The sequence below is a fragment of the Strix aluco genome, chromosome 5, assembly GCF_031877795.1.
Source record: "Strix aluco isolate bStrAlu1 chromosome 5, bStrAlu1.hap1, whole genome shotgun sequence".
In the NCBI taxonomy this organism is placed as follows: domain Eukaryota; kingdom Metazoa; phylum Chordata; class Aves; order Strigiformes; family Strigidae; genus Strix; species Strix aluco.
Window position 1 is genome coordinate 42013717 of NC_133935.1, and position 72089 is coordinate 42085805.

The window sequence follows — 72089 nt, forward strand, 5'->3', positions numbered from 1 at the left end:
ACATTAATTATGTGTTTTAGCTGAAAACAGACTGCTGGTATTTGAAGCCATGCAAGTTGCTGCATATAAATAGGTCTGAAGAAGAAAACAGCATTCTTCCTTTGCCAGACACATATATGAGTTTTTTGCAGGGGCAGATTATGATATTCCAGACCAGCAATCCTCTTCTGTATCTCATAATCAACCGAGAACTCTACAGTTTCTCCTTTTTTTTTCATCTCTCACAGGCCTGTTCTGAAAGCCAGAGTTGATGAAAGTCTTTATATGACTTCAGTGGTCTCTGGCTCAAACTGTCTTCCTAGTCACTCTTAAAATCGATGAGACACTGATAAAACTACATTTCTGTTTCTGTTGAGCTGAATTAGCTGTATCTTTCCACTTAGTTCAATCCCATGGGCTTCAAAATCACTTCCTGGAGATAAGCTTGAGAGGATACGGGGCAACTTATTCTCTGAGTCCTAAATTTTACTTTGTCTTGATGACAGATACCCTGTGGCACACTGGCATCACATTATGAAAACACCAGGCTATAAAAGTACAGAGTTTTCATGCAGAATATAGGATATCCAGCTGCACCATTCAAAGTTAGTTTTTTATTATTTCCTTTGAGTAACTGTGTAAACCATGAAACCTACAAAAAATTGCTACAACAATTAAGTCTGCATGGAACTAATTCCTTTTTTAAAAACCATACATTTATAATCTACAAAGTCCATGATAGTTTGAGAGCTCTACTTTTTGTAATTAAATTTTTAATTTATTGATGAAGATGTTTTAATAATATTGTGTGAAACACGATCCTTTTTAAAAGCCCTTATATTAGGAAAAGAAAAGAAAAAAGAAAAGAAAGAAAAGAAAAGAAAAGAAAAGAAAAGAAAAGAAAAGAAAAGAAAAGAAAAGAAAAGAAAAGAAAAGAAAAGAAAAGAAAAGAAAAGAAAAGAAAAGAAAAGAAAAGAAAAGAAAAGAAAAGAAAAGAAAAGAAAAGAGAAAAGAAAAGAAAAGAAAAGAAAAGAAAAGAAAAGAAAAGAAAAGAAAAGAAAAGAAAAGAAAAGAAAAGAAAAGAAAAGAAAAGAAAAGAAAAGAAAAGAAAAGAAAAGAAAAGAAAAGAAAAGAAAAGAAAAGAGAAAAGATAAATTCAATCCTCCTAGCTTGTCAGAGGTCATTTTATTTGAAAGTACTTGCAGGAAAGCTGCCCCTGCTTCTTATTTCTAATTATTTTCTGAAAAGTTTTGAGACAGTCTTTAAGAGAAAAAAAAATAGGGAAAAGAAAGGAAAAAGAAGTACTCTTTAGAAATGAGTCCAAAAAGGATTTAGATATTGAAATTTAAGACAATATTATTCTTTCATTGAACTTGATATAAGGCATTGTAAGTAATTTTTTTTTTTTTTTCTGGAATTAAAACAGTATTACCAGAAATGCCTACTTTGATTATTTATAGACATTTTCTCATTCAGAAAAGAGGTTTCTCCACGCTTTACTCTTCTGAAGGTTATGATACAGTGAGTACATTGAGACACATGTGCTAATAGCATTAAACTAATCTGTAAGTGTGCCACAAGAAGGAGGCTTTTGTTGGGGTTTCCACTTGACTGTCCTCAAGCATCATGCTGAGGATGCTGGGTTTGTGTGGGCTGGGAGGAGACACTTTCTGCTGCTGGTTGAAGGGTGGCCAGTGTGGAGCCAGGAATGAAATGTTGATGGGGATAGGGGAAAGGAGAAAAGGTCTTGCTTATAGCACTCAAATGAAGTTGATGGAGCACCTGAGGTTGCAGCTCCACCTCCTTGAAAGTACTTCCTCAACATGAGCATTCAATATATAACAGAGACAACTGTGGAAGCAGGAACTCCTACTCTGCTATTAGTGGTTTAGCCGCAGGGTCCCTTCTTCATTTGCTCTTCTGATGACTCCTGCTCTCTTCAGTGTACTGCAGAAGGGGACTGCACAGGTTACAGTCTCATGGGCAAGTCTTCAGTTGTGTGAGAGTTTGAAGATGAAAGCCCAGTCCTGGAGATTCCTGGAATGTGTGGCAGATAACTCCTGACGCAGCTGGTGAGTGAACCGACCAGAGAAGGTGCCCTGCTAGACCTCCTTTTTGTGAACAGAGAAGGACTGGTGGAAGATGTGGTGGTTGGAGGACGAGAAGGACATAGCGATCATGAAATAATAGAGTTCTCTATTCTTAGAGAGGCCAGGAGAGGGGGCAGCAGAACTGCCATCCCGGACTTCCAAAGGGCTGACTTTGTCTTGTTTGGGCACGTGCTTGACAGGATCCCTTGGGACACAGTCCTGAAGGGTATAGGGGTCCAGGAAGGCTGGACACTCTTTAAGAAGTAAGTGTTAATGGCTCAGGAGCAGGCTGTCCCCAGGTGCTGTAAGAGAAGCCGACGACAGAGAAGACCACCCTGGCTAAACAGGGAGCTTTGACTGCAACTCAGGGAGAAAAGGAGAGTTTATGGCCTCTGGAAGAAGGGGCTAGCCACTCACAGTGATTACAAAGAGGCTGTGAGTCTATGCAGGGTGGAAATCAGGAGGTCTAAAGCCCAGCTGGAAATTAATCTGGATTCAGCAATCAAGGACAAAAAGAAATGTTTCTATAAGTATGTCAGTAGCAAGAGAAAGACCAAGGAGAGACTCCATCCTTTGCTAGACACAGGAGGAAACATGGTAACAAGTGTTGAGGAAAAGGCCAAGGTGCTTAAGGCCTTCTTTGCCTCAGTCTTTAATAACAAGACTAGTTGTACTGAGGGAATCCAGTCTCCTCAGCCAGAAGACAGAGACTGGGAGAATGACCTCCCCACAATCCAGGAGATAGTCAGTGACCTACTGCATCACATAGACACAGACAAGTCTATGGGACCAGATGGGATACATCGGAGGGTGCTGAAGGAGCTGGCTGGGGTGCTCGTCAAGCTGCTTTCCATCATTTACCAGCAGTCCTGGCTGACCGGGGAGGTCCCGACAGATTGGAAATTGGCAAATGTGACACCCATATATAAGAAGGGTTGGAAGGATGATCCGGGAAATTACAGGCCTGTCAGCTTGACTTCAGTGCCCGGGAAAGTGATGGAGCAGCTCATCCTGAGTACCATCATACAACACATGCGGGACAACCAGATGATCAGTCCCAGTCAGCATGGGTTTATGAAAGGCAGGTCCTGCTTGACAAACCTGATCTCCTTCTACGACAGGGTGACCTGCTTATTGGATGAGGGAAAGGCTGTGGATGTTGTCTACCTTGACTTCAGTAAGGCCTTTGACACCGTTTCCCACAGCATTCTCCTGGCAAAACTGGCTGCTTGTGGCTTGGATGAACACACGCTTTGCTGGGTAAAAAACTGGCTGGATGGCCGGGCCCAGAGAGTGGTGGTGAATGGAGTTAAATCCGGTTGGCGGCCAGTCATGAGTGGTGTCCCCCAGGGCTCGGTTTTGGGGCCACTCTTGTTTAACATCTTTATTGATGATCTAGACGAGGGGATCGAGTGCACCCTCAGTAAGTTTGCAGATGACACCAAGTTGGGTGCGAGTGTTGATCTGCTCAAGGGTAGGGAGGCTCTGCAGAGAGATCTGGACAGGCTGGAGCGATGGGCTCAGGACAACTGTAGGAGTTTCAATAAGGTCAAATGTCGGGTGTCCTTTTGCGGAGCATCCTCTCCCAAAATGTTCTCCAGAGCAGCATATGATCCCATGTAATACTTTACCCATAGTAATGATGTAGGTTTCATCAGGATCTGCTCAAAATTCCTATTGGCTGTTCCGGTTTATGATGCTGCTAGTGCTGTTTGGAACCTAGATTTGATAAGGGGCAGATGTTGCTTGCTGATTAGTTACTAAATTTTTTGCAAGTATATTATTGGGTAATACTTATAGGATATTTAAATTACTGTTGCATATTTTATTACTTTCTTAGTCTTGTTTCTCCTCAAATATAAACTGAGAGCTATAAAACCCAGATTAAAATGGGGAAAAGGAGAGAAAAAAAGGGTTATTCTCACATCAGTGGCAATCAGCATGAGAAATCTGACATAACATTAGTACTGGGTTTGCTGGTGTAAGATTATGAGAACAACAGCATGCGAACAGGAGAACAAGAAAAATCATTGTCACAGTAGCTTCAGAAAAACACTGTCATGGCAACTTAAGTAAAAGATTATGGAGCTTCAAGTTAAGGGCAGGATGCAGAGCTGCAGATGAAAAGCTCTCTGTTACAAATGGTGGATTGGGCTAATTCTTTAGGGGATTTCTTACAGAAGCTTTGCTTTGTAATATTCAGTGGATCAGGCATTTGTATGCAAGTGTATGTTGTGTATAACAATCGTATGTGGCCCTATGCACTTGAAAGACACATTTAAAAAGATTTTGAAAGTGATGTTTGATTCAACATTGTAATTTATATATAGAAAAGGTAGTAACTTGAATACATGGGAAAATATTTTTTTCCTCTGAGCTAATATGTGAGACTTGAAAGCAAAAGTTGGAATGTGTGGCCTTAGGGCAGCACATAACAGTCGAATATCAAGGTAGCTGATATCAGTGTTAGGCCTAAATAAGAATCAGTATATGGTGAAATTGTTAATATATATCCAAATTGTTTTTCCTCTGGAGCACAGGGAATTAATGTTTTCCATTTACTGGTTTTCATTCAGTTGATGCATATCATAATCAATAAAGAACCAATCTGAGTTCCTTAATACTTGTCTCATGCTCCCACAGAAGGAAAAAAAATAAACTAAAAAATAATAACCAGTCCAAAACATAGTCTTGGTATTACTGTATGTTCTAGTTCTCTAAAATCATCAAATGAAGTCATATGATATTTCCAAGGATCAGCTTTATAGATCAAGGAAGAATAAAATAGAGTTCTGGAGTGCTCAGATATAGCAGTCTGGTAACAATACTCTTGACCCTGAACTCAGAGGAGCTCTAGTTCAGCTATTGTTAATGACACCAAGCATAGGAGTAGGACACAAAAAGATTGAAAACCCTCAGATTTACTGGTGCCGACCTACATGCAGAAGGAAACTATCATCACCTCTAGAAAACCTAAAAAAGGTGTTTCCCTTCAAAGACCTCAGGAAAATATTCTACTTGCAAAGAAACAATCTACTTTCAGTTGTTTTACAAGTGTTTCTTTAAGCATTATCATATAGCAACAACCAAATATTGAATGACATTGCATGGTCACTTAAGGAATCATTCCTGCTGTTTCTTGATTATGATGAAACAGCTGAGGAGTGTAAGCAAGCCCTTTGAATGAGAATCCAGATAACCTACCAGCTATGCCTCCTAGCACAAAGCCAGGTATAAACCTTTCTCTTCTTGCCACTAACCTAACAGCAACCATCTTAAAAGTTCTGCACGTATATTTAGGTTTATGAAGTGAGCAGCTTCAGTGACTTTATCAAAAGAAACTGAGACAGAATTAAATCCCATGACACAATTCTTACTGACATCACTGGGGCTGAGATGTGAGCCCTGAAGGTGAGGTCAGACATTCAGTAACCTGTAAAACCTCTTTAAACTTATCATTGGCAGCATCAGGAGTATTATATATGGAGTGCATGTGATGCACATGCAAATGGAATGTGAAAACCTGTGTTGCCTTTTCTTTTACTACTTTTTCTTTCTGTTTGAGGCTGTGTCTTTTTCTTTGACCAAACTCTTCCTTTTTCTTTCAGAAAAACGTCATCTGAGCTACAACTGGCAATCTAAGTAAGAAAGTCAAAGGCTGAATGCTGTAATTATTTACTGTAATGCTAAATAGGCAATTTATACTTTTCCTGGTGTCAAGAAAAGATAAAGGAAAAGGAGAGGAAAAAGAAGGAAAGGGGTAAACACCCACTTCTCTGAGGAAAATTCTTGCCTGAGGAATGACTTGTATCTTTGGTGCTGAAAGTTTTCCTAAATTTGACAGAGATTATTGATTTTTACACTGCTTTTTTTTTTTTTTTCCCTTTTGGATTGATTTATAGGATGTGCTTGAAATATGACCTGTCTCTGGTTAGGGAAAAAGAAATGACACATTTTTCACATTTCTCAGAGAAGAAGCAATGTGTCTGAGAAAGTTCTCCCACTGCTTAAAATTGCCCAGTAGCAATGACATAAGAAAAAAATAATTTTAATGTTAATGTCAGTGATATGGGAGAGCAATGAGTGAAAGGCTTATTTCCTAGGCTAGAGAAACAGTTCCAGGAAGTACTGGGCAGTGAAATAGTTCTCCTTCCAATCATCACACCTAACAGCTCCCTATTCTTCCAGCAAATGATAGAGAGTTAATCTTTGTGCTGAAACCATGATATGTTCCAGCATCAACCTCAGTTTCCCCTTCCCTTCCCTTCCCTTCCCTTCCCTTCCCTTCCCTTCCCTTCCCTTCCCTTCCCTTCCCTTCCCTTCCCTTCCCTTCCCTTCCCTTCCCTTCCCTTCCCTTCCCTTCCCTTCCCTTCCCTTCCCTTCCCTTCCCTTCCCTTCCCTTCCCTTCCCTTCCCTTCCCTTCCCTTCCCTTCCCTTCCCTTCCCTTCCCTTCCCTTCCCTTCCCTCCCCTCCCCTTCCCTTCCCTTCCCTTCCCTTCCCTTCCCTTCCCTTCCCTTCCCTTCCCTTCCCTTCCCTTCCCTTCCCACCCAACCCCAACCCCAACCCCCAACCGGCATTGTCCAGAAAGCCTTAGTGTGTCACCACACACAAACTTCTTATGCAGATGCTGCTTGGGACTGGACCCAATCCTGGCAGGTTGAGAATGAAGGAGAAGTGAGCTGCTGCACTGTGCAAAATGATGTCAGCAAGCTCCTTCTTGACTGTTATCCCTGTGATATGAGGCACTTAGTGACATGTTTGCTTTAAAATTATCTACTACATATGTCTGAGGAGTGTACTTGATGTCTGAGCAGACCCACCTGATAGCCTGAGCAGCATATTCTGGAAGTTAATCATCTATGGATAAAATGGTCCTGAGTGCTGTTACTGGTAGCATACTGGAGTTCCAAATGACTGTGGGAAAAGTCATGTATTGTTCTTCTGTCTTAAAGGGTGCAGATAAGAAATCCATGTAATCATCTACTGGCACAAGTTATCAAGAGATGTATTATATTTGCCTATCTTTCAGTCTTTGATTCCTCCTCTGAGTCTATATCACTTTGAGTCTCAATCAACACTACTATCTTTGAAGTGCTATAGTTCAAACAAAAAAAATCCTAGGGTTGTTATAGGAATCAGTGGATGAAACTATGTGGCCTGCACTTTACTTCAGGGCCAACAAGATCATTACAATGGTTCCTCCTGGCCACAGAAATCTGATAAACTCAGAATAAGCAAAAGGATCCTTAGGTGTGAAGTAAAGCCCAAGTTAAGGGACCTTAACTCCATTCCTGAACTCTGGGACTCTTGACTAGAAGACTCAGAGACTAGAGAAGACTAGAATACTAGAGAAGAGCCATCGGTCTGCTGTGTCTCTGATCATACAGGCCTCCTGATTCAGGATGAAATGGTCAGCCAGGGGAACATCACACAATCATGGGAATATGCAAATGAGCTTTAAGTTTCCTTCATTCACTTCTTCCTCTGGCTTATGTTGTGTTCATCTTGGCTATAAAGTTTCAATATGTGGAAATAACTGTTATCAGAATTATGGGCAAATACTGAATCCCTTTGCAGCTTTTACAGTAATGTTGACTTAAATTTTCAATATCACAATAATGCCACATTAACGATCATTAGAATTTTTTTTTTGCTTTTCTGAAATATTATGTTTACTAAACCTGTGATTCGCTTATGAATTTGATAAAAACAGCCCAGAACTCTGTGTGGCCAAAAGTACTACAGAAATATGAGAAACCGAACATGCACTTTGCAAAATGGATTGTTAATGTTATTTTGGTGTGATGCAAAATCTTTGTATTTTTTCCACATTTTTTCAGGTTCAAAAAACTTACATCCATACCTATATCCTGCATGGATAAAGTCACTATGAAACCGGTAAGACTTAGACATATTCCAAATGGGGTTTCTTCTTACTTCAACTATTTCCCTTGATATCTAGATATCTTTTCTAGGGATTTTACCCTTCCACAACAATTCCTAGTAGAACATGATGATTTTGACCCCACTTCAGGAAGTTGTATCCCAGATTTTATTACACTGTCTTATTGAGTTCCAAGCTTCATGAAAGTTTTGGCATACATTGTTGTGTCAATATGTGAATGTACTCAAAATGAGGTATCTACTGGTTATTGTATAAATTCACATGCTTCTATGCTTTCATATGCTAAACAGTATGTTTTTATACATACCTGATTTTATTATTCCCTGATGGAGATATTAAAAGAGTTTATTATTTGCTAGGAGTCCAGGTTTTTCATGATGTCTGGTTTAAAACCAGTGAGGAGGAGACAGGAAATCCTATTTATCAAATATTCTGACTATTTTCCCCAAGCATTAAATACAACTCAGCCGATCTGGTGTCAGGACAGAGTGAGAATAAATAATGTGACAAGAAATTCCCCTTAACTATTCAAAAGTATCTGCTCTTGGAATTTGCTCATTTGAGAGGAGTAAGAAGTGTAAAACTTTTACTCCTTCCATGCCCACCTCCAAAAAAAAGAGAAGCAAATCACTTTGATCCTGGTAAGGGTAGCTTCCCTATACAGGTTCCATTTGTATTATGCCTGATGAGCTATTATTTGTTCTCTATGAGATGGGAAGTTGGAGTCACCTTATTTTTATTATGTGTATATTTATATCCCTTAGAAGCAAAAGTGCTTCATTCATATGACAATAGTTTATTGTTATATGTTCAGCACGCAATGCTGCTTTTCTTAGTAATCAGAACCAGCTGGCATAAGTACAATGATGGCAATGGGTTATGCATGCCTGAATTAGATGCACTGCAAGCCAAGAAAGGCTAACTCTTTAACTTTGTCTCACTTTTTCATGACTGATGTCTTCTGTGAGGAAAGATTACACAATTCTGTACCTTTGAAATTCTGCACTGACATTTAACAGATGCTGAAACAAAATACTCCATTGTACACTTTCTAGGAAGCTATATTTTATACCGTCAGCAATTATGGTGGTGAATAAAAGTTTTCATATTGGTATAACGGATGTAGCAGAGGGAAAGAAAAACTGATTTTAACAGATCTGAACTATTAGAACATTCTTAAATGCATTTAGACAGGCACACATTTTATGTAGTAGAAATCCATGCCCTTCCCTTTTTCTGTATTTTTGACAACTATACTATAAAAGGTACAACAGAAATAATAAAAATTTACAGATAACCAAACAATCTTTCTGAAGAAATTTTTATGGCCTCCTGAGTACCCATCAGTAATATGTAAAAGTATATAATTTTCTAAAAACTGAGAATCTCAGAACATCTCCTTCAAAAGACTGTATTTTTGAAGGCCTTTATAAACCATCATTTATATTACACTTTATTCTTTTTAAACACTAGCAAATTTTAGAGGATAAATTGCCTCAAACTTTATGGCATAGGTAAGAAGATTTTTTTGCATACCTTTGCATGGATAAGTGATTTACCAAAAGTCACAGAGAAAAAGGCAGTATCAGAGGTACTAGCAAAGTTTTGGGTCCTACTCTGGAATTCACACAACTGTACATTTAAATCTGATAGCAGCATCTAGGGGTAATAGTAAAATTATAGCTATCCTTAATATCAATTTTACTAAAACTAAGGTTTTACTTCCTAAAGTGTAAAGCATTCACCAGCACTGTTTATCTCCTGTTCATCTAAATCTGACCCTCTAGTTTCCTTAAATTTACTAATATTACAGGTGCATATGGCTTTCCAAAGCCTACCCCTTCCCCTGTATTATATACAGTACACTGTATAATGGAAGCTTTTGCTTCTCCTCTGAGTGTAAGTTGAATCTGGCAATAGCCATTAAGATGGTAAAGCATGTTTGAAACTACCAAATTTCCCATGAGGAAAGCTTAATTTTGTGAACTAAGTAATCTGCATTCTAGGCCAAGAACTAGTTCCAAGAGACACATTTACCAATTGCTTAACTAGGTCTCAGGCCAAACCACAATAACATACTTGCATAAAATATAGTTTTGCTGTTGCAGATAAATGTGGTGTCATATGGTGGCTTTATAATTTATAATCATTATTTGTGTTTATTCCCAAAAACTTGAAATCAAGTGTACTATTCAAAGCCTGTGGTCTATTATCACAACATGCAGGACACTTAAAATGTTAATAAAACACTAAAACCACTTTGGCTAATACAGGTGGTTAATATGTAGCAAAAAATAACAATTGAAGAGAAGATAAAAAACTGCACTAAACATCTCTAATCAGATTAATTTATTTAGTCTTAAAACTACTGAAGTGTCCTGAATTTTGTTGTATTTCAGAGAGCTGAACAAAAAGAATTTCACAGTATCAGCCAGGTCTGGAAAATCTAAGTAACTTGATCCTCAAAGATTTTTTAAAAAATAGGTGTCAACTTCATCACTATAAACAGTGTGGAACTTCAATTCCATGTAATCTTTCTTCCTAGCAACAAATTAGAGGGTAAATCTCAAATCTGTGTTGGAGACAAAACAGACCCTATGACATTCTGCCTGAATGGGAGTCTATTTTCAGATTTGAAATTTAGATAATTTAGAAGGTATCTATTTCACACAATAATCCCTATGTTTATAGCTTCAGATGCAGCCTAAACTAATTCTTCTCATTTAATTATTGTTAGTTTGTCATTAGTTATACGACTTCTTACCTCATGAATAATCTCATGTCTTACAGTTGAGAATTCACTATGGATATGACAAAAAATAATAAATCTCCTGAGATGAGACAAACTGAGGTCAAACATTAGCAAAACATTTTTATAGGAAACACAAGAACAGATTTTTTTAATGGCAATTACAGAAACATTATTGCTTGTCAGAAATAGTTTAGGTCTTGATAACCCATCTTGAAGCAGGGTGAATGAATCTCTTGAAGTATATTTCACACATAATCTACACATTCTCTGAAGAAAAAAAAAAAAAAGGTTTAAAACCATCATTTTGGTTTCAGTTGAAATACTTGTTCTTGTCAATTATGATGGATTATAAAATACAAGTTTAAAAATTGAAATGAATGTTTCCCAAAACAGTGTCAGAATTATTCCCTAAAAATATGCTTCAGGAGAAAAATGAACTTTATATTCCAGTCTTAATTATACTCAGGTGTAGAAATACTTCTTTAATTAAAGTTGAGATCAGGTTTTTGGTAACACCTTGCCATGTGAGTGGAAGGCAGTCCCTACTAAAGATTTATATATTACATATAGTATGTTTTATTGCCTGATGGTGAATATGTGAATATGCTGAGGCACTCTTCTGTTAGTGGAAACTTGCTGTATGGGTTTTAAGTTAATAGTTGAGCTTTCCTTTGGCCTGCTTTTCCTTGCTTTCCTTGCATTAAGTGGATGTCACACCAATCTTAATCCCTTTTAAATTACATTTTTGATTATGGAACAGAATTACATGCAGTTCTCCTACCATACTATTAAAATATAATCTGTGATCTTAGTTCCAAGGCCAAGATTTGGTAACTATTATCCTTAACAACTCCATGTAATAAAATTAATTTTAGAATTTATTTTCTATGTTTATGTTTTGTTTTGTTCTCTCCTATTTTAGTCTCTTAGAAGTCTAAAAGTATAAATGTAACTTAAAACCAAGCACTAAACCACATTTAACAAAAATAATTTCTTTATATCTGACAAAGATGTCAACTAGAATTCAGAAACTTTCTAACCAAGATAAAGAATCCTATAATTACCCATTTCTGTGGTGAATCACCCTAAGTAACTAGCAGAGCTTCAAAATAAAATGTACATGAAGAATTTATATAGAATTTTTATCAAAAACAGAAGGCAGAGCATGACTGTTATGTTATTTTCCCTTCTTTCCACATTTTGGAGAGAATATAGAACATTTTTCTTGAAGTACTACAACTTTCAGTGCTAATCTTTTTAATAACAGGCTAGGAAACACCACAGACCTCATCCCAAGGTATACTGAAAACTACCTTTTATCTACTTAATATTCTCCTTTTGCTTCTGTCATTGTAGCATTTGGGCATGCCTGATTGTAATAGTAGTTGAGTCTCCTTGGGATCTTTGACATTCATGATTTTATGGGTAATGTCTACTAGTTCTTTGCTACATCTTTTGTTTATCTAATGACTGCAGAAATGCTATTCCAGAGGGTTTATATTCCTTAAGGATAAATCTGAACAGCCACTGGCAATCTGTAATGTATGCTCTGCTTCCTCTAGCATAGTAGGAACAGATGAATGCTGCTTTGTGAGGCAGGATCAATGACCAAAGTTTCTGAGAAGTTATCAATTGAAGATGAGATTATGACATGAAAGTCATGTTCCTTTGTGCTTCTGGAACATCCTGCTGTGTCTTACCATTATGGTTTAAAAATCAACAAAGAAGTGTCTGGAAATCAGAAGGAAAGAAATGATGTCAGGCACAGGTTTGGATCCAAAATCACTTCCAACCTCAGTTTGACAGAAAAGTAGTTTTCAAGTAGATTGAACAGAAACTAAATTTCACACTTATAATACAAAAAATACCTGAATAATGTGACCAGTCATTAACACTTTAAGGATAATATTTTAAAAAATTATCAAATAAGCCTCAAGGTCTAACTGTATACTTTCTGAGCATAATCTTTGTACACAGAAAGAAAAGAACAATTAGGAGAGACAAAGGTTCAGATGAATACCAAAAAGCATGTGGCAGAGATGAAGGAAAGCTGTTCAAAAGGAAACCTGTTCCATGTTTTTGTTCCAAAATATTTTGTAATTAATTCCCATTTAGTTAGCGCTATTCCTCTAACAAGCATTTCTCCCCAGATTGGGTCTTTCTAGATGAGAGGAAAATCCCCCTAAATATTCATATAACTATTAATCAACTTGCCCTCCTCCAAGTCACCTTTCTAAAGATCAGGTCTTCAGTAATCCCTGCATATGACAAGGAGAAAGTAGTAAATATAACTGCTGCTGTCCTTTCTGCTAAAAAATTGTCCAAAAGTTGCTATACTTATTGTTCTGTCTTTCTTACCTCCAGGAAAACCCCTTTCTAGAAAAAAGACAATTCACTACAGGCAGATAAGGTCTTTCAAGGAAACACTACTGGACTGTGAGATCTGACCTTGCTGTGCCATCTATTTGATACTGCAATGTAAGTTCTAAAAATAATCATTACAAAATTCAAGAATGAAAGTTTCAGGAATTAAAAAAATGCTGATGAAGTAACTGCAAAATGGAATGAACAGTACAAGATACCAACCTTTGAAATCACACTAGCAAAAAATTGAAGTATACCACAGAGTTTTATATCTAAATATGTTTATTGGTATGCAGAATATTTGTGAAGTCACGAATTACTGTAGAACTGTCTTGAACTTGTTTTCTACTGGAGACATGCAATTGGGACATTAGTGGCACCTAAAGAAGTGATACACTTGTGGCAGAAGCATACTCAGAGCCACTGTCATGGAAGAATGGAATGCATAGGAAATTGACTTGAAGTTAAGGAAATGAAACAGGGATAAAATGCAGTTTTCATTTTAAGTTAGGCAACATTTCTTGCAGTCTATAATAACTGTTCTAGTGACAGTCTTGTAAAATTTAATTTCAACACAATTTACAATTACAAATGTTAATAATTTCCTTCAACAAGCATTGGTTACTAAAACATAATCTCTGATTTATCACCCAAAAATATGTCAGAAAAAAAAATAGCAAAGATTAATACCTGTGAAATTTATTTCTCATGCCTTAGTTTGAGAACTTGGTTTCAGATTCAAAAATCAAGTCTATGATGATCAAAATAGAAAAAACTTTTGCACATATATCCATTTAGAGACAAATGGAATAGGCACTACTGCATTGCTATTGTAAGTTTTATTACCTTTTGACACAATGACATATAACACATCAAGCACATGGAGTCATGAAGATTAATACACACTACTGGTTTCTTTTTACAGTGACATTAGTTACAAGCTAGAATTTCTCCGAGTGAGCTTTGCAACTGGAAATATCAGAATCAAGTTTTTACCACATATGATGGAAAATGTAGTCCTCATAAAGAGCTACATTCCCCTTTGCAATAAAATCTGGACTTGAATTTCAACACTAAATGGGTGATCCTGATTGCAACTAATCATCATAAATGTCCACCTGTGAATTGGTCACTCTTGTGACCAGGCTTTTCTATCCTTTGTTAGAATTTGTCCATTAGTCCTTTCAATATTAAAGTCATTATTAAGGACTTCCTTTTTCCAACCCTTTAGAAGTGTTTGTAATCTGGTTGAGCAATACTACACAACTTCTAATGGGGTAAAAACCATATATCTGCAAGATGCTGTAACCAGAGAGCGGAAAGATGTCATTCTTCTGTGAAAGATATGCCTTCAGTTGATGGTTAGAGTGATAGTGAAAGAAATTAAGAAATACAACTGAAGACAATAAAAAGATAAATACATTTGAATGAAAACTTTGGAGCTGGGAAGCAGCTTACTGGAAATATGTACAGGGATCAAGGTGGATGAAGGAATAAAATTTTTACAGTGAGAAGGTTTAAAGGCAAGAGAATCTTGATATAGAAGAATAGATCTAAAAGCAGCGAATGAAGCAGACTTGATTGCAGAAAAACAGCTTATCAGTATCTGGGAAAGCTGTTATCAAAAGAGAAGACATTGGAATCTATGGAGCAATCAGGAATGAACGAAGTTTTCTAAGAAACTAACAGGAATCACAGTGGGAAGTGAAAGAAAAGGAAAAATAAGAGCAGGCATTCCAAACATTCTGTTGTATTCTGATAAAGAAAAAATGAGAAAGATATCTTTTTCTGGCATCAAATCTTCCATAATATCCCTGTGGGGGACAAATCAAATGTTTACTTTTAACTCTTACTTGCTTGTAGTGTTATCCACTGATTCCTTTGGGATACATGTGAGGGGAAAAACTGGGTTTATTACCCTGTCATGTGTCATCAAGCATCTGTGCTCAGCCTGTCTAGGCTTCTTTTCCAACTCAGTTATACCTTGCATATCACATGACTCTAGGGCCCTTTAAAAGGGACCTTGATGTTTTCCAGTATAAGTACAAGGAAAGATGCAATCTAAATTCAAGCTGCTTTCACTCTCTTGGAAACATAGGTGGCTGAACTACAGTTGGCAGCATGGTTGTGTAGGATTGATTGTGCCAGGCGGCCCACTTCATTTTATTCTACTCCTTTCTCTGGCACAGCATGGGTAGAATTTTGTCAATAATCTGCAGCTACTTTTTGCTGAGGAGTCTGGTTCTGAAGTTAGACTGAGCTGGGCACTAAACAGATTCAATTAGCTCACATACACTCACAACTCTCTTGGATGTGTCCTTGACAGGTTTTGCGTAGTTTACTTTTTGCCTTGTAGCACTAGATGTTTATAAACAAGATCACAGGAAAGACCAACACTTCTGTTAATCAGCTCTGAAGATTCTTGTTTTATTAGATGGGGGCAAATAAAGAAAAATGCAATTGGTTTTGTCATTTGCTGAAGAGAAAAGGAAGGTTAAGAAAGGATTAAGAGATATAATATACAGCATAATCTTCTTCAAGCCTGAAGACTCAGAGGATCAAAATTTCCTCGGGATATTATAGTGGAAAAGAATGACAGCTGGGAGCAATGTATGCACAAAGGTGGGCTACAACACAGTTGTATCCCCATAAACCAGCACAAGGATTGACTATAAATACTACAGGTTTCCATTCATGAGGGTGGAGATATTACTGCCATGAAGAATAGCAGCTTTGCCTGAAAACATCAATTTTCTTTGGAAAGGAGCTTCCTTTTGGTGGTGTCTGCAATCTTTTTCTTTTCCAAAAACCTTTCACTTAAAATCCTTATTTCATTCCCCTCTCCAGCATAATCCCAACCCTCACAGATGACCAATCACCACTGAGCCATTCTGGCTTCTTCTTAACTGTTTTCATCTGATTTACTGTTTTACTAGTGTTGTTGATAGTGGACTAATTTGTTCCCATTTACTTAAAAGTTTCCATTTACTTCAATCCATTTCATTGAAGATTTGCAAGCCTGGGCCAACTGAAAAAAATTTTTCTATTATTGATTTTTTAAACAAGCTTGCTCACCAGGTGCTCTCTCAGCTCTCTTAAAAAAAAAAAAAAAAAAAAAGCCACTTTCCTCTCTTTAAAAATAAAAACATAAAATGTGGGTGTGCATTTATCTGGAAGTATTATGGATGCTCATTAATCCCACCCTCCCCCCAAAGCTTTTTCTCCCCCAGTTTTGATGTAGTTTACATTTGCACATTCTCCAGAAAGTGGGGACAGGAGGGAAATTACTCTATTTCTTATATTCTGGGCTAAACTGTACATGTTCTGCTGTTTTTCACATTTAAAGTCTGGAACGTTTTCCTCTGCTTTCAAACACATGTATTCAAGTGAACTTCCATCAACCCCAACAGTGTAATGGCACCGTAACTCTTTGTGCAGACACAAGAAAGCTGTTAGTTGTCAATGAACACCTTGATGTATTCAAGTTTCATAACTAACCAAAAAAAAATTTGCAAGAAAGAAGAGTAATTTTAAAAGACTCCCTCTTCCACCACCTCATTTCTTTATAAAATAAGTCAGAGCTGGTTTCTGCTGTGGTTGAATGGAAGAAAATAGCTTAGGCTAACAGGCATTTTTCAGGCATACTCTATTATAGCCTGAGACAGCGAATTACCACAACCACAAATTACATAATTCCCTCAAACTGAGTTACGCGGGGTAAGGAGTAATCAAATCTTGTCCTAACAACTTTTTATCTCCAGAACATAGGCCTAATTAATTCAGGTTGCTTTTCATATTCTTTCCTGCATCCTTTCCCATATATTAAGTGAACCCTGTGCTATTCAGGCATCAAATAGATTTAAAACCATCCTGTGTGTCAAAGAGAACCACTCAGTTACTATTTTCCTTTCAGGATCAAGGTGTAGGCAGCAGGTTGGAAAGATGGTAAAGGAAGGGATTTCTCTATGATAACTCTAAGGGATAACTCTATGATAACTCTAAGGGATAACTCTATGATTTTAGATGATTTAAGGCTAAGACTTTACATAGTCCAATGCTTCATTTATTTGTCAACATTGCAACACACTAAATGTATTTTGAAGGTGCATCCTTGTCTTTAATCAGATGAAATCTCCCAACAGAATAGAGAAAATATTTTTAATATCTCTTATCAGCCACATGGTTCAGTATTGACAATCTTTGTTCAAAGTAAGTCTCTGTCCTATTGCTTTCTTAGGTATCACATGGAGAATACTTTATCTGAAACAGAAAGTGCTGGGGCAGTAACCTGCATATTGGTTTATCTTCAATAAAACTGTGCTCCCCTGAGATCCTTCCTAATACAGTGGCACACTGCTAATGTGACCTACAAACTAATTTAAGTCTATTATATAAGACCTGATGTACAGTAACAAGAGGGTTTTTTGATTTGCTGATATTGTTTATTTTATTTATTTGCTGCAGGAAAGTCTGTAGATCAGTCTTATAGACCATTGGCTGTTTGTCATGTAAGCAAGTTAGAAATTCTTGGCATTACTTTCCTTACCCTGGATACCATTTTATATTTCACAGATCAGTAAACATACTCCTAAATGCTGACAGAATATTGCATTTACTGCTTTTCTGCTTGCTGTGGGCTGGGCGACTGTTTTGGAAAATTACTCCTTAATAAAGTCTGTTCTAATAATTATATGCTACTACACAGAAGGTAAAGTGATTTAAAAGGTGAAAACTGTTGTTTCTGTGCCAAGCAGGGGCATTGACAAAAATTAAAAATGTGTTTTAAAATTCTAGGAAAAAAAAAGTTCTGTATACTGACGTTTGTAAGTATCATACACACTGCACATCAACTAACAGGAACCAGAGCAACCATAGTCATTAGATAGGACACTTTATTTCTGCCTACCATTCTTTTCAGTATTAAGAGCAGATGAGACAACTAAACAATTTTTTTTTTATATGTAAAACAAGTTGGTTCTAGATTTTCTGAGGACTTAATGACAATATTTATCAAATAAAATTGTTTCTAAAATAAACTTCTGAGTAATTTTGACTACATAGTTACCTGTGCTGTAGCTATGTAAAAGTTAAAAAAAAAAAAAAAAAAGGTATGTTGCTTTGTGATAATCTGTGGGAAAGAAATAACAAAACCCAAATCATCCACCTTCAAGATTATAGTCCATATATACTTCAAGAAGTATAACATGTTTGCATGCTGGTAACCTGAGAATAAAATAAAAATAAATTAAAAAAAATACAAAAAAATTAAGGAGGAGAAAAAAAAAATTCTAACATGATGTAAGAGAAGTCATGATTCCCCTCCTGTCCATTCTCACCCAACTTCTTCATTTCTTCCTCCCTGATGATCTCTTTGGGAACAATTGCACAAGAAAATTCATTACACTTCCACCTTATAGTTGTGTTGAATAAATGTTGCTCAGATAGGTGTTGCTATTGTTAGTCTTCAACAGGCAATGTACTGCTTTTTGGCAGACCTCTGCATTGCTTCAGAGAGTTCCCTTGACTTCAGGTCCTGAACCCTGGCTCAGAGAACCTCAGCTTCTCCATTTCACTCAGCCACTTCTATTTGTTTCTGTAGTTATATAGTTCTCTTATATGGTTATGGCTGGCAGAAGCGATTAAAATAATTTCTTCTTCCTCCTTTCCCATTCACAAAAAATAAATATACTTTCAGCCTCACTTTTCACTGCTTGTTAGCATACATAGATGCAGATATAATTGTGTCTAACACTGAAGCTACAAACACTGCTCCAGCATTTGCAAAATATGCTGACTTAAGTGTCAAAGTTAATGGGGCTGTTTACCAGAAGAGACACTGGAGATCTTGTAAAAATCTACATTCATTTTTGCTTATTGGTACAATAATGGTTCTTGTTCCATGAAGCATGTTCTTGTGCTAAATCCCTTGTTTTGGAAGAATTCTGGGATTTTTTAGGATGTTAGCTATATCTCTGACATTTCAGATTACTTTTTCCCAAACAAAATCTGAGAAAGAGGGTACCTTTCCCACAGAACTTTCAAATTAACTTTGGATTCTGCAGGCAGAGGGAACTATTGCTCCTTTTTGGAAAACTAAAATCAATTTATCGTTTTTATTTCTCCCCCCCCCCCCCCCCCCCCCCTTCCCCCCCCAATCTCTGTCTAGGCTTCAGGGATCTCCTGACAGTTTATATTGCTGGACATTTTGGTGTGAAACTGTAAAATTCTAGATAACCTAAACTCAGACAATGAATATGGGAATGAGCACCTACAATTAAAAGCCAAAATTTCTAAGTGCTTTATAGAGAAAATGAGATACTCTGATGTACCATCTTGAAATACCTAAAGCTAAAGCACTCCTATTAATAAATTTGGTAGTCTTATCTCTGATTCTATAGAAGCATTTTTCTTAGTGTCTAGGTAACATTAGGTTATGGACAAAAATCTAAATAAATGAGATTTCACAAGAATGAAATTAACATAAAGCTAAGAGGGAATGGAAAAATTGTCTAGTAGATATAACACAGAATTATTTCTTCATTTCAAAGTAACTGCCTACTTTTCACTGTTGAAAAATGTAAGTAAAACTCAAACAAAGAAACCACATAGAAAGGAAGCAACCCTATGGTTTCAATCCGAGAAAATCTTCATTCTTGTGGTTGCCTTTTTAAACCATTAATAGTCGCAGCATCTCAGAATGGTATCTTGGGCTCTTCCCTTCTTGAGGGTATAATCTAAAAGGAAAGGACATCTGGAGAACTGAGGACAGGCTTGGATTATGTTATTATAATCTGTTATTCAATCATGAGAAATATTTCAACCAGAATTTTGCTTGTTTAAGGAAGTAATAAAGGCAAACTAGAACTTGTCATTCAACACTCCAACTTAATATTTTGGAGTAATAGTATTTTTTCAGATCAGTTTTCCAATAAATCAATTTCAATAAATCATAAAATCAGATCATAATTTTTAAATCAAGCTAAGTCAGAATCTTATTTCTTTGAAAATTCTCTATCAGCTCTGAAGCTTTTGCAGTAACTGATCAAATAAAGTAATGATTTTAAAAGCTTGCATGGATATTCACAGAACTCTGATCTTTATGGGAGTCATGTGGCTAAAACTCTTGTGTAGCACCTTGAAAGTGTACTCTGTGGTGTCTTAGAAAAGGGGCTTTGTATACTGTAAGAAAGGTTACTCAACGACATATGTGAGGTTAAATCAATACATCACTGTATGAATGCTTTATTACCCATATGAGATAGCAAAAATGCATTGCCTAGAGGCTATTGCCAGTTCTTGTGTGGCAACAATGAATTAATCAGGTATGTTCTGTTATTTTAGCTGCATTTGATTAAATATGTAATAGAATAAAAAGGAAGTTTAAAAGAAATATAAAACTCCAAAGGCAATGTGACAACAAATGAGAAGTATCACATTTAATTAATGTAGTTTTGATTGGAAAAAAGTAGATGTAACACTCATTAGCTCCTTTGATTTTTTTGAAAAGAGGATCCAAAAAATGAGGTATTGATCAACTGTGAACCCAGCTAGTCATTTAACTTAAAGTAGGACACCATGAAAATTTGCATTTGTCTCTGCCTACATGTAGCAGCAGATCAACAGCTAGTGAGCATGGAGAATACAGTTCACTTATATGAGGTAACATCAGTGTAAGAAGAATGTTAAGAACATATATCCTAATTCACAACATCATTATTCATGAGCTAACTACTGTTTAGAAGAATATTAAGTGCCTAAATGCATTTGAAAATCTGAGCTTTTTTTTTCCCCCTAGTTGCAGGCAAGGGAGTTGGATAGGCACTGACCTTGGGGGGGGGGGGAGTTGTTACAAGGTTACTGCAGTCTTAGCACAGCTAAAAAAATATAAGTGATATATACTTTTAATTTTCTTTAAGATTTATTTGATGATACATAGTGTTATATGTCATTATTTTGTAATAATTTCCCTGTGTGCATATACCAGACAAAGACATGATGTTAAGCAATTTATAGCAGGCAGAAAAGACACTTCACAGCTTCAAGATATTGTATCCCAATAAGTACCACATGCATGTTCTTATTTCTAACATGTATTAATTTCATTAGAACATGAATATCTGCTCATGGATAGGAAAATCTAGTGCAATTTATAACAGTGTTTATATAAACTGAACATTGTTCTTCTAACAACATAAAACATACTGCATATTCCCTGAATTGGTAAGAATATTTTCTACAGGGTAAAATAGAAGTCAGAACTTTTTACTGAATGGAGCATTTACAAAATGTATACTTGGAAGATTAATTTTTGCAATTATTAAAAATATGCATTGATTAATGTTTGGTTAGTTATAATTCAAAGGAGGCTAAAGTAATTAGAATCATCATATTTCTAGGGGAAATTACTAACATCATATCATGACACAAAAGATGTCGTACTGATTTGCTTGGTCTATTCTGTAATTATCTAATTTATCTGAGAATCTAGAAGAAGTATTAAACAGCAAAGAGAGTTCTGTCAGTACAAAAGAAAAAGGTCTACTAAATCGCAACTAAATAACTGCATATTTTTAACCTTGCCTGTGCTGTCTTATGGAAAATATCACAGACAGACTTTACCATTTGAGAAAGCATATATGAAATATGTGACTTTTTCCTGTATGGAAAGTGTTGCTGCACTGAGACTGGAAGGGACTGTGTCAGCCATTTTGTCTTGACATTGCTGTTACGCCATTCCCCACCCCCGTTCCCCAGCCGCAGGGTGGTGTAAGATGCCAGCTGTCTGTTTCAGCACACGCCATTTCATAGGCCGGGCCTCGACATCCCGTTGCCAGGAGGACAAAGTCTGCCTGAAGCCAGAAAAGCTGCGCGTGCTCGCAGGGCTGGGGGACGAGGGGGACGTGCGGAAGCTGAAGGCCTCAACGACCGAGCACCGCCCCCCGCCCCCCCCTCCCCCCCGGTACGACCACTGTGGACATCTGGGCATCTGCACATGAGGGAACGTGGGGCGGCGAATATGCAAATGAGCTCTGTGGCAACAAGCGAACCAGTGGTGGGGACTGTATAAAAGGGGCTGCGTGCTCCTCTCTAGCTAGGTTCCTCACTTGCGGTAGTTTTTTGTTCGCCTTCGCTGTATCCCTCTCCAAAGCTCTGGCCTGCCGTGCCTTCTCGCTTTTGCCTGCTGAAGCTTTTGTCTGCTGAGCTCTCTCACCTGCTGATGCCTTCATCTGCTGGCTTTCTCCCCATCGCCTGCACCAGAACTGGATCAACTGGACGCCGCTAGACTCGTGGGAGTGATAATTAGTATTGCTGCTTCTCCTTTTTGCTTGCTTGCTTAGGTATTTGGACTTTTCCTTTCTTCTTCCTTCTGTCCTGTCGCTATTATCAGTTTATTTTGTGAAATAAAGCTTACAAGGTTGTACAGCATCTGACCTCGTTTGCATCTTAATCTCGCTCTTGGGATTGCTTAAGAACCCTCCCCAATATTGGATCGGGACAGAGACTTCTATTGTCTTTTGCAAACTCTGGATCAAAGACCTTAAAAAGGATTCCTTCATTTGAAATAATATCATTAAGCAACTCAAAGTTCTCTAAGGGTGATCCATTTAGTCAATTTACTGACAGAAAATATGAGCAAAAGCAAAAGATTTGCAATGCACCTTCTAATCATTCTTTCAGTAATATTGCTTTCACACTTGGAAAAAATCTCATTTGTTAATCTTTTTCTGTCCTATATAATAAATAGCTAACATAAATCTGTTTTGACAACACACTTCTCTGTTTTGGTCTTTATAGGTCCTTCCACGGAAGGTCCACACCCCAAAACCAAAACATCAGCCAGATGAAGCTTGAAATGGAACTTCTTAATAAAATATATGGTAAATAACTGCAATATATGTTACATTGTAGTGCATAGGTACCTCTTTGTCCTTGTGACTCTCAAAACTGTAATGATTAGGGTATTAAAGTTTCTATGCAAATACTGCAGCAAGATAAGGATTTTAAAGTAAAATTAAAAGTCATTCAAATTATTTTGAGAAGCTTTCTTCAGATCTTGGAACTGGCTCCTATCAATAACATGATTTTCTGAATAAGTGGCATCTGGCTTCATCTTTACAGGCAGGACTTTGCAGTCTCCTAGTGCTTCTTTGTCTGAGACATGACTGGAAGATTATTTGGAGAGGAAGTAAATACAACACAATTTTGTCACACACCAGTTCATTTCACAATATAAGCCACAACCATGGGGGTTTGGTATACTAAACTCTAAGAGACTTTGTTTTGCTTATTCCAAAATACTTCCCCATGCTCCCAGGCATTGCTTTGATATCAGTCTCTCTGATTAAATTGATGGTAGTTCCTGATGGGAGAAATTTTCAGTAAGAATCTATGCAACATGTTTCTCTTATGACCAATTTATATATATATATATTTACCATATATAAGGTTATGTATATTTACCATCCATTTTTCAGTACTTAGGAAGGGTTTACATGGCCTAAATGGAAATAAGAGGTAACAAAGAAATAAGTATTTATTTATTTATTTTGGTAGATAGAAGATGGGAGTAGACCTCAAACTTTACCTCTTTCAGAGGATTTTTTAATATATCAAACAAAAGGATAAGAAAAGTGTTGGAAATTAAGAAATAAAAAGGTATCTGATGAAAGCACTAATATTAAGTTTGGTTTGTGACCTCCTGTGCATCTCATAATTTTTTTAAGTCAAAGAGCAACCCATCCATAGCTGAAGGTAAAATTTCAATAAACAAAATAAAAATTCACAAGGTCTTCAGTCTCAAGAAGAGAGTCACATTTCCTCTAGAAATGTGGTACAATTCACAGAATCACAGAATCATTCAGGTTGGAAAAGACCCTTAGGATCATCGAGTCCAACCATCAGCCCTACTCTACAAAGTTCTCCCCTACACCATATCCCCCAACATCTCATCTAAACGACCCTTAAACACATCCAGGGATGGTGACTCCACCACCTCCCTGGGCAGCCTATTCCACTGTCTGACCAGTCTTATTATATCCATATATGCCATAGTTTCTTGTCACGAGACACCACAAAATCAGAAGAAAAACTACTGGACTTATTTCTACTTTTGGCATGAAAATTTAAGATGTATTAACAGAGTGACTCAAAACAAAAGTCTTTGCACACAAGAAAGGTATGTTGTAAAAAGTTATAACAATTCAACAGTGAATTTGAAGATGTAAATGTAATGTGAAAACACCTTGAATTTTTTAAATTTTTCTTTTCAAAAATCCTTATTTGTATATGTATATGTATATGTATATGTGTATATGTATATGTATATGTATATGTGTATATGTATATGTATATGTATATGTATATGTATATGTATATGTATATATGTATATATGTATATATGTATATACATATACATATATGTATATGTATATGTAATCAAATGTAACATTTGATTAATAAAGCTCCTAAAACTATAGAACTTGAGTCTTCTAACTCAGAAAAGATAATTCTTACAGCCATAATAAGTAATGTTACATACATTCCCAGACATAACTGGATTCTCACTCCATATGTTATTAATAAGTGATTTTTCATAATCACAGTTGAATCATGACTCTTATTTATTCCTCTACAAGACTTGAAATTCTTCATTTTCAACAATGTTTGACCTATTGCCAAAGTTTTTTCATACCCATCCAATATTTAAACTTGTGTTTCTCCTATTATGGTCCTTAAATTAAAAAAAAAAAAAAAAAAAAAAAGTAATACATTGTAATAAATTACAGCAAAAACAATCTCCACACAACCAAGACATATATATAAAAAAAAAAAAGTGATACAGGAAAAAAATGGCATAAATCTTTGGATGAGGACTTTTAAAATTTATTATAATCATAGTTCAGTAGCTCTTCTTGTGACTATACCACAAGATAGATACCATTTCAGTTATCTGATATTAGGCCTGTTCTTGGAGTTTGTAATTTTTTAAAGTTCTTTTTATTAACAAGGAAGCACAATAATGTATTAGCTTAACAGAACAGCTAGAGTCAGTCAGAATCATTTAGTTTTATATTACCTGCAGGTGTATTAGCATCAGGCCACCACACACAGGTGGAAGTGTGAATTTGAGATTTATTTAATGTTATGGATTTCCCCTATGCATGTATAATTATGAAAAATATTTGTGCAACATAACTTTTCACTTATTTACAAGGAAAATCCAAGTAATTTATACCCATATACATTTCTTTCAGTTCTAACTTGTGGAAGTATGTGTTTTAACCACTGAGTTGTAGTTTAAAATATGTGAGAGGTCTGATTCATTTTCTTTCATCCACTGTACACCTGCATAGCTTTGAACTCTATGTACCTTTGCTGTTTTTGCTGACTTTAGTAGAAACAAGGTTGGGCTAGATTTGCTTTGATACCTGACTGTGAACAGAATATTTTTAACACTGAGCTACAAAGATTTTAAAATTGTTACTATCAAAATATACATTAATGATGTAAAAGCAAAGAACTCCAAGTTTTTCGCAGGAAACTAAAAAAGACTTTTTTTCCTCCCACAAAATTTGCTAAAGAATAAGGTGGTTTTAAAATGTTAGGTGCATTTTACATAGACATAGGCAATGAAAAAAATCTAGCTTCTGTGATAGACACTAACTTTGATATCTGTGGATTTGGACAGCGTCTTATTAGCTATGTTTTATTGTGTTTGATGTTTCATGTGTATTTTAAATAGTAAACCAGCAACAAGTAAATGTTAGATCTTGTTTGTGGTTATTTTTTAATCTAACCTTTTAAAAACATTAATGTTATTTACATCCACAGAATATTACCCAATGCCTCCTAATCAATGGAAAATGACTTTTTTAAACTTTATCTTCTCAGTTTTTTGTGTCATTTAGTCAATCACAGATTATTTATTTGAATTCACTTTCTATGTCTAAAGATTTCATTTAACAATTTAGTTATATTACAGTTCTATTCTTAATGATACAATTTGAACATCTTCCTCATAAAATTAACAATACAGTAGTCTCTCACCTTTGAAAGTCTTTTCTTATCACTAAAGTAAAAGAATATTTCTAATAGTTCAAGATACATGCATTCTTGTAACATATTCTTCTATTACAGCTGAAGAACATTGAAATGAGAATTGTTTTAACTAACAGTATTAATATAGCAAGGCTCATAAAATTCTTATTTGAAAGACTGTCCGAGACAAAGCATTTTGCAGAGAAATTGTTAAAAAAGTCACAAAGCTCTAGCATACAGAAAACTGCATTTTTTAATGCATGGATTAAATTGATTAGTGGTATTAGGCATGTTTACTAGGTACTGACGTTTTACGGGAGGTGTAATGAGACTTAAGGGTTTAAATTTCTGATTAAAATGAAGGTAATAAAATAAAATTCCATGAAGAAAATAAATGATCGGGTTTTGTATTTATCATTTCCTATTATAGTAAACCTAAGAAGCTTACAGTAAAGGCAAAGCCATGTCTTTTTTGGGGTGTTCAATAACATTTAAGGGGACAAGTCATCCTTTTTGATGCCATAAACATCCACTAAATTACTGTAGCTTCTTTTTTGTCTCCTGCTGTTGTCAATTTTGCTCTGACATCTATGCATGCATAAAGCTATTATAAACCAGTTTTAACACTCTTTCCTTTTTAAATATATTTTTAACCTTATATCCTGTTAACATGAAAAAGACCTGACAAAAATCTGGAAAAAATTTTGAAAAACTATGAATATAAAAAGCACGCCCACATGTTTTACCATGCTTAAAAACAGGGGAGAGATGGGGACAGAAGGGTCTCATTTTTCAGTTTTTTTCTTTCAAAAGGCATATCTATTAAAATAAAAGACTAGAAAAAATAAAATACTGAAAAGACAACACCATGCAAGATTACTTACCTGTGAAAATCTCATTATGAACAAGAATTAAAAATGAAAGCTCAATAGTCATTAAATGTCCTGAAAATTATGGCTCATCTATGAATGTGATTTGTTCAATCTTCTATGTGATATAGACACTCGTAGTCTATATCGAATACCTCCTATCTAATTTTCGGGGGGGTCAAGTTTACCAAAATAACTCACTGAGATTTCTAAATGCTATTTCTAAATGCATTTTACATTTCCCCTCTTCGCTTTCTTCTATGTAAATTCCAGTTCTCTGTACTGACATTCCAACTATGAACACTACCTTCTTCTCTGACTCCAGGAAAAATCACTGAACCATTCTGTCCTACATGTATAAAATTAGCCTTGCTTTTGGGTATTAAGAAAATTCATTAATTTATCTTTTGTGGAAATCCCGGAGATGCAAAGCACTACTCTACTATTGTTGAAGTCTTTTTTGTAGTTTTAGTTGCATGTATGAGACTCACAGTCAGAACAATGTTTAAAAGCATTGGGTGGGCTGGAGTTTTGATGCAGAGCATTTCAGCACACAGAAAAAAGTTTCTTTCAGCAGATTCTTCTTTTTGGATTGGAGACCTGTCACACCTGGCAAAATATGTCAAACCAGTCATGTTTGTTAGGTATTCCAGTAGTCTGTGAAGTCTGGTGCCAGAACAGCTATCCTGTGGCTCATATAAGCCCTACATTGACTCAGTTCTTCCTAAAACAAACCTAATCTTTTTATTTAAAAAAAACATTTTTTTTTTAATATTTTACAACTTTTAACAACATGTAACATCATTTATGATGTGTTACTTTGGTCATAAATGACCTGATGTTGTAAATCATCAATATTTCCTATTTCTGAAGGGGAAACCAGAAATACTGAGTAGGTCGTACTCAGTTCAGGTTGAGCAAATGAGAGAACTGCAGGTTTGACGTTTCACAGTATTTCAGCTAGTACCCAGGGAGTATATGACACTGGAGTCCTTATGTTACCTTCCCGTTAGAAACCAAAGGAAATGATACATTAGAAAAGCAGTGACATAACCTGATACGCTTTTGATGATAGCTTTCAATTATTTGGGGTATTTGTGTCATAGTTTTAAGTTGCCAGCAATACCTGGATGGAAACAAGAAATGGGTTTACAAACTCATCCGTAATGCACATTAATATATCACTATAGAATCATAGAATCATTTAAGTTGGGAAAGACCTTTAAGAACATTGAGTCCAACCATTAATGTAGCACTGTCAAGTCCACCAGTAAATCATGTCCATAAGTGCCACATCTACATGTCTTTCAAATACCTCCATGGATGGGGACTCAACCACTTCCCTGAGCAGCCTGTTTGAATGTCTGACAACATTTTCAGTGAAGAATTTTTTCCTAATATCCAATCTAAACCTCCCCTGGTACAACTTGAGGCTGTTTTGTTTTGTCCCATCACTTGTTACTTGGGAAAAGAGACTGACGCTCACCTCGCTACAGCCTTCTTTCAGGTAGTTGTAGAGAGTGACAAGGTCTCCCCTGAGTCTCCTTTTCTCCAGGCTAAACAACGCCAGTTCCCTCAGCTGCTCCCCATAGCATTTGTTCTCTAGACCCTTCACCAGCTTCATTGCCTTTTTCCGGACATGCTCCAGACCTCAATGTCTTTCTTGTAGTGAGGGGCCCAAAACTGAACACAGTATTCAAGGTGTGGCCTTACCAGTGCTTGAGTACAGGGGGATGATCACTTCCCTAGTCCTGCTGGCCACACTACATCTGATACAAACCAGGATGATGTAGGCCTTCTTGGCCACCTGGGCACACTGTCGGCTCATCTTCAGCTGGCTGTTGACCAATAGTCCCAGGTCCTTTTCTGCCAGGCAGCTTTCCATCCACTCTTCCCCAAGCCTGTAGCGTTGCATTGGGTTATTGTGACCCAAGTGCAGAACCCAGCACTTAGCCTGGTTGAACCTCATACAACTGGCCTTGGCCCATTGATCCAGGCTGTCCACATCCCTCTGTAGAGCCTTCTTGCCCTCAAGCAGATCAACACTCCCTCCAAACTTGGTGTCTTCTGAAAACTTACTGAGGGTGCACTCGATCCCCTCATCCAGATCATTGATAAAGATATGAAACAGTACTGAGCCCTGGGGAACACCACTTGTGACCAGCCACAGACAGGATTTTACTCCATGCACTACAACTCTTTGGGCCTGGACATCCAGCCAGTTTTTTACCCAGTGAAGAATAGGCCTGTCCAAGCCATAAGCAGCCAGTTTCGCCAGGAGAATGCTGTGGGAAATGGTATCAAAGGCTTTACTAAAGTCCAAGTAAACAACATCCACAGCCTTTTCCTCATCCACTAAGTGGGTCACCTTGTCATAAAAGGAGATCAGGTTAGTCAGGCAGGACCTGTCTTTCATAAACCCATGCTGAGTGAGCCTGATCACCTCGTTATCCTGTATGTACCGTGTGATGGCACTCAAGATGAACTGCTCCATAACCTTCCCTGGCACTGAGGTCAGACTGACAGGCCTGTAGTTCCCTGCACCCTTCTTCCAGCCCTTCTTGTAGATGGGCGTCACGTTTGTTAACCTCCAGTCAGCTAGGACCTACCCAGTTAGCCAGGACTGCTGGTAAATGATGGAAAGTGGTCTGATGAGCATTTCTGCCAGCTCCCTCAGTACCTTTGGGTGGATCCCATCCAGACCTACATGTGTACACACACACATACACACATAGAGCACTTTATTTCAATGTATATCTAATCCTTGCTAATCTGATCCTGATATAATTTGCATTTTTAGAAGGCTATTGTAAATGTAGCCATTGTTCAAGACTCAGGAAACACAAAAGTCAGCACATTTTAAACATATTTCCTAATTTATTTGATTTTGTTTTGAGCACAACATCTGATTCTTCTAAAGCTGTCTAAGGGATTTGCATTCTTAAAATCTATTTTGGTGGGACTTGGACATCCTGACTTCATAAAGAGCTTTAAAAATTAAGCCAGCAGGTTTATTTTACTCTGCAAATTTATAGTACTGAGTAAAATGATATGCTGAAAAACTCTTTATCTGCATTAAGGCAACACTGATTTTAACTGCCTTATCCCTGTACTGACAAAAAGACTGAACTCACACCACTGAATTTGATACAAGTATTGCAATATATGTTATGTTATGTAAACAGGAGAAGGAAAACATTTATTTTCCACTGAAGAGAAACTCCATTCCAATTTGAACAAGATAGAAGTTGCTACCCTTTTCATGACTATAGCATTAACCTGCTAACGTAGATTAAATTATTTTCTGAACTCTGCTTGTACTTTAGAGGACTTATACTATGATTATATTTATACTGGTAAAAATACTGGACTGGTATAAACGCTGTACCATTAAGAAGCTCTGCTAAGGGAATATAGTACTGGAAAGAGAATGAAAATGCATAGTGCCTGCCTAAGATAATGTAAGGCAAAACTAAACTAACTCCCACCTCAATGTTGCCCAAATGACAGGCTTTTTTACATTCTCATTCACACATTACAGACATATTCTAACTGTAGCACTTGACATATTTATGCTGTATGGATCTTCTGTAAGTGGTATTAAGATTATAAGGCACAGATGAATGAGTCTGAATATCTGAAAAGATAAAAACATAAAATGCCAAAAATAGAAGTTAATAGTCCGTAGTTCTATCAGGAAAGTTTGCTGCTTTGAAAAGTAGGCATAAATTACAGCTGTAATACTAACAGGTAGGGTAAGCGTCACCTAAAAACTCAGATTTACACTCATTTGGGCCTAGTTTAGTTGCCTGAGGACACCCTACATTGATTTACCACATTTAATGAAATATTACTAAACTAATTTGAAGTCTGGACAGAAATGTACCTGCTTCAGTAATTCCATTGACAAAGTAACTTTACTTACTGTACCTGTGCAGGGCATTGCTTTCCAGCTTTCTATGAAGTTTTCCAGCTTCAGAAGTGTTATCTTGTCTTTCCTCTTCCAACTCCATCTGCATTTAAACATAAAATCCACACATTCACTCACTGCTTCTTGCTTGTATCACATCTCAACTTTTCTCCAGGAACAGTTCAGGTCATTCACCCACAGAGATACAATACAAGGACCACAGCAACAGCAAATAATGTTGAGGGAACCTGACAAATGGAAATTACCGCTTTAGATCAGATCACATTTGTATCACCACAAAGTAGCTGGCTAGCTTTTGATATTTTTCACATTACAGACAATAGTTGATCAATAACTTTCTTTTCTTCATTTTTAGAAGATAGATTTTGATACACACAAATGAAACATTCAAAAGGATTTACCATGTCTAAAAATTTTCCATGTTATATGCAAACATTTTCTCATAAAAGAGAAGTGTAAGCATGCATTTTTCATGCAAATTTTAAATAAGCCCATAAATAAAACATGTCCTAAAATGTATTTATTCACCCTGCATTGGAAATACTAGTACCTCTGCCTGAATACTTTCTGCATAAGGTATCTATATTTTCATACTTATATGATACATGGCTTTATTTTGAGTTTATTTGGTTAAAACTTACCCAAAATATGCCATTAAAAAAAAAAAAAAAAAAAGACATTAAAGTTTGCACCTGATCTAGAAAATACAGTGCATGTGAGAAAATTCTTTTTCTGTGATAAGGAAGCTGACACTCACTTAAAAATGGCTTAATTGCATTATAAAACCAGCTGCTCTTTCCACTGTAATTTTCTCAGTGAATGTGACATGCTGTTGCCAGCCACCATTGACAACATTAGGTGCCTTGTCAAAGTGAAATCTTTTTGCTTTCCTAACCACCTGGGTCTCCTGACCCACATACCTTTTCACTGTCCTAAGTTTCACTGTCTAAATGTAAAGTAAGCTAGTTGGCAGTGTATCAAAACCCTCTTTCACACAAAAATAAATCAGTCCAAAAGTCTACCAATGCAGATTTTCATGGATGTACCAGTAGTTCAGCAACAAGATAAGGACATTCAAGAAGAATCATCTGTATTCTTCCATCAGTTCCTTCAACTTATAGACACAAATCTCTACTTTTTCAGATAAATCCTGCATTTTCACGTGCATAATACACAGGATAGAAAAAAATTTTCCTTTCAGTTGGTTTTCATGCAAAACCTATTGTCTTTTGAATTGCATTATTGAATAAGAACATATGTACAAAATTCATGTCTTTTAAACTTTTTCTAAAGGTTTTTTTCTGGAGATTTTGTTTAATTTCAGAATGAATAAAAGTTAAATATTATTTTTATGTAAGTATTCATTCACTTTTTTCCTATACTTTAATCAGTAATAAAAAATCACTAGCTGAGGCCTGGTTTCCGTAGTTACGTTGGCTTTGTCCTGCCGTGGTTCCATTCACTTCAGTAAAGTTACACCTAATTTACATCACTGTAATGGAATTATTCTTGTGGAGTCCTTTTCCAAATCTGTATATAAGGCAACTAAGCAGGGAGTTGAAAGCATAGTGTAATAGGAAGTATACATTCTTCCACTGTGACATTTTAAAAATGTTATTCAAAGCAGGGGAAAAAAAGAAAAATATCTCTGGCAGAAACAATCTCTCACTTACAACTTATGTTCCGTTACACAAGTCTGAAGTGTCTGGGAACCATAATATATATGCTATTTACCCAGGTGGTTTTTGGTTGGGTACTTATATTGGCAACCTCAGCAGCAGTAACGAGACTCACCACCTGTAGCAGTCACAGAGAGAAATGCTGCTATCATCATCATTAACCTGGGAACCTGTCACAGAACATAAGTTATTTTGAAGAAGGTTAAATACCCAAAGTGCTACTCATGCCAGTGTGTAAGATATATCTTATGTCTGTTTTACAAGCCAGTACAATCTAAAAATAACCTTAACAGATGTAAAACCCAAATTCATATCCATTAATCTATTGCAATTAAAAATATAAAAGTAAATTATTAAAATTCCCTTTGTGTTCTTTAATTTCATTATTTTAATAACAGTTTTTAATAGATTTGTTTCCATGTAAGCAGACTCTGTGATTCAGTAGTAGTGATCTAGTTCTGTACCTCCATGATCAAAGATCCTGCAAGTTACTCAGACTATAAAATATAGTTGAAGTGTTCTCATTTTTTTATCCTGGTATGAACTTTTGTGACATTATGGAAAGCTACAAGGGACTGGAGGAGAAGAGGCAATGGAGCAGAAAGCTTTTTTTCTAATGTCTTCCTGATGTTTCCACTTTAAACTTAAAGTAACAAACAAGTCACTTGATAAACCTTTTGAAAGTATTGATCCAGTATCTTGGAAAAAATCTATTTTCCTAGAAGGAAAAAAAAAAAACAGAAGTGTTCAAACCAATATTCACTTTGTCTTCATATACTGTCTGATTCCAGCTAGTCCAATCCTTTGAAAGACTGCTTAAATTTAACTGCTTGAATCAAAGAAGATTTCCTACGGGGCACTTGGATAGTGAAAATGAAATCAATATGATTTCTGGTGATAAGCGAAACTTTTGCTCAAAAATATAACTTAAGATATAGGTTTCATATAGAAGTATGCATTTCAGTTGTAGTTCTATTAATGTTCATTCCTATTTTTGGGAACTATTTTTTTTTACCATTTCCATTGTTTTCCAGTCTTTACACCTTTAAAAATATATATATATATTCATAATGAGGGACTGATGGTTTGGTTTTGTTTTGATTTGTTTTTTTTTGTAAACAAGATCACAGTTCCTGAACTTGTTAAAAGTCTGTGTGGAAACCACGTATATTCTCCCCTGTTCCCCATCCCTCAGTAGATAGACAGAATTACACTCTGTCTATGATTTTAAACTGAATTTGTCATCAATGCTGCTGCTCTTGTTTCACTTTTATAACTTTACTGAACTGGATGTGACCTAAATTTAAGACTGAAACATCTTGACATTGAAAGGGGACATGTATTTGTAAATAACTTTGTGTTTTTGAGAATAATAATAATATAGTCTTAAGCAAAACAAATGGGAAGTGCAAAATATGTTCTGTGAAGAATTTTAATAGAAATCTTGGGGGAGGAGAGAGGAGGGTAGTGGAGAGAAAGTGAGAGAAGGGGAAAATCTTTCCTCTCCTCTTCCTCCTGTTCTCTTCCTTAAGGGAGAGTAGAAGGGAAGTTTGTTTCTATTAGGATTGACTCCTGAAGTCCTCTCACACAGTTAAGCTAAGGCCACTGAGAGGGCACATATGAGATCTAGATTTCAGCTTCCACCTGAAATGTTGTGACCTGCATCTCTCTCTGGACAGAACTGATTTAAGTAGTCTTAAGTACTGTGTTCATATCTTCTGTTTCACACTACATGAATAAAACAGTGGAACACTATTTTTGTGAAACAGAGAGTAGCTTATAGTTGTCTTAACTTCCTGATATGCAACAATGATCAGACCATCTGTGTGTCCAAATGCTGACATACTGAACACTTGAATTCTAATAACTCCACCCATTTCATATAATTACTTCAATGTTCATTGTGACAAAAAGCAAGTATGTGAGAAAGAATCTAGTCTGGTAGTTAGGATTCTCAGAGAACTGAATCATCTGCTTTTAATCCATGTTTCTATTAACTACTATTTATTCATGTGGAGAAAAGCAGTATTAAGATCAGAGAGTGAAAGATGTGGATTCTGGAGTACACTCTGACTTGTCTGGAGTGGTCTCTTTGGAACTAGGGGACTGGGATATAAAAAAGTGGAATACGGGTCAGTAGCATTCTGCTGAATGCCAAAAAGCACTGGGGTATTGTGTAAAGGAAGGATGCTCCTTCTCTGGCTGTTCTGTAAATCTAGTGAGAAGAGGGGAGAAAATGGCCTCCAAATTTTGCTAATTTCTGTCATACCTTAAAAAGATGGCTAAATCAATGTTGAGGGGCAAATTAATTTTTAATGCTTTAACTATGTGTGGGATTCCTGCAGCAGTGTTTTCTGGAGATCTGATTTTAACTAATTTTCTGCATATTGTCATATTTCTTGTCAATCCTAAATGCTAATTTCATTACATTTAGAGAGTACACCTCTCAATTCAACTTCTTGTTTATTTAACTTCTTTTGCTGTGAGAAAATTATTTAAATTTTTTCTCGAGGGAATGATAAAACAAAGAAACACAGTTCATAGAATCACAGAATGGTCTGGGTTGAAAAGGAGATCATCTAGGTCCAACCTCCTTGACATGGTCAGGGACACATTCCACTAGATCAGGTTGCTCAAAGCCCCATCCAACCTGGCCTTGAACACTTCCAGGGAGGGGGCAGCCACCACTTCTCTGGGCAACCTGTTCCAGTGCCTCACCACACTCACAGTAAAGAAATTCTTCCTTACATCTAATCTAAATATACCCTCTTTCAGTTTAAAACCATTATCCCTTGTCCTATCACTACATGCCCTTGTAGAAAGTACCTCCCCATCTTTCCTGTAGGCCCCCTTTAAGTACTGGAAGGCTGCTATAAGGTCTCCCCAGAGCCTTCTCTTCTCCAGGCTGAACAACTCCAGCTGTCTCAGCCGGTCCTCATAGGGTAGGTGCTCCAGCCCCTAGTTAAATTAATGAATACTGTTTTCTTCACAAAAGTCGGCAGTGAAGTCTAGACAGTTAAGAGGGATGTGTGATTTGAAGTGAATGAAGCCCACTGGTGACTCCTGAAGGATGTGCAAGGCTTTTTATTGATTTCAGTATCTGAGCAATTTGAAGATAGCATGCTGACAATGCTGAAAAGAAAGATAATCTGTATTAAAAAGCTATCATCCTGTCCAGTCTCTGCCCTATATAATTTCAAGTTAATACCTTCTCAGACAAAGAACAGAAATTCACTTCCTTTGTCACTCATTTCTGCTAAAATGGAAGAAGTTCTACATTTCTTTTACAGTGCTTGTTGATATCATTAGCATCACTCTGGCAGTAAGGATGGTGAAGCTACCTAAACTGTTGCAGATGTTAGTGTTGTGACCATAACTATTAAGGGAAAAGTACATAGCCCTGTATTTAGATCTTGGCAGCCTAAAACCTATATATTTCACATTCTATCTTTACATAATAAAAATTAAAGCACAAAGTCTGTAATGATAAACTGCCATACCTTATTTTATAAATTTAAAGTACATTTAACTTGTAAGAATGTGGAATTGGTGCTCTAAGGTGACAATATTTTTTTCTGTATACAGAATTTTTTTTCTGTATACAGTGGACTATAAGTTACAAATATGTCTTAGACTATGAAGTTGTATATCAACTTTCATCCTTGAATAAATTATTATTACATTACCAGCCCCTGCAGATGGAAAGACCAAAGACTTTGATTTAGTACCATTATCTGTTGCCACAATCATAAATTTAATATAACTAAATCTAGTCTAACCCACATTACACTTTTGACACATAGTGTCAAAAGGAATGAAACTACAAGTTAAAGCCTACTTTCCATCTGCTTCATCTGACAGCGTAAAAAATTACTGTCTGAGATGAAGTTTGCTGACGCAGAAGACAGAGAAGAATACAATGTTAGGACTCTGGAAAAGTTACTGCTTTCTCCAACCTGGCATTTCATAGAAATTGGTTTAAATACATTAGGAAAGCTCTACAGCTTATTCTGACTAGATATATTATATGGTGGATACCAGTATTTTAAACCTAATGCTCTCATCAAATCCCTTTCAAACAATCAAAGAAAGGTTTTTTTCTTCTTTATTTTTGTAGTGGTTTAGCCCCTGCCGGGGTCTGAGACCACACGGCCGCTGCCCCTCCCCCACAAAGGGAGTGAAATACAAAGCCCCGAGACTGAGATAAGGAAAGGTTTAATACAACAGAGCAACAGCAACACAACAAACAGCAACAATAAGAATAACAGTGATAACAATGAACAGAGCAAAGTATATCTACCAATACAGGAGTGAGAGGAGCAGATGTATAAAACCACGCGCCCCGTGCTCCCGCGCCAGGATGTGACGTCCACACGGTATCTGAATAACCCAGCTAGAGCTGCCCCCCCACTGCTGGGGAAACTTAACCCTATCCTGGTTAAACCAGGACAATTTTAAAGAAATATGCCAGAAAAAAACAAGCCAATCCCATCTTTTTCAGATCCTATATCAGTACAAATTTCTACAATCAACAATTTGTTTTTGAGTTTTGGAATACACTGTAAACCTTTTGTCCTGCTTTTGGCTGGGATAGAGTTAATTTTCTTCCTAGCAACTGGTGCAGTACTGTGTTTTGAATTTAGGATGAAAATAATGTTGATAACACACTGTTACTGGGGTAACCGTTACGAGTGATGGAACCCTGCTTTCCTGGAGTGGCTGAACAATTTCCTGCCAATGGGAACTGGTGAATGAATTCCTTGTTTTGCCTTGTTTGCACACTTTTTTGCTTTACCTATTAAACTGTCTTTATCTCAACCCATGAATTTTCCTCACTTTTACTCTCCTGATGCTCTCCCCCATCCCACCAGCAGGGAGTGAGTGAGTGTCTGTGTGGTGCGTAGTTGCTGGCTGGAGTTAAACCACAACACCTCTACAGGAGAAAAGCTACGGAGACCTTATCAAAATACTTGGAAGTGATAGGTGCTTCTCTTCTGCAATCTGACATTTCTTAAGTTAATATAATTTAGCAAGCAGACTGTGAAATTCACTGCAGTCTGTTCAACATAGTACACAGACATTAAATTAACATGTTGTCCTGGTTTTGGCCAGGATAGAGTTAACTTTCCTTGCGCTGAGAGGGAGCACAGCTGAAGGGCTGGGTCCTGATCTATCATCGGAACATTCCATGTCATGTGATGTCAAGCTCAGCATATAGGCGGGCGTGTGCTCTCTCACGCGTGGGCTTTTTTTTCGGTGTCTGGATTGGCTGGGCAGAGTTCTCTGGTGCAGTTGGATCACCACTGGGGACGGGCTCTGTACTGGTCACTGCTCGGTGAGCCACTACTGCATTTTACCCATTTTGGACTGCTATTGTTACTGTTGTTTTTTTTTATTATTATTATTATTCAACCTACAAATTTCCTCTTTTGTCCCTCCCCTATTTCAAGGGGTGGGGGGGAAGTCAACGACTGGTCATGTGACAATTTGCTATCGGCTGAGTTCAAACCACAACAGTTTTTGGCACCCAACGTGGGGCATGAAGTTTGAGATAATGGCAGAACGGGTAATAATGTTGATTGCTTGGCTCCTTAAGATTTTATCACATAATTTTCATTATGTATTTCCCATGCTGTTGCTCACAGTCTGTGAGAGTTGGGTTAAGATTTTGGTTTTGCTGTACTATGTGATGTTTATCTATGATGGGGTGCTGTCATCGGCCCTGGGGCTATTTACAATTGTGTTTGAGGAATTCAGGAATTTCAGATACCTTTGGAATGATGATACTAACATGTTGTCTTACTGCTAGGAGCTACTGTGTTCCTGCATGTGGTTCAGGTTTTGTTCAGGATTAAGCAACTATTTAAGAGTATCCTTGGAAATCTACCCCAAGGTTGGAGAATTATGAGTGGCTGGGGGTGTGGAGTAGCATGGGCAAGTACCTAGAACAGTGAGCACCTCCAGTGTATTGGAACTTCACTCCTGCACAGGTGCAGAATCCTGAAGAACTAGTAAAATATTTGGAAAATATATGTTGTCACTCGGGTAATTCCAGAGAGGCACAGCTCACTGCAACATGCTGGGGCCTAGCCCATGCTTACCGAGTGCTATTAAACACTGTTCAGCACCCTCAAGAGGAAGAGAAGGGCTCTGGATCTGTTAACAAAGTAACAGACAGCGCAACCACTCCAAAGTCTACAACAGAAACTGCAGCCACTACAACCCCGACCACAGGTGCTGCAGCTGAACCAGAGAACCAACTCATGACGGTGTCAGTTGCTCCCATACATAAGGAGAAATACACAAGAAAATCCCCTCATGGTGTACAGGATGACGATGAACCAGGCCCATCACTAGAACAAGAGGAGGAGGCATAGTCAGTGATAGTCACTCGATCCTTATCCCTGAGTGAGTTGCGAGACGTGCAAAAAGATTTCAGCCGCCACCCAGGTGAGCAACTCGTTACCTGGCTGCTGGGATAGCGGGGCCAGTAGCATGGAACTAGAGGTCAGAGAGATGAGACAGCTAGGATCCCTGTCTAGGGAAGGGGGCATTGACAAACCTATTGGAAAGAAGACACAAAATCTCAGTCTCTGGAGGTGACTTCTGTCAAGTGTAAGGGAAAGTTATCCCTTCAAGGAAGATTTTGTATGTCATCCGAGTAAGTGGATCACTATAGAGAGAGGTATTCAATCCCTGAGGGAGCTAGCCGTGCGGGAGATGGTTTACTATGACCCAGATAATGCACAGCTACCCACAGATCCAGATGAAGTTCAATGCACCCGGCCCATGTGGAGGAAGTTTGTATGGAGCACACCATCATCATATGCCAGTGCATTTGCAGTAGTGGAGTGCAGAGACGAAGAGGGACCAGCTAGCTCGCCAACTATGACAATATGAAAAAAGTCTCTCTCTCCCTCGTCGTGGCTGTGGAGAAATTATCTCAAAAATTCCAGCAATTTAAAGAGGACATGTCCTACTCCCCACCTGCACAGGCTAGAATCTCAGCTATTAGGAGCAGTCATTTCTCTACTCGAGAAAACCAGTATACACCATGGGGGAAGCTGTGGCATTGCCTGCGTGACTGTGGAGAAGACATGAAGAAATGGGATGGAAAACCTACCTATTTCCTAGAAGAGAGGGTATGTGAGTTGGAAGGAAGAACAAGTCCAAAACAGGATTCTTTTAGGAGAAATGCTGCTCTGGATTCCAGTAATCAAGTGCTCAAACAGAGCAGAAAGGTCAACTTTGCTCACAATCTTATGAGAAGAACTTCTGACTTATATTCACAAGAAAGTAAGTGATCAAGATGAGACTGAAACCCGTGCACACCACACTAACCCATTTGTTGTTAGAGGGTATTGTGACCAACATTAGAGGGGCCTGGCCTCCAGCCAGGTGCAGGACAGGGACAATCAAGTTCATTGGTCCGTGTGGATTCGATGGCCTGGCACGTCTGACCCCCTGCAGTATAAGGTTTCAGTGGACACTGGTTCTCAATGCACCCTAATGCCGTCAAATTTTCAAGGGGCAGAACCCATTTGTATTTCAGGAGTGACAGGGGCATCTCAGCAGTTGACTGTATTGGAGGCCAAGGTGAGCCTAAGTGGAAAAGAGTGAGAAAAACACCCCATTGTGACTGGCCCAGACGCTCCATGTATTCTTGGCATAGATTATCTCAGGAGAGGCTCTTTCAAGGACCCAAAAGAGTATCAGTGGGCTTTTGGTATATCTGCCTTGGAAACAAGAAATTAAACATCTGTCTGTGTTACCTGGTCTCTCAGAGGATGCTTCTGTTGTGGGACTGCTGAGGGTTGAAGAACAACGGGTGCCAACTGCCACTACAACAGTGCACCAACGGCAATACTGCATCAATCGAGACTCTGTAATCCCTATCCATAAACTGATTCATCATCTAGAGAGCCAAGGAGTCATCAGCAAGACGAGCTCCCCCTTTAACAGCCCCATATGGCCAGTGCAAAAGTCTAATGGAGAGTGGAGACTAACAGTAGACTATCGTGGCCTGAATGAAGTCACACCACTGCTGAGTGCTGCCGTGCCAGACATGTTAGAACTTCAGTATGAACTAGAGTCGAAGGCAGCCAAGTGGTATGCTACAACTGATATAGCCAGTGCATTATCCTCCATCCCTCTGGCAGTAGAGTGCAGGCTGCAGTTTGCTTTTACCTGGAGAGGTGTCCAATACACCTGGAATTGGCTGCCCCGGGGGTGGAAACACAGCCCCACCATTTGCCATGGACTGATCCAGAGTGCAATGGAACAGGGTGAAGCCCCGGAGCACTTACAGTACATTGATGACATCATTGTATGGAGTAATACAGCAGAAGAAGTTTTTGAGAAAGGGGAGAAAATAGTCCAAATCCTTCTGAGCCAGGTTTGCCATAAAGCATGGTAAGGTCAAGGGACCTGCACAAAAGATTCAGTTTTTAGGAGTAAAATGTCAAGATGGACGTCGTCAGATTCCAATGGAGGTGATTAATAAAATAACAGCTATGTCCCCACCAAGTAACAGGAAGGAGATGCAAGCTTTCTTAGGTGTGGGTTTCTGGAGACTGCACATTCCAAATTACAGTCAGATTGTAAGCCCTCTCCATCAAGTGACCCAGAAAAAGAATTATTTTATATGGGGCCTGGAACAACGACAAACTTTTGAACAAATTAAACAGGAAATAGTCCATGCGGTAGCTCTTGGACCAGTTCGTACAGGACAAGATGTTAAAAATGTGCTCTACACTGCAGTCAGGGAGAATGGCCCTACCTGGAGTCTCTGGCAGAAAGCACCAGAGGATACTCGGGGTGAACCCCTGGGGTTTTGGAGTTGGGGATACAGAGGATCTGAGGACCACTATACTCCAACCGAAAAGGAGATACTGGCAGCATATGAAGGGGTCCGAGCTGCTTCAGAGGTGATTGGGACTGAAGCACAGCTCCTCCTGGCACCCCGACTGCCAGTGCTGGGCTGGATGTCCAAAGGGAGTGTCCCCTCTACACACCATGCAGCCGATGCCACGTGGAGTAAATGGGTCGCATTAAACACACAACGGGCTCAAATAGGGAGCCCCAGCCATCCATGAACACTGGAATTGATTACAAATTGGCCAGAAGGCAAAGATTTTGGAATGGTGCCAGAAGAACAGGTAATGCGTGCTGAAGAGTCCCCACTATATAATAAATTACTGAATAATGAGAAGTGATATGCCCTGTTTACCAACGGGTCCTGTCGCATTGTGGGAAAACATCGAAGGTGGAAGGCAGCTGTGTGGAGCCCCGCACAACGGGTCGCTGAAGCTGCTGAAGGAGAGGGTTAATCGAGTCAGTTCACAGAGGTGAAAGCCGTCCAGCTGGCCTTGAATATCGCTGAGCGAGAAAAGTGGCCAGTGCTCTACCTTTATACTGACTCATGGATGGTGTCAAACGTGCTGTGGGGGTGGTTACAGCAGTGGAAATGGAGCAACTGGCAGCGCAGAGGCAAACCCATCTGGGCTGCTGAACTATGGAAAGATATTGCTGCTTGGGTAGAGAATCTGGTTGTGAAAGTACACCATGTAGACGCTCACGTACCCAAGAGCCGGGCCACTGAAGAACATCAGAACAACCAACAGGCGGATCAAGCTGCTAAGATTAAGGTGGCTCAAGTAGATATGGACTGGCAACATAAGGGTGAACAATTTATGGCTCGCTGGGCCCATGATTCGTCAGGCCATCAGGGAAGAGAAGCAACATATAGATGGGCTTGTGACCGAGGGGTGGACTTAACCATGGATGTTATAGCACAGGTAATCCATGAATGTGAGACATGTGCTGCGATCAAGCAAGCTAAATGGTTAAAATCCATTTGGTGTGGAGGACGATGGTCAAAATATAAATATGTGGAGGCCTGGCAGATTGATTATATCATGCTCCCACAAACTTGGCATGGCAAACCCTATGTGCTTACGATGGTGGAAGCAGCCACCAGTTGGTTGGAAACTTATGCCGTGTCCCATGCCACTGCCCGGAACACCATTTCAGGCCTTGAGAAGAAAGTCTTATGGCAGCACGGCACACCGGAAAGAACTGAATCAGATAATGGGAAACATTTCCAAAAGAACCTCATAGATGCTTGGGCCAAAGAACATGTTATTAAGTGGATATATCACATCCCCTACCATGCACCAGCCTCTGGGAAAATTGAGTGATACAACGGGTTGCTAAAAACTACACTGAGAGCAATGGGTGGTGGAAGTTTCGAACACAGTAATGCGCATTTAGCAACATCCACCTGGTTAGTCAATACCAGAGGATCTGCCAAGCAAGCTGGCCCTGTTCAATTAAGCCTCTTACATACTGTAGATGGGGATAAAGCCCCCGTAGTGCGCATTAGGAATATTTTGGGGAAGACCATCTGGGTTATTCCTGCATCGGGTAAAGGTAAACCCATGAGTGGAATCACTTTTGCCCAAGGACCTGGGTGCACTTGGTGGATAAAGCAGTAGGATGGAGAAGTCTGATGCGTGCCTCAAGGAGATTTGATTTTGGGTGAAAATAGATAATGAATCGAACTGTCAAATAACCCTGTCATTGCAATTGCTGCCTCACAACATCCTCCTGCCACATCCAAAGCCTTCTGCTCCACCGACTGAGCCAACTCCTCCTCATTCCTCCAGCCTTATAGACTGTCATGACAGATGGAACCTGAAGTTGTGGAGTAAATTAACTCAGTAGACATTTTGGAAGGATGGCCCATAGGCTGAGGGAATGATATCTGTGAGACCCAGGAAAGGGGTGAGGATTCCTTAGAATGTATTTGGAACCTGAGCATAACATCAATGGTATGGAATAAGGGGTGGAGACTGTCCTGGTTTCAGCCAGGATAGAGTTAACTTTCCCTGGGCTGAGAGGGAGCACAGCTGAAGGGTTGGGTCCTGATGGATCACTGGAGCATTCCATGTCATGTGAGGTCAAAGCTCAGCATATAGGTGGGTGCGTGCTCTTATGCGCATTGTTTTGCTTTTGGTTTCTGGATTGGCTGGGCGGAGTTCTCTGGTGCGGTTGGATCGCTGCTGGGGACAGGCTCTGTACTGGTCGCCATTCGGTGAGCCACTACTGCATTTTACCTGTTTTAGACTACTATAATTACAGGGGGTTTTGCTAGTAATTTTTTTTTTTTTAATTAATCTACAAATTTCTTCTTTTGTCCCTCCCCTATTTCACCGGGAGGGGGGAGTAAGCAACTGGCCATGTGACAATTTGCTACTGGCTGAGTTCAAACCATAACACATGTTCTTCGGAAGAACAGACTGAGGTTATTTAATAGTTTGAAGTAAAATATCCAGTGCAGAATGACTTGAACCTATGGCAGGTCATTCTCAGAACTGTTCTTTAAAAGGAAGATGTGAGCTAGAAGCTTGAACAAGCAAGAAATTTTAATAAATTATGGCCACATCATGAGCTGTTAAATGACCTGAAAAATCAAAAAGGTATCATACAAAAGTGGAAGTGAGGCAAATTGACCAGGGAATAGATCAAGTGCACAGAGACAAAACCAGAAACCCTGAAGTGCAATGTACGTTTCAATTAGCAGAGAACACAAAAAGCACCAGGAAAAGGTTCTACTTATATATTAAAAGGAAGATAAAAACAAAGGGATAGGAAAGTTCATTAATTATTGTGACTGTTAAATAACAACAAATGATACAAAATGTTTGAAATATTTAAAAACTTCATGCCTCAACCTTCAAAGGAAAAAGAAGTTCACAAGGAAAGGAACAAGGAAGAACACTGGAAGTAACAGACCCTTTGGCGTAACTTTGTGTCCTACAATGTTTCTGGAATAGGTTATTAAACAATTTGCAATAAATAAAGCCATAATGAAGTAGAAACAGTAGAACACAGCCAATACAGACTTTTCAAGAGTGTTCAATGTCAAACTGATTTAGCTCTCTACTTCAACAGTACCACTGACCTGGTGAAAAGGATAATTAAGATTTGTAGTAAGTCTGAAATATACTAAAGCCTTGTTAACTTTGTCATAAATACACCAAAGTAGTATCATCTAGGTGTAGTAATGATTAACAAGCAGGCAAATACAAGAAAACTGATTCTCAAATAAGAGTTAAGTCTATGGTTTACAAGCACAGTAGAAGGACATTGCAACGTGCACATGTATTTTAGGTCATGCTGAGGTCAATATTTTTGTAAATGACCTAGGTGATGGAATAGACAGAAAAAATACACCTTTGCACATTAAACTAGTCTGGTTTCAGAAGGATTACAAGCTATTTTGGACAGGATCATAATATGATATCTTCAAATTCAGACTTCAAATTAAAAACTAATATACAACATAAAGGAGACTTCAAAGAGCTATATTTAGGAAGATGAACTTGAATTAACTAATGCAAACAAGGGGAAATATCTACCAATTATCAATAAAACAAAAACACAGCAGTGTGATAAAAGAGAGCAACTCCGTAATGCTACTGAAGAACATGTATGTACAGACAGAAGTCTGCAAGTTTCTTTAGGTATGGTCATCCACACCAGGTATAGCTGGAATACAGTGTCTAGTTTTGACTGTTTCACTTCAAAGTGATTTAAAAAAATGGGAAACAATCGAGAGAAGAGCAAAAGTTTAAACAGCATGACTCAGTAAAAAACATTGGAGGCATCCATTTCAGTTTAGAGAAGAAAATAAAGACATCTCTCTCAAATGACTCTCACATGGACTTGGGGAAAAAGTGTTTTTGTGGCCTTTGTGAGGTGAAGGGACAAGGTTTAACTTTGAGTCTTCTTTTACTGAAAGATATTTTTAATAGATGGTGAGATAAACATGTATTAGGGAACATCTAAATACTTGCTTAGTATTCAGATGCCATACTGATGCTACTTTAGCTAAACTCAGCCTACTTAAACCAGATGATATTTTAATGTTTTTTCCAGTCTTATCACATGAATCAATGGTGTCCTGAGAACAGTAAGGGTAATAGAGAAGAATATGAAAAGAATTTCAAGAAGGAAAAGTCCTTTACCATTCTTTATTGAATTGAATGGCACCCATTAAGTGTTGGTAAAAAATTGGATAACAGAATTTTATGTGAATACTTGGCTCATTTTAAATGGAAGGGCACACTGAATATTTCATAGACAAAATTCAACTGCTACAGAATAATTGGCAAAATAATGGGGTTTTATTTTCTCCTATGGTTGGCTACTGTGAACTGTGAAGAAAGAAAATGCTTTGAGCTGTAAATGAAATGGTTATACTAAACACAAAGTTTGAATTACCCATCACATTGCATCTTTTCTTTGCTTTTCAGTCCTTTGGATGTGGTATTTATAAGCTTCAGGACTAAATATCGTTGTCCTTTAAAACTGATAACTAAAATACTACTAGGAGCAACCACAGTTTTCAAAAGCTTGTTAGAAAGTTATGTTATGTAAGAAAAGTATAAGTGAATAGTGACAGAGTAGATTCATCATACATTTTTTCATGGGAATTATGAGCGGAAGTAGGGGACTCTTTTTGACTTAGGACCATGCTGCAGCTGGAAGATGTTATCCCATTCTCTCTTCTGTCCCCATCAATCTATTCTCAGTTGTCTGTGCTTTTTCTGGTAATCTTGGAGCCATAGGCTAAGATAGATAATTTTTCTGATGTGATTGAATTTTTTTTTTTTTTTTTTTTTTTAAAATTCAAACACCTGAGAAGAATTCAGTGAGATTAGGGAACTGCACCACGTCTCTCTGTGATCATGCTTCACTGAGGAAAGGATGCAAATAAGGGAAGGGGGGAACTGCCAGTCTTACCAGCAGTCAAGTTTTATATCAGCTTAAAACACCATCCTAATTCTACTTTTCATTCTTCATGCAAAACTAATACAGTTCTTTTGCTGCAAAAGCTCTATAAATTTGCCATAACTTGTCTCCATGGAGGAGTCTGACTAGCCCTAATAACTTCAGCTCTAATTTACCAGTGAAGATGACTCCCTCAAACCTGTGGTTGTGTTCTGCAGAGGTTAGGCTTCTCAAATGGGTTGTATATGTACATAAGTGCCTCTAGTGCCCTAAAAGACATTTTGTGGCTCTTCAAATAGAAGATAACATTTCACTAGTTGCAGTAAAATATAAAGTTCAGATAGTCTGCTTAAATACCATTACAGTGCCCTTTGACTCAGACATTCAGAAAAGTCTATTTACTCTGCTTCACTTGACCTGAAACCCACATTAAGACTTCCTGATTCTCTGCCAGTTTTATAGTCAGAGAGCAAACACTGGCAAGCAAGAATATTTAGCTGATCATAGGCACTCACTTCCTGAATATGTTCCACAAGATTTATCTGGAAACTGGATGGCAGTTCAAGAATGATGTCATCTGTGTTTCAGGTGTCTTAGTCTACTGCATAGGGAGACTTTCATATTCCTGATGCCAACACTTGCAAATGTCCAGTCATGCATCTCACTTCAGCATGAAGCAACCAAAAAACATCAGATGAAAATGACTGTTCATCAGAACACCTCAATAAGGAGACAAGAGGAGATTTGGTATTTGAGCAATGTATGAGGAAACGGCATATTATGCCAAATATTCACCAACAGTTTGATCATTTCTTGCTGTCTTTTGACATGCAAGTCTGTGAATGGAACAAGAAATACCCACTATAGAATTGTCTCCAGCTAGTTCTACATTTACCATTCCTGAGCAATTTCATAAATTAAGCCTGATGGACATGTCACAGCCACACCTCTGATAAGTCATTTTATTAAATCACAACCATATATGTAGCATTCCAGGAATGTATAGAGTCTATACGGCTTTCTTTGGAAATGAGTCCCTTCGATCAATGTAAGCATGATGCAAATGCCCAGTGCATTGCCTTCTGTTGTATTATTAAATATTTTTGTTAAATACTTTGTATAGAAAAGTTGTCCATATTAGAACATTTTGAAATTTTGTTACCCCTATTTTTTAACAAGTTGTCCTTCAAAATATTATTTCTGGTTTAGCTTTTATTTTGCATATCTGCAGATGGAGGTACTTCAGAGAAAAGTCAAGTCTATATATGTCAGTGACATTCAGTTGAGCAAATGACACATATGAAAACTCAGTTCCATACCACAGTGAACAATTCACTGGGATTACGTCTTCAAAAGGGATATTGCAGAGGGAACTGAGAATATATAGGAGAACACAGTTGATTCAAAACATGAAATGGCTCTGATATGAAGAGAAACTGAATAAGCTAAGATTCTTCAAAAGCCTTGGCAAACACTGAGGAGTCCATGCAAGACATTATGAATGGTGAATACAGTATGGTTAAAATTTTAAACACAATTCCTCATGTGAATTGTCTCCAAAATAATTTTGACAGCAAAATCCAACAAAATCTACAAAACCCAAGAAATCAAAGCTGAATACTTTTTTATGAATTGTATAACTATTTCATTCATTGCTATAGGATACAGGGCAAGGCAGAAGAATAATGATTAAAAAGTGATTAGATAGATTCATGGAGGCTATTAAAATCAATGGCTTGTGCACAATTTCTAGATGAAGATATCCCTAAAACACTTAGCAGCTGAGAAAAAAAGAAGGATGATTCTTTGATCACCCCATACCCAACAACTTTTGTGAACTTCTGTTACTAATCACTTGTGGAGGCAGGATACTAAATAATAATAACCTTTGGTATGACCAACCATACTACTTCTGTTTCTATAGATCTAAAGTCTCTGACTCAGATTATGTGTTTTGGGTAAACAGATTTAGGGCTAAATCCTCATTTTATCGAGATCATAATGCTCATCCATGCTAAATCCATTACCCACATTGTCTGACTCTTTTTGTTATGTTATTGTTAAATCACATAGACAACGGAAAAACTCTTACATAACATAACTCAAGAGAAACACACAGAAAAATACAGAATAAAAATCTCAATAATGAGCTTTAAAACTGCTTCTTATCATACGTGACCAACTTTCTTACCATTTGTCTCTGTCAGTGTGGGTTCATTTAGAAATAAGGACCTGCTTATTAAAGTACCATTAGAAATTTCTTCTGGAAATATGTTGCATTTCCATCATTTTAATAAAAACATTATTCTAGATATACCTAAGAAATCTTAGACAGAACCTTGTATAAAACTCAATCATACCTTTCTAGAAAGAAATAGGCAAAAACTATCAAAGCTAAAAAATTTGTCTGACACTGTTTTACCATTTAGTTTCTTTAATGTGTTTATCGTCTAAGTATACAGATTCTTGATAATTTTCACATTTTTAAACTCCCAAAATTTACAAATCCATAACTTCAATTCCAAACATTGATGAGAAGCTGACTGAGTACACAAAACTCACTCAGAGAACGTTTGGAATCTGCATGAAGCTGTTTTTCAGGAAACACTATTTCATTACAAATACTGTAACAAATATTCAGGTTTAAAGAAACCTGAATGGTAAGTTAATCTAACTCATATTTATGAGCTATATTATTAACTGCCGTTCAGCACCATTTAACACAACCAACAGTTGCCTGAAATATCATGCACACGCACACACACATACACTTTGTCACAGAGAGGGTTACTAATCTTTATTAACATTAGGGTTTTTATACACTTTTTATACACTCATCAAAGATACACCATCCTAAAACTGAGGACATTCCAGAGCACTGACTTGACCTACTTAAGGGACATTGGCAGCTAAAAAGAAACCTTTCAGACAATTCCTTGATGGACAAACGCATGTGGAAGCTTTATGTGAGAAACAATGATGATCATCTGCTGCAGTGAACAGAGATAAAATTTTATAATTTTTATATTATAAAGGTATACAAATAAAGAATGGTATAGACACTATTGTTCAAGACCATCTATTCAGAATTTGCAAAAAGTCTTTCAATAAACTTTTCAGGGGACATTTATAAAAATATTACTATACAGAGATACTATATCATGCTTTAAAAAGTAAAAATAAAAACACATTTATAAGAAGTTGAGGTTTTAAAATGAATTCACTTTGGGGCAATCCACAACTGTTCATAGGGATTTTTAATTTAACCTAACTTGATACAGGTTCCAGTGAAAGCTGGATACTGTGTCAGGTCCATAGATTAAGGAATTCCTAATACATGTGACTTTCAGGTGCATTGATGATTGCATTCTTAGGTGCACTAAGTTATAGTGTAAGTTAACACCTTTTTTGAACACAAAAAGAAAGCAGCTGTAGAGAAAACTACTTTTATTTAAGATGAAGACAAAGAGTCCAGTCTGATGCAGGGAGAGTGATTATAAAATTGTTGCAGCAGTGGGAATCCTTTTGGTTCTAAGCATCTGGTTTTGGTTTTAAATATCAGGATACCATCTTCTCCCTGGTACATACTATTATTAATTTTAACAAACAAAGAACTGAAGGAAAATCACTAATCTTTTCTCAGAAAATGTTTAGGATATGGGAGCTATTGGATTAGGGGTTTTTTGGGGTTTTGGGTTTTTTGTCCTGAAAGAAAACAAACAATACAAGTAAAAATCAGAAAGCAACAAAACCAAAATCCCAGAAAGCTACTTTTTTTTTTTTTTTTTTTTTTATTTTTTCCCACATGAAATGGCTTTCAGGGAAAAATAAATCTACTATCAAATCATATTTTTCCAGTTTACTAGTTGTTTACATGGGAGGCTTTTATGAGTTTCAAATTCTGTGTATTGTCAAAGATTATATTATAAAAGTGTTTCGGGAGGACAGTTGAAGAGGAAGTAGTCTTGCTAGAGGAAGGGTTTTTTTTTTGTGTTTGATTTTCTCCTGTCCATCCTTCCATCAAATTCAGCTGCATCTCCCCAGTTAGTTGTTTCAGATGGCCATGATAAATTTCTTTTCTCCTTGAAAGCAGATGGATCTTGACAAGCTGGAGATATGGTCCTGTGGGAACCTCATGAAATTCAATAATGGTAGGTGCAAAGTCCTGAACGTGAGAGTGAGTAATCCCATGCAAAAGTGAAGCTTTGGGACCACCTATCCAGAAAACAGCTTTACAGAAAAAGACCTATGAGTCCAGGTAGAAAACAAGTAGAATATGAGTCAAAAGTCTGCTCTTGAGGCAAAAAGAGCCACAAGAGTGTGTGTCCCTGCCCATAGCAGAGGAGTTGGAACTAGATGATCTTTGAGGTCCCTTCTAACCCAAAAAAGAAAAAAAAAAAAAAAAGGCCTAATGGCCTCATGGCCTGCATGGGCAGGAGTAAAGCCAGCAGGTTGAAGGATATGATCCTTTCCATCTTCAACATATATGAGACCATATCTGCACATAATGTTTTGCATTACCAAGTAGAAGAAAAGCATTGATCTCCTGGAGTGAGTCCAGCAGAGGAGCAGCATGATAAGGTGGCTCAAGCACATGACATACCATGAGAGGCTAAGAGCTGTGTTTGTTTAGCCTGAAGAAGGGAGGGCTCAGAGGAGACCTAGTTCTAACTACATTAAAGGAAAAAAAAGGAACTTTACAATGAGAGTTATCAAGCACTGGCACAGGTTACCCAGAGAGGCTGTGGAGTCTCCCTCCTTGAAGACAAACTCAGCTGGCCAAGGCCCTGAAAAATCTGATTTAATTGGACCTGCTTCAAACAGGAGGTTGGAACAGGTGACCTCCTGAAGTCCCTGCCAACCTACATAATTCTGTGATTCTACAGTTTTATGTCATGAAACACTCAGAGCTTTCTATCTGAAGTGCTAAAGTGTCTGAAATTTCATCTTACTTATGAAAACTGAAAATTTCAACCACAGCTTCAAGCCATGAAGAAGTATCTACATTATCACCTATAATCATCTACATGATAGAATGATATTATATTTCACCAGTGATCCAGGTTGTCAAGTGAATCAAATAAGGCATTTTGTTCCTTTGGTAGTTACACTGTTGTGTGGCAAAGCATGGTAGATGGAGATCCGTCACTAAAAAATTATTAAGTTATGAACCTAGGTGATCCTAATGCCAATATATGTTACACAATACAGAGGATGGTAACAATGTTGTGAGACTTCATCTGTCTCATCTGGAAGTCAATTCTTTACTCTTAATCTAGTTTGATACCAAGTATATTAATGAAACATTCAGAGTTTTCCTTATAAATTCCAAACACAAATCTATATTGGTGTCCCAGCTTCAAGTGTAACCCATTCATAATGCTTCAAGAAAAATGCATGAATTAATAAAAAAAAATTACACAATATGAGCAAGATATATGTGTCAATAGACTTTCAGATTCTATTGTAATGATTCATATAAAAGTCAAAAATCTTCCTTGGAATATAAGAGCAGCCATTTCTTGTTTTGCTGCATTTTATAGAAGCTGTTTAAAAATCCTTTAAAAGCTGCTATGTGTCTGTTTTCCATTGAAATATTCTAAATTATTTACTTTTTCCCATTCCACTTTCTGTAGCCTCTCTTCTACTTTTCATATGATTATCACTTCTATAGACACTGCCCTCAATTCTCTGTAATATTCACTGGCTTCTCTGAAGAAAAAATAAAATTTTCATAAACTTTGTTTACACCTAGCTTTCCCTACATAATGGTGTTTCAATATTTCATTTGAATTATATAATTCAGAAAACTTATACATTTGATATATATTTAATTTTTTTCCCTCCAAGCTAAAAATATGAATGGAGTAAACCCTACTAAAGATGAAATGGGAGCTGATTCTTACCTTGGCTACATTAGTAACAGGATAGCTAACCCAGAATCAAATCAAATAGAATTGAATAGAATACAATATTTTCAGTTGGAAGGGACCTACAATGATCATCTAGTCCAACTGCTTGACCACTTCAGGGCTGACCAAAACTTAACGCATATTATTAAGGCCATTGTCCAAATGCTTCTTAAACACTGACAGGCTTGGGGCATTAACCACCTCTCTAAGAAGTCTGTTCCAGTATTTGACCATCTGCCTGTAAGAAATGCTTCCTAATGACAAGTCTGAACCTCCCCAAGTGCAGCTTTGAACAATTCCCACATGTGAGTGCACCCTCACAGAGTAAGTTCACAGATGACACCAAGTTGGGTGGGAGTGTTGATCTGCTCGAGGATAGGGAGGGTCTGCAGAGAGATCTGGACAGGCTGGAGCGATGGGCTAAGGCCAACTGTAGGAGTTTCAATAAGGCCAAATGCCGGGTTCTGCACTTGGGCCACAACAACCCCCAGCAGCGCTACAGGCTTGGGGAGGAGTGGCTGGAGAGCTGCCAGTCAGAGAGGGACCTGGGGGTGTTGATTGACAGCCGGCTGAACATGAGCCAGCAGTGTGCCCAGGTGGCCAAGAAGGCCAATGGCATCCTGGCTTGCATCAGAAATAGTGTGGCCAGCAGGGAGAGGGAAGTGATCTTACCCCTGTACTTGGCACTGGTGAGGCCGCACCTCGATGACTGTGTTCAGTTTTGGGCCCCTCACTACAAAAAGGACATTGAATTACTCGAGCGTGTCCAGAAAAGGGCAACGAAGCTGGTGAAGGGTCTGGAGCACATGTTGTACGAGGAGTGGCTGAGGGAACTGGGGTTGTTTAGTCTGGAGAAGAGGAGGCTGAGGGGAGACCTCATCGCCCTCTACAACTACCTGAAGAGAGATGGGGATGAGTCTCTTTAACCAAGTAACCAAGAGGGAATGGCCTCAAGTTGCACCAGGGAAGGTTTAGACTGGATATTAGGAAGTATTTCTTTACAGAACAGGTTGTTAGGTATTGGAATGGGCTGCCCAGGGCAGTGGTGGAGTCCCCATCCCTGGAGGTGTTTAAGAGTCAGGCTGACATAGCGCTTAGGGATACAGTGTAGTTGAGAGCAGTCAGTGTTAGGTTAATGGTTGGACTAGAAGATCTTCAAGGTCTTTTCCAACCTAGATGATTCTGTGATTTTGTCCTATCACTGGATACCAGGGAGAAAAGATCAGCAACTCCCTTTCCAGTTCCCCTCCTCAGGAAGCCATAGAGAGCAATGAGGTCACTCTTCAGCCTCCTTTTCTCCAGACTAAACAACCCCAGTTCCTAGACAAACCAGAGAAACCCAAAGTCCTCAGCTGCTTCTCATAGTACACTCCTTTCACCAGCTTTGTTGCCCTCCTCTGGACTCATTCAAGGACCTTCACATCCTTCTTAAATTGTGGGGCCCAGCACTACACACAGTACTCAAGGTGATGCCGCACTAACACAGCAGGATGATCACCTCTTCTGACCAGCTGGTTATGCTGTGTTTGAGGTACCCCAGGATGTGATTTGTCTTCTGGGCTGCCAGGGCACACTGCTGACTCATGTTGAGCCTGCTGTCAACCAGCACCCCCAGACACCTTTCTTCAGGGCTGTTTTCCAGCCACTTACCTCCCAGTTTATACTTGTGCCTGCTGTTACTCCATCCTAGGTGCAGAATCCAACATTAGTAGTTAAATTTCACGCCACTGATGATTGCTGAACCATAATATTAAAAAGAAACACTATGATTTCTGCCAGTGTCCTTCATTAGCTTTCCACCATGTTCATTCCCTCACTAAAAAGTAGGTAAGCACAACTGTACACATAATCATTATTTCAGAAGTAGCTTTGCCAAGCAAAAAAGGTTCTATTATTATACATCATGATACTGTTAGAACTAGCTAATTAGCATGATGATATAAAGTACAGAGCTTGAGACTCTTCCAGCACTCTTTGTAGCAAGATGCAGATTTTTCTTCACAAAGCAAATCCGAGTTTCAAGAGAAGAACCAGTGCCAGCAACTTACATCATAATGCTCAGTGTGGCTGGCCCTAAGGGAAGGAGTGCAGTTCCCCACCTCATTGCTTGAAAACTTGGATCAGAGCAACAGTACCTGGAAAGTCAGGAGCCCCCTAGAGAAGCAGTATAGTCTGAAGAGCTCAAGAAAATTTCTCCCTCATGCAAAAATTGTCTTCCTACCATTATCATCAAATAAGAGGAGATTTTTCTAGACCTTTGTGTTTTCCCAGTGCACAGTTTGGATATTTCTGAAACTGCCTCATTCTACCCTTAGCAACAGGAGCTGCATCTACAGTATATTACAAGACTGGCTGTCACCTGATGGGACAAGGAGTTAAGGAAGATTTTATTTAACCAATGCTTTTAGCCCATGTTAAAAGAGGCTTGAAAGATCTTCTTTTCTTTTTTTTTAAGCATCACCTTATGCAAGTATTCACAGAAAATATGTTTTATATAAAAATACATTTTAATTGTAATAAAATCTATGAAAATGTTCTTTACTTTGAAGACATATTGATGTATGCCAGAAGCTAAAGAGATGCGTGACTTAATTTTTGCCAAATTCTTGTGACCAACCTGCAGGTCTTTAATGGAAAGACCTAGTTACATACCTACCTATGTACTGGAAAATAATTTCTTCTATGGTCTGAATTTATGACAGGAATTGCTACTTATTTTTCAGACCACACACAGTGGCTTTCATTTGTCTTTTCTTTTAAAATTATTCATGACACCTCCCAGAAGCTGTTATGATTAAGTATACCTTGTCCTACAACTCTGATTACATGCATATTGACACGTCTATGCTCACTATAGTGCATCTCCTCAGGAAGCCAAGTGTATCAATAGTATAGTTTAAATGAGGGTTTCTGTATTATTCATTTTCACCACATTCCTGGAAACGATTGCAGTGCTGTTGCATCTTCACCTCATAAGACTAAATTTTAGTCATCATTACATGGAGGCCCTTCTCTCTGCTCAGTCCAGGTTACAATGCTTTGAAAGCATTAGTCTCCTAAGATGGAGAAACCTGGATTCTTTCCTGGAAGGATTAATTTTATTCAGAATGGGGATGTTATCAAATACAGTGGAGAAACTTTCCTTAATGTTAGTAGTCTGATGAATTCCTCCGGCACATGGTAGTTATAGGCTGCTCAGCCCTCTTAAAAAAGGATGTGGGTTACTAAATAAGAAGTTACTCAACAGCAATCAGATTTTGAGCCTTTTTGCAGAATTTTCTAACTACTAGGAGCTACAGAAAGAACAAGATGTACATAATTGCACTTCATATATGTTGCTAAGTCTAGTAGATGGTATACAGATTCATTCATTCTCTGAGTTAGCAGCCTATAGAGAAAAGAGATGTTCAAATGAATACAGGTGAATAAGACTGTAAATATATCTGAAGTGCTAAGGCTTGGACAATAGGCCCAAGCCAGAGTTGACCTATAGATGAATCCTGTATATTTTATAGCTGATAACCATTGTGCTAACAGGTATTATACTAAATTATAAAAAACCACCTAGTCTGATGTAAAAGGTGGAAGTGTTGAAGCCTGAGCAACAGGCCCTGCACCAAAACTGTTAATTCAGTATGTAATCCCTAATGAAATATGCATGCAGGATGTAGGTATCTTGAACGTATCTTTCCCTTCCTTTGTATGTGAATAGAACAACAGAGACACAGAGGCAGGTGCCTGTCCTCGAGGCCTGATGTGAGACCTTGCACATAATCTGATCAGATAAGCAGAGAAATTCCCTTAGTTTCTTCCTTGAGCCCTGGCCAGGCTCTGGGGGGAACCTAATGTGAAATTTAAACCAGATATTTCTGCTTAAAACAAAGGTGCCAGCTATTCTGGCTTGCTGATTTTTAGCATATAAGGCTGGACCCGCTCACAGCGACTTTGGAAGCCTCACCTACGGGTGGACGCACCGTGTAGGATTTCCCACTTGCCGGGACAGGCTCTCCAAATCCTCACTGTAACCGGGGCTCCCCAGAGACTGCGGATCTGGATGATGGTAACGTATGCAAGTGGTGATGTATCTTTCTTAATCACTATTCTCTCTCTCATGTAGTAATGATTTGATGCATTACCCTGTATTTTCCTATTTAAGTGCCTATTCTGTCTTTTCTTACTGTATGTTTTCTATATTATTCTGTTATATTATTTAGTTATTTCTAGTAAAATACACCTGCTCTTTTCACTCTGGTGTCTGAGTTTAATTGATATCCCTGATCAGCAAAATAATATCCCGTTCAAATGAGAACAGGCACAGCTAATTCAGTGTCATTTCCAAACCTTCTAACAACATTGATCATTGCTCATCTGCTACTGTCAAGAAAAGATTTTTTTGAGCTGCTAATGGGACTTTCAGAAAGGTCCTATAGTAAGTTCTTAAATTCTCACATACATTTGTTTGGATTATTTTATGAGACACAAATACTCACAACTGTATTTGTGTAAAAGACAAGAACTGTTTAGTGATCACAGGACAGGAAGGGACACTCCTGCCTTACCCATTCCAACTCCTGCTAACACAATCAGCTGTGGTACATGAGACCTTCATAAACTCATCAAACACCATATAAAACCTTTAAAAATTTTATGGACTCTTTTCCATTTACTGAGAGGCTGTTTTAGAATCTCACCTCTCTTGGTAGTTAAAAGCATTCTAGTGGGTAAAGTAATTTTATTCATAAGCTGTTTAAATCTTATGTCAACAAGTATTCTTGTGTAAACATGGTTCTTATGCCCTAAATAGCTGCCCTAAATAGCTACCCTAAATAGCTCTGTGGCATCTTTGAATTTATAGAGGACATCTTTATGAGCACTGTGAACCAGCAGCTTCAGGCACGGAGTACACGGCCTAACATTTTCTGCTGTGTTTATTTTCTTGTAGAATGTAGCAGAAGTTGATCTCATTTAGCCTTCTATACTATTTTAATTCATTTTTTTCACTCTCTCATGGACATCTATTTCTTACTGTAAAAACTTTCAGTTTCTCGTTCATAGTGAATTGGCACATCCTCTTAAATGTTATTGTTACAGAGGCGCTCAAATAAGCAACTAACCACCAAAAATTAAAAATTTATTGTCAAAACAATTAACTAGCCCTCCACAAATTACAGGTTTGAATGTCTGTGAGAGGAGAACAGAACAAATCCCTAGGCTTTAATGACAACCCAAACCACATAACAAAAGACAACTCCTTAGGGTTTAACGATAACCCAAAATGCAGAACAAAGCACCACTCCCTATGGTTTAACAACCCAAACACAATGACAACCCAAACACTCTATCACTCACCTAATGAGTGAGGGCTCTCAACCTCCAGGACCTGCTCAGGGCAGCATCCTGATGCAAGTCACGTCAAGAAGTTTCCTTGGGCAGTGTCCTGACCCAAGGGGAGAGTCCTCAACCACCGCATGCTGCTCCAGGGGATGAGCTCAAAATGGCTCCCCCAGGGGACTCCATTTATACCCAGGCCGAATCTGATCTGCGGTCAATAGCGGCTCCTATTGGCTGAAATCCCCAACTACGGTGAGGCCCCGAGAGCAAAGGCAATCAGGAGCTGTTACACTTCAGCAGCCAAGAAGCCCTGTTTTCATTGGCCTGGTGCACCTGCCACAACACTTTTAAATGAAGTAGTGTGACAACTGATGTCATATACATTAGTGATTTATTATTTTTGATTCCCTGATCTAATGTTCTGCAGGAGATCTCCTAATCTAAGAATATACTAATCAATTATATATTGACATATAACTTGTACTGAAATCTGTTCTACCTCTGCTAACATTTTATCTGACTTTAAAATGTGTAAGAAAAATAACATTTATATAAAAAGAAAGTATGCCATCATGGTTTGAGCCTAGAGGGTGACTGAGCACCACGCAGCCACTCACTCACCCCTTCACCCTCAGGTGAAAATAAAGCAAAAAGCTCAGGAATCAAGATGAGGACAGCGAGGTATGACTCACCCATTGTAGTCATGGTCAACAGACAGACTCATTATGGGAAGAAAAAAGATCAATCTAATTTAAACACTAACAACAACAACACTTAACAGACAGAGTGGGACAGTGAGAAGCATTACCCCATCTTAAAAACACTTCGCCCCACCACTCTTTTCTTCCTGGGCTCAGCTTTGCTCTTGATTTCTCTACCTCCTGTCTCCCCAGCAGCACAGGTGGCAGGGAATGAGGGGTTACAGTCAGTCCAATACTCCTTTCTCCTCAGGGGGAGGACTCTTCGCATTCTTTCCACGCTCCAGTGTGGTTCACCTTTCACAGGAGACAGTCCTCCATGAACTTTCTCCAATGTGTGTCCTTCCCACAGGCTGCAGCCATTCCTGAGCTGCTCCAGTGTGGATCCATTCCATGTGTTGCAATCCTCTCAGTGCAGAACTACAACAGCAGGGGCTTCTTCCCACCAAGACCAAGTCTCCTTCAGGCACAGTCATCTGCTCTGGCATGGAGTCCTCCACGGGCTGCAGGTCAGCATCTACTCCACCATGAACCTCCATGGGTGGCCGTAGGGAGTGGCCCTGTCGTCTTACCACAGACTGAGGGGAGTCTCTGCACCAGTGTGCCCGCTCCCCTTTCTCCTCCTTTCTTCCACTAACCTTGGTGTTCACACAGATGTTCTCCTCACAAGTCCTCCTCACAACTCCCACTCCTCCTCCCAGATTCCCTTCTTAAATATGTTATCGCAGAAGCGCAGTCACCATTGCTAATTGCCCCCGCCTTGGCCAGAGGTGAGTCCTACTTTGGAGCCAGGGGAGCTTCAAGAAGCATATCACAGGGGGCCGCTGCTGTAGCGCCCTCCCCCACTACCAAAAACCCTGCCACACACATAAACCCAGCACATATGTATCTTGTAATTAAGGTTTTTTTAAAACTACTGTTTTTCAAGGGTTTATGTTTTGCATTTATTATTAACTTAATATAAAAGTAGATGTTTAAAAATTACATTGCTAGCCAACCTAGATTCATCTACATGCACTTAGATTTAGATTTCATATTTGGTTGAACTAGTGTTATTAAAAGAGAGGGAAGAAGAATCTATCAAAGACTACATTATTCCACATAAATCTGGTCATGAATACTTGCCTACTACTGTGTTCTGCTTTTCCTAAAATTGTTACTCTCAAAAGAATTTCTATGTTTAATACATGCAACTTTAAGCCACTTCTGTTTTGTTCCGATTCTTTTTAAGTTACATGCTTATTCTCATTGATGGCAAAAATGTGCACAGGTAAATCTAAATAATACATTCTTTAACTAGCAACAACAATATGCAAATACATGATCTTTCTCTGGTATTAATGCTAATATGGTCTCAAAATGCTTACATATTACAGGGGCTACAATATTCTGATTTATGTTTGAAATATAATCTTTTATTAGACTGTGGTAGGAATGACAAAGGGAGGGAGAAATATCACAGAGACACAATTAACCATGTTGTAAAACATAAATAAAATTCTAAATGTGAGACCAGGTTTAATGATTTTTTCACCCATTCATTTTATGTTAATGAAATGCATACAGACATCTTCCACTTCTTAACCTTTGATACTTGTAATATCTAAGATGATATTTCATTTTGTTACGAGAATAAAACATTTTTTTGAAGATGGTTTTGAACAGCATTTCTCTGCCTTTTAACTACATTCACCCTATTTTCTCTAATCTTTTTTCATCAGACAACATTGAAATGAAGTATCAAAGTATATCACACTTTAGGGATAAAATACTATATGTTTATAATGTATAAGAAACAGCGTGCAAGATTTACTTGTTACAAGAGTGTGAGGATTAGTGATGGAAAAGTGCTTCTACACCAAATGTGAGAAGAGACTAGGGTCATGGTTCAGCCTGTTGATGGGAAAGGAAATAATATTTCTCAAACAAAACTCTGAAGTTAAACATATACATTTTCACTCTGTAATTCTTGAAGTATTTGAATTTTGAGACGAGCAGAGGTTCATGCTATTCAGTACCATGGTTGAATGGGATGCACAGACCTTGGTTAAAGAACAGCAAAAATTTAAAGCCCATGCTTAACCCTGACTATAATGTTATCACTAGCCCTGACTTTAATCTTAACCTTAAGCCTAGATGACATCAAGGGAGAGGAATCTACCCCTCAAAAGAACAGGAGGTGCTTGGAGAGGCCTTTCTCATCCTTGTTGTCTGGAGTCTCCCTAAATCATCTCAAACAATAAGGGGAACTTCCCTTTGCAAGACAACTAAATGAAAGCCCAAGACTCATCTGTTTTTCAATTTCCAACCTGATTTTTAATTCATGGCTGGATGGGGTGCCTGCCAATTTATTCAGGAGAGGGAGAAGGTGATCTACAGAATCCATCCAAAGGAAGTCCCTGAGCAAAAACTTTGGGAAGTAGTACATGGTGAGAAAGAAGGGCCTGCAGTCAAAAGAGAGAAGAAAGTTATCAAATTCACCTCCTGTTTCTTTGAGATTCTTTGGATATCTGTAGGTGCCTTGTTACATGGAGAGCAAAGGTTGTGCTTAGGGTTGGGGTGGAGAGATAGCTAGAGTAAGACAATGCTGTTTTGTTTGAATTTTTATTTTATTGCTGTTCTGTTCAGGTTTTTGTTTTGGGTTTTTTTTTTTGTTGTTTTGGTTTGGTTTTTTGCAAAAGGGATCCTCAAGTTTAAGGTAGAATAACTTGAATTTCTTGGTCCTCATTGTTTTTATTAAGTGGCTACCTGGGTTTTCTACCTGCTCTTCAACATCAACATCAGCAACAAATGTATCAGATTGAAGGTGGTCTTCCAGGAAAGGAATCCTCAGTCAATGAGAACCAGCTACAAACTCTTAAGATGAGACAGTGTTGCACAGATACTCATGGACAGAGTGGTAGTTGAAAAAAAAAAAAAAAAAAAAAAAGAAAAAACTAGAAGAAACAATAATTTGTTGATATCTTCTGCACAGGGTAACACTTGTTGGGATTAGAATATCAAACAGGATGACTGCTTATTGTTCAAATGACAACAAGTATTTTGAATCAATGGATTTTGTGGCAAACCTATTAATCTTTCTTTGTTCTTGAACTGTTATTTCTACTCAAGCAAATGATTCAGGAAACTTTGTATTGTTTGAATTATCTCTAGCATACCTGTAAGTTTGTACATGCTTGGTATGTCTACCTACTGTAGAGACTGGAAAGATAAACTCATTTTTAACCTGAATGAGCTACAGAGTTATCAAAATGAGCGATGTTTTAACTCTGTTATCATGAATGTATGGACTCCTTTTGTGGAGAATGGTTGTTCTGAGTTTTTTAAATCCCATTTGGTAATTTATATATAAGCTGTTAAGATTCTGCAGAATATTTAAAAGTCTTGATGACATCCACCGTACTGATGATTGCTTCTTATCAGGTGCAAATTCAGGCTGACAGTTACTTCAACAGTTACTGAAATATCAGTTTCATCACAAAGCATTATAATGCATTTGATTGATTATAACTGAAGTCATTATTTTCTTAAAGCCAAAACTAAATCCAGTAGATGGCAGGTAACATTTAAAATATGTAGTAAAGAGTCCATGAATTTAAATAGTGCTATTCTCCCAATTTATTAAAATATAGTCTCTGCGGTGCATCTTCTAGTACTTGTTTATATAATGATAGCAGACAATGGGACAGTACAGCTATATCTTTAACTATACCTTTTCTTACTTGTCAGTCATTTTATGTATAAATATAGAACTTCCTTGGAAATTTCATTTGTGCTTTATGTGACAGTTCAAACAGTTAAAGGAAAGGCTCAACACTGCAGTAATGTTTGAGATAAGACGTCAAGAACTTGGTGTTAATGCTGCTCTGCAGCAATATTATGTTTTTTAAAGTACTTCAGAATATTGCAAAACTGAAGAACAGTGTTTTCACTGTACAATATAAACTATGTAAGGTAATTAGATAACTGAACTTGACTCCAGAGCATGTGGGTGAACTGATGTCCATGCAGCTATCTTGTTGTTGGGTAGGCAAGAGTGTTCTGGGAACACTGAAAAACAAACACTCTTACTTACTGTGACACGGTTCCATGAGCACTGCTTTCTCATAGAGTAAAAACTCAAACACGGTTAGAATTACAAGTTTGAGGCCCTGATTTACATGGAACTTTTAATCGGGTCTCTTTTACCTCAAGAAGATTAAAGGATGTACTGAGTGTTTTGCTGATTCAGTGTTACAGACAGATGTCACATGTCGCTTAGGTGGGATTTAGATTTATAAATCCCCAATGGAGTGGATAACGGTGAGACAAGTCTCAAAGTCCAGACACTTATTAACTTCCCACAATGTCCTAATTGGATACACAATAATTGGTTAAATATGTAATGAGTTGTGGCAAGCAATACAGTATGCCTTGCATTTCTTAATGGTAGTGAAGGAAAACAGGAAAAAGGAAAGGAGGGAGATGGAGAGAATAGAGATCACCAGTCTGGGTTGCTGCGTCGATCCTGCCAGCGAGGGTTCCAGGAGGCATCCATCTTCTTCGCTTCACTTCACTCTCTGAATCCCCCTGCCCCCTCCCTCCCAATTTATACCCACTTTCCTTGAGTCCGTCCCCTAGGTCAACCCACATACCTACGTATCCCATGTATGGAGAGGCGTAAGGTGTTTCATGGGATGATGTAATTAGCATGATCTTGTTAGACTTTGTTAGCATATTCAGGGGTGTTTAATATGCATTTTGTGGATAATGAAGCAAAGGTGCAGACAGATGACCCTTGAAATTTGACCAGGTGCACCAGAGCAAAACCATTCTGTCTCCACAGGGCTCCCTCCTCCAGCTGCATCCTGTGTTATTTGGGCAGTCTTATCAGCTTCGACCTCCACACTATCAACCCCATCACTATAGTTTCATTTCCTGCGAGTGTTTGAGACATTTCTTAGCTTGGAGGGCCTCCACTCCCCCCACTATCTTTTATCTCTTTCTCAGGCTGTTTTTCTCAGTCTTTGTTTCTTTCAGGACCTGTTTTTACAAGTCGTCTCTCTCAGCAGACTGCATTTGGGGAGAGGGGGTGGGGGGCGGTGAGCCTTTCCTTCCTTGATCAATTTGTCCTCAGAGTTCCTAGCATGAGATAAAGGAATAAATTTGGTGTACACAGGTGTTTGAAGAGTGCTGTGAGACACACACAATACAGTGGTAAAGTACTAGAAATTAAACACTTAATATTTAGGGAACAAGTAAAAAACTCAGCCAAAACCAGTTCATTTGCACTAGGATTCAAAACTTCCTAAGAAAACCAAGACAGGGCTATTTGATATATTATCAGATATCAGATACTTTATCAGATATGGTTTTTTTAATATAAGTAAAATTTTTCATGTTTAAATTTTACACATTTACATCAATTGAAAAAGAGATACAAAAATAGAGCAGTTCAACTGTATTAATCTTTTCCTCCCCCCAAAAATCCTGCTTTGGCAAGATGAACAAATTTAAGTGGTCAAGTAAAACAAAAAACACTTAAGACTTATTTGGATTCTTAAGACTGTTGTTAAGGAGGAGTATTCTTAAAGTTCTCTATGGATCAGGAAGATCATTCCATATTAGTACATTAAGGAGCCAGTGGTTTATGCGGGTAGGGTAAGCATATACTCTAATAAGGGAAAAGGAAGGGACATCTCTGTTAGTTGCCATTTTTCAAGTAATTTCATGACCGTGCATACTAATCTTTGACTCGACTTTTAACTTCTTTTCAGTAATCTCACGACAGGGACTATCCACACACTTTCAACTAGATATGGTGAGGAAAAAAGGTACTAAAAATACTATATATGTCAGGATGACATACATTCCAAAAACTGGTTCACGTGTTCCAGATAATGCCAACAAGAAGAGAAGATTGGAGCCTTTTTCTCCTTGGATTAAAAAAATATACCTAATTTATTTACATGCACTATTTTAAACTCTAGTCTTCTATCCAACAAAAGACTGGCTTTTTGTTCACTTTAAACTGATCATCTGAATTCATGTATTAGGGGACACTTGAATGGATATTATGTGAGATTTTTCTCTTGGTTAGATGTCCCCATATTTTCTCTTAGGAAAAAAGAATTTTAAACACTTTTAAATATTAGCAAGATCTGCACATAATGTAATCATCTTACATGTTTCTAGTGCATTCACTTCCTCCAGTTTTGTTAGGTTCCATCCTATAAAACTAAAGAAAAAAATGATGCTCAGGACAGAATGTGAACTGGATTATTGTTCTGTAGAAATGTGTTCACACAAAACCAGAATAACTGGAGTAGCAATACCTTCATGATCAACGTGATTTTTCTTTTAATTATTTTCAAAGTAAAGAAAAACAGAAAGAAAAAAAGAAAAGGAATACTTGGACCTGCAAGTATACTATCAGTCAAGTACCATTGATCCCATAGGTTTTCTGTAACTAAAATAATTATTGAAGTATGTATGGTCAGTGTATTTTAATATACTAGCCAATTATTAATCTACAAACAAATAAACACCATACAGTGATGTTTTCCTACAATAACCATTAATGTATATGTATCTAACCTAATATATACATATACGCACACACACACCCCACACACACATGCTGGTGCTACTGTATCTTTTTTACTTTCACTCACATTTTGCTAATATACAGAAGGAAATTATCTGTTGTCCTCACTGGGAGGTATCTTTCATGGTAAGATGAGGAATTTTGTAATTTTGACACCTTTTATCATTACTACTTTCTTAATATATTACAATTTACATGGATTACAGCTTAGTAAAGCATAGAAAAACCATGATATTCATTGAGTTTGGAAGATTTTCTAGCCTGCACCTGGTATGAAGTGGCCTTTATAGAGATTTATTATGAAAAAAACCCCAAACCTCAAACTATTGACCTTCCATGTTGTATTTATTTTTGTTAAGGCAAATGAATTCTAATGACAGGCAAGCACATTAGGAAAATAAATTCTACCATTAGAAAAATTCTGTCACTTGACTGTCTTTACAGTATTAGATACCTTTCTAAAAGTGGTGGATATATTACTATGACACTTGATATTCAGAGAGTAGACTCTTAATTTCTATCATCTATTACAGAAATGACACTAGTAGGACCAGGGCAGATTCTCTACATTTGTTTACAATAAACATTTATCAACACATCTTTGTTGGATCTTCCAACTCAGTCATTCTTGTGGAACAAATACTTTAAGAAATTATGCTACAAATAACAAGTTTGGGTGTCTCTTCTGGTGCTTTCACTTTCATTTTAGAAAATATAAATACTTGACACTGTATAAAAATTTCAGTTAATTCCGTTTCATTTTTTACATGCTAACGATGTTCAGTTTTGAAAGCAAACAGCTGGATACTGAAAATCAGAGGAGTGTTCTTCCTGGGAACTTAATAAGCTACTGGAAAGATAATTCTCTATGAGATTATTTTTACAGACTTTCCATAAAGTAATACTCATCATACTGAAGTACTGACAGAATGGTTTAAAAAGCAAGAAAAATCAGATGAGTTTAAAGAACCTTTTTGAAGTTTAAACCTCAGTACAGTCCTGGAGCAGAGGATGAAACTTTTAATTTCCTAGTTGTACATGCTGCAAAAGCAGAAAAGTAAAACTAACTTCCCTTCTTCGTGAGGTAAAATGTAAAATCAGCATTATTTGTCATGAAAGAAATATGATTTATTAGACTTAAAATATAGCAAACTTGGCTATTTAACTGTTGGTATTCTGAGAATCTGCATAAATGCAACACTAGTATAGAACTTCAATCTATGAATTTTGCTTTGGTAAAGGCACTGGAATTATATTTTGCACAAGATGTATTTTTAATATAAATGCCATATCATTGCAAAAAGTTGGGATGCATGTTTCAAACATTTTAATCACTCTTATTTTAACTCAAGAGAATATTACTGTCCTTTGCATTTTAGTATAATTTTACAATATTCTTGATGATATTAAAGGGAAACATGAATTACAAATTCTCTTTATTACTAAAGAGTCTGGACATTTCTAAACAAATACATAAACTATCCATCTGGTAGCTATAAAAGCATTCCTTACCATTACTGATTGACTAATTATATACTGTTCTTCTACACAGTCATGTCAATGGTATTCAAAATGTTTCACTAAAACTTGCCACCTGCCAGTTTTATTATAAGAAATGCTAAACAGACAATGGTGATTTTTTTTTTTTTTTTTTAAAAAAAGAAGTGTTAACAAGTGTCTTCTACAGACTGTATCTTGCTACCAAACCAGAAAGACCGCATTAATGGAAAAGCAACAAGTACAGTTTTGATCAAATCCATTAGCGTTGAAGCCTCCAGAAAGAGAGCAAAGCACGTCCATGTTGATAAAAAGACCTTTCATGCCAGTCAGACTTAGTATGATTTCCTTGGTGGATACACATTTATACTAAATGGTGTGCAGCTTTTTGGTTGAGCTTAAACATGAGATCAGCATCTTTATCCCAGAACAAGAATGTTCATAAAAGGAATAATAGTTTAAATTCACATCTCACCAGATTAATTTAACTGACATAATTCAAGTCAGTGTAACTTCCCATATATATGAAACCCTAAGTAATTTTCAAGTTTCCAGATTCCAAAAGCTTATAAAGGCTTGACAAAAACCATTGATAGCACAAAGAAAGAGGAAAAAAAAACATATAATAATTAAGTACTGTCTGTTATGCACTCCAAAAGGAAAGGTATCTGATAGTTCAACTCAGTTCATATTCATAAAATGTCAAATTGAGAAGATGTGTGCTGTATCGATTTAAATTTAACAAATACCATTTAAATAGTATAAATAAGTATAAATTTATGAAACATTACATTATGTAGACCCTTACTGTTCATATCACTCAAGATTTACATGATTTTACATAATTACATTAAAGGGGTTTTTTTGAGGTCTTGCCATTATTAGATATTCCTCAAGCTATTCTACTGACCCAAACTTTGATTATCATATTCTTCCACACTGGATAGTTTCCAGCAACTGTCTTAAATTCTGAACATTTTGGAATATTTTTAGTGTAGCCCAGAACTATGTTTGAGATACTGGTCTCTGAAGTAATTGCTCCAAGACTCTGAACATACCTCTGGATTCCTACGATACCTTCATAGAACTACATATTCTAAGAGAGTCAAGAATCCATGGTTTCACTCCTCAGAAAGAAATTGCCAGCTAAAATGAGGATATCAAGATATCTGGACAACCATGAACTCCATTTATTTTCTACAGCTGATCTACATCCAGGATGCCCTGTTCTCTTTTTTCAACCCAAAATCTTATACAAGTAGAATGTGAAGGCTTCAAAACTTCCCAGTTCGGTATTTTTATTTTTCTGGAGGGGGGAGGGGAGTTGTAGTGGGTTGTTTTTTTTTTTTTCTGTTGTGTTTGTTTTGTTTTTTAAAAACTCATACTTGAGTTACAGCAGTAAGCTTAAAAAGGCTTCAGGGTTTTCAGGAATCCCAGATGTAGAGTCCACTTCTTCCCAATTGTTCCATACTTCTACTGTTGATCAAAGTCTGATCTGTAGTCTGCACACAACCAGCAAATAAACTCAGCACAATTAAAAAGTAAATAGTTGCCTTCATATCTGTGGTAACTGAGGCATGGACTCTCCATTGAAGTCAGAAGGAAAGTCCTTTATTATTACAATGGTACATACTTATGCTTTTGCTATGCTCTCACTACCTTAGCTCTTACTTCATGATAAGCAAATCAGCAACTAGAAAGTCATCAACCCTTTCTCCCAAAAACAGTTCCATACTTTCCCCAAGCTAACTTATCTTTTTTCCAAGGTCTGCTTCTCCTCCAAGCCTTACTGCCTCTCCAGGCCAGCACAGAGTAGAGCTGGCACTTCTCCAAGCCAGCGCAGGACAGAGCACCTGCCTGGCTCACCAGGCAGAGCTCTCTCAAGCAGAGCTCTCTACCTTTGCTGAGCTCCCCAAACAGAGGTCCCTGGCTGAGCTGACCAGCCAATGTCCATTTGGCTCTTAAGTATTGAAACTCCCACAGCTGTGCAGGGCTGACAGGCCAATGCTGGCTTGCCTCTTAATCATTTACCAGTAACACATGATTTGACTCTTAACATATTGAATCTCCCACAGCTGAGCAGAGCTGACACTCCAACACATATCTGCACAGTCATAGGTGATTATATGTAATCTTTTTGAGATTCAAGCAAGAAATCTGGGTATCCTAGTTTCACGCAAATATATTTTCTGGTAACAAGAGCCTCTTCTTTGCTTCCAGCCAAATGACCACATTTTAACACTCAAGGATATTACTGTTTGACAGTGATCAGCTCATTATTTCAGGAAATATTAATTTTATTTTGAATGATAACTCTTTCAGTTCAATGAGTTTTTAACTTTCTGTTGTGAGAGCTGTCAGCGTAAGAAAAGTACATCTCATCAGATTTTAGACATCTGAAATTCTAAGATAGACAGTTTACATGGACTGAATCATGCATTTGAGATTTATCTCTTCATTGTCAGTAAAGAGAACATAGTTAATTAGACTACTGTCCAGCTTTTACTATCTGAAGTTAGATGAAATTACTGCCACACAAAGAAACTACTAATACTTAGATATCTCAGTTTAATCTGGAGGTTAAGGGGCAATGTATACATCCAAAGTAAAAGTTTAAGGTTTTTTTATACATATACCATCTAATACAAAATGTACTTAAATCTGTCCTTTTTTTATCTCTATTAAAATATTTTAATAGATGTTAGACTAATAGTGCCACAGGGACTGTTCCTCAAAATGGCTGACAAATGTGAAATGTATTGACAGAAGACTTTATAGAATTGCTGTGTGTTGAACTATCCTTCATAGTTTTAATACTAAAATATGAAGAAGAAAGTATAGTGATAAGACTAAAAATTACTGGTAAGTTATAAAATATTTTGAGCAAGTGCTCTTCTGTTTTTGGGGGGTTTTGTTTGTTTGTTTAGTTTGTTTTGTTTGGAGAAGTGTTGTCAGGGTATGGTTTCTTTTCATTTTTCCAGACCAGATATTTTTTTGGAGTGTACAGGAACAATTAAAACTTTATATCTAGCATTTGATGCCACAGTGATGTTGGAAAACTTTCTTCTCTTTCCACACCATTGTTAACATTAGTAGTGTTCTGCTTCCTTATCCTAACATGATGTTTAAAGTCTACTTCAGGGTCTAGTACATCACATTGTGACAATGACATCGGAATATTTGCATAGAAAAATTCTATGATGTTAATATTTTTAAGCAAAATACTGTAGGATCATCACCCAACAATTTATTAATGCCTGAATCAGAGACTATGGTTGCTGTATTACACCTAAAATAAATTCTGGAATGTCAAATGAGTCAAATGTTTAACTGCATCTCTACAATATTTTGACCTTTATATAGCATACTTGAGCAAAGGTAGCATTTATATTTTTCATATAAAGCATACAGTACATTAATTTTTTCAAGTATACGTTTTAGAATGACAAACATTTAAGAATTCCTGAACTTGACATATAAAATGATTTACTGATACTAACTTTCAGAGGATATTCAAGATAAAGGGTAACTAGACATAAAAAGCATATAGACTAAACATTCATGTGTTTATCTATTTTTCAAAACCCTTCTCATTTAACTCCTCTTTCAGAGGCATCCTTATGCTCCTGTCCTTTTAATGGCTATGATAGGTTTGTCTCTTCAGCATCCTTGGTCTAAGATTCAACATTTTATTCCATTTACTCAGCATATAAACTTTTTATTTTGAAGGGGGTGTGTGTGGTAAAAGACTTTCCTGCTGCTGGCTCTTCTTTTGCATGGGTAATCAACTTCCTCATCTCACCACTGTGAGCTACTCTAAAAGCTGGCATGCTGACACCTGGGAGAAAATGGGAAGCAAGCAAGCAAGCAAGCAGATGGCCTGGAAACTTAAAAAAGTAACATCAGCTGTTTTCTGGCAGCAGAGAGGTAGATGTTTGGCAGCTTTTCCAATCTCCAGTTACTGATTTTATTCTCATTATGTGGAAGTCAAAGTCTTTCTCTTGCTGATATAAGACAAGGTGAATTACTGGCAACCAATTCTTCCTATTTCATGTGTCAGTAGATCACTAGATATTGAACAGGAATTATACCTATTGCTTAGTTATTATAAGATTATAGAAGACTGACTGATGTTTACACTCAAATTTGCTGACCCCTGAAGTCAATGTTCAGGGTACCTTTTAAGATGAGGTTTTGATGATATATTGGCAGGAGGTATGGTTTCAGTAGGTATAAAGAGCATGGTGGGCAGCCTGGAACAAAGGCTGAAGGAATCATCTCACTGATTGCCTATACCTTCCCTCTTTCAGGGATATGTGCTCTGTGTCAAAGTACTGGCATAATCTTCAACATGTATTCTCCCTGTGAAACTTTCTGGTATTTTCTTTCATCCTTTCTGCTGAGTACTGCTATGTGTTTACTGATATGCTTGGTTGTTCTATAGTTCTTCCAAGACTGTACGGGAGAAGACAAATGCTGAAACACAGACTATGGAACCCGCCTTCAACTGTAAAGAAGACAGAGCAAGAATAAGCTGTTTGAATGCAAGATTATATAACAATAGACCAAAGTGTCCTGCTTTCCATGGGAAGAAAACCAAGACTGGTACTGAATAGTAGTATAAAAGAATGTGATCATTTACAAACTGTGACTTGTTTAAAGTCAGAGGCCACTATTCTAACTGCTTTGATGGACTGGATGGAGAAAGATATGAGTGTGTATCTTCCAGTATTTCCCATCTGACAGACCTTATAGGTCCCTTAGTGCTGCTCTGTTTTGTAGCATGTGACCTGAACCATCTCCTGCATGCCCAAATATGAGGATGATGAAACCATGCACATATCCTTATGTATAAATAAACCATCCACATATCCTTATGTATAAATTAGCTAGAGATGAAGAATAAGGCAACAAGTGTCCTACCACACAAGTTTGTTTCTTTTTTTTTTTTTCCTGTTGAGGACTATTATTGCTTACTCAGTTGATGAATTAGGCATTTTACTTTTATTCTTGCCTTTAAATTAAATTTAGAAAAAATAATCAGCAATAGGGACTGCTGCTAGATGGTAAGCTTGATTATTTGTTTTAAACTCACAAAAATTTCCAAATTTCACTTGAAAATCTCAAGAAACAACAAAAGGTTATGAAATCACTCTATAGTTTCATTGATTTGAACCGAGATCCTTCATAAGAATAAAGTTTCATTTTTCTCATAGTTTCCTCATATATCCTTAATCATATTGTGGGTTCCTTTTTGTTTGTTTGTTTCATTTTAAAGATAAAATCTCTGAAATAATATTTGAATTCCTTCTTTTGGTTTAGTACACATTTTACAGTGTTCATAGCTGTCATATTCTCCTTCTTTCTGCACATATTTTCCCTGTTGTTGCATCAGACTTTTTGTTGCTACTTTTTCTGTTTTTTTGTTAGCATATAATGACTGACATTATCACTGAAAGAGATGTATTATAAAATAACAGTAGTATGTAGAACAAAAGAGATAAGGTCTAATCTATTCAAAAGTCTCAAGGCGAGATAATCAAAGTGTACAAATAAAATTTAAATTATTTGTACATTTTGAATAATTAAACCACAAAGATAATTGGGCTGCTTTGTCCACTAGCTTTGATTCTTTAGACATTGATCTTTTGCTTTTGTAAC